General features: G+C 38.1%; 1 protein-coding gene across 1 annotated transcript; it reads right to left on the bottom strand.

The window, feature by feature from the left end:
• Window positions 1-18,361: 18,361 nt before the first annotated feature.
• Window positions 18,362-31,686, bottom strand: PCDH18 (protocadherin 18). Its single transcript, XM_052654947.1, has 4 exons — window positions 29,200-31,686; window positions 28,308-28,393; window positions 28,055-28,218; window positions 18,362-19,302 (listed from the first exon to the last, which is right to left on the bottom strand). The coding sequence occupies exons 1-4, from the start codon at window positions 31,684-31,686 to the stop codon at window positions 18,635-18,637; spliced, it is 3,405 nt and encodes a 1,134-aa protein (XP_052510907.1). The 3' UTR covers window positions 18,362-18,634.
• Window positions 31,687-72,089: the final 40,403 nt, after the last annotated feature.

The raw sequence follows: 72,089 nt of genomic DNA, 5'->3' as shown, positions 1-72,089 counted from the left end.
AGCTTTTGAAAGGCCTCCTCGGATAGTCTGTAAATCACTTGCCTTGTGTGTTTCTTCTTCTCTGACAGTAATATCTGGCCTGTCTTTGCTTTTGTAAAAATGAATGCATTATAATAAAAAATGAGGGATATGGAGGAAGAGGTAATTTTTTTGTTTTCTTGGCTATTTCTTTATATGCTGATTTGTTTTCATAAAAGAGATAACAATGTGAGTCACAAACCTTCAACAGTGACTCACTCAATGAGAAAGTTTTTGCAAACTCTTCCCAGCTGTGAGTAGCATATTGTTAATTTCACGTGCACTGCCTAATACTCTTTGGGCAGTTTGGATACCTAAGGCTTGGTGTAAGTTCTAAACTGACACGTCATCATAAGTACTAAGAAAAATTAGTATGTACTTTTGATTATGAATACTTTCATTCCGACAGATTTTTCTGCCTGTTTGTTTATAATTTTAGAGCAATAGTCTTATTGCTACTCAAAATCTTCATGTGATAGTTTTGGGTAACTCTCAGATTTCTCCTATAGCTGATGTGAAATATTCTAAAAGGACTCCCAGAAAATTTAGTGAGAATTCTGTTACATATATGATGTATGTTACACTACACACACAGGCTTCCCTGATAGCTCAGTTGGTAAAGAATCCGCCTGCAATGCAGGAGACCCCCAGTGGATTCCTGGGTTGGGAAGATTTGCTGGAGAAGGGATAGGCTACCCACTCCAGTATTCTAGACTTCCCTTATGGCTTAGCTGGTAAAAATCTACCCAAAAAGAGGGAGACCTGGGTTCAATCCCTGGGTTGGGAAAATCCCCTGGAGAAGGGAAAGGCTACCCACTCCAGGATTTGGCCTAGAGAATTCCATGGACTGTATAGTCCATGAGGTCACAAAGAGTCAGAAATGACTGAGTGACTTTCACTACACATACACACACACACACACACACATACAGGCTGTATATTCAGGCCACCTGAGAGGGCTGTTCTCTTGCTCTCTGTATATCTTTTGACCAGCACCTGCTTCAACCTAATCACAGGACTGACCTTCTTACATACATGCTCTGGCCCCAGCCAGTGTTTGTTCTAACTATTAGATTAGAACATCTCCACCTGATAGCTTACTAGATGATAGATCGACAAAGGTCTGTCTAGTCAAAGCTATTTTTCCAGTAGTCATGTATGGATGTAAGAGTTTCACTATAAAGAAAGCTAAGTGCTGATGAATTGATACTTTTGAACTGTGGTGTTGGAGATGACTGTTGAGGGTTCCTTGGACTGCAAGTAGATGAAACCAGTCCATCGTAAAGGAAATTAGCCCTGAATATTCATTGGAAGGACGGATGCTGAAGCTGAAACTCCAATATTTTGGCCACCTGATGCGAAGAACTGACTCCTTGGAAAAGACCCTGATGCTGGAAAAGATTGAACGCAGGAGGAGAAGGGGACAACAGATGATGAGGTGATTGGATGGCATCACCAACTCAATGGATATGAGTTTGAGCAAGCTCTGAGAATTGGTGATGGACAAGGAAGCCTGGTATGCAGAAGTCCATGGAGTTGCAAAGAATCAGACAGGAGTAAGCGACTGAACTGAACTGAACTGAACTGAACCTGATAGCTTACTAGATGGGCAGTAAGGGATGTGCTGCTCTGCTAGTTCCCCTGGTAACTGATGAGCTAACCTGATGTCAATTCTCCCTATAATTGGTAACCTCCTTCTCTTTCCAGAGTGAAGACTGCTGCCATGTCCTGCCTGCTGACTGTAGCACACACTGGGATGTCAGTCCAGGACCTTGCTTCAAACACGTAAGCGCTCCCATCCATTAAACCATTGATGTCTCTGTCACCAGCTCTGGGCTGTTTCTCTGGTCTCAAGGATGGGGAAATACAGGGCTTGGAGGGCTCTGCTGGGCAGCCCAACAGTTGGTGGAGCAGCCAGGAGATGGAGAAACTCTTTTGAGACCCACAGTGTCATAAATAAGGATTGGAAATGGACGGTTTTGGGGGATGTTCATTAGCATGTGGGGCCTGAAAGTTGTGGGGATAAACCTGCGGTGGCCATTCATGAAGATGGAGTCCAAAGGTTGCAGGTGAAGCTCCAGGGTCCCATCTACCATGTGGAGCCCTGTGGTTCCTGTCTTGATAAATGGGGGCTTCAGGAGTACAGAGAACTCATAGACATCCCTAAGGCTTTTGCAGAGATATTAGCTGCTATTACATGGAGAAAAAAGAAGTGGCCTCAGCTGTGGGCTGGCCTTTGCTTTTTATATCAAGAAAGGCCACAGAAGCTGAATGTGAGTGAATGTCTATTACTGTTATTTGCTTAAACTGAACTGGAAATTTAAAAACTGAAAAAGAATCCCTGAAGATGTCCTCTTTTGACAATCTAAGACTGGATTTTGCTTATGCCTTTAGAGGAAGTCAGCTTTAAGGAAGGAATTGGTATTTCTCTTCCCATGCCTTTTGAGATGTAAATGATCTACCTGGGCTTTCAGGAACTTTAATCATTTGTGTCTCTAAAAGTGAAGGGGAAAAAGAGAAAAGACTTTTAAAAACTCTGTAGGAATAATTTGGGGCATGTCTATCTAAAATAATCTCTCCAGATTTTGGTAGCTTGAAACTAAACTACGTTAAATGAAGAGAATTCATTGATTATTTGGGTCATTCTGTTAGGTAGTTAGTACAGGAAAAAGAATCAGGCCAAGGATCAGGCCAATGAAAACTGTTAGCACAGATCAGATATTTAGCAGATTTTCTGGCAGTTTATGAAGGGTATTCCTTGGCACGTTTTTCTCACTGCTTTTTCCTCCTGTCCTTCAGCTCTCTCTCCCAGGACTTGAGCCTGGCCAAAACCCATGGTGCCTGGCTTCAGGACCTAATGAAGCTCAGGCTCTGGTGTCTCATTGCAAAAATTCAGTTAGAGACACAGCTATAGGAAAGAGGTGGATTTGTTCTGATATAGAGAGAAGCACACTCTGCAGGGTGTGGGCCATTGCAAAGGGCAAGTGCTTGGGCCATGGATTGTGGTGTGGCTAGTTCCCCCCCACCCCCAGTTAGGTGAATTCATATGCTAATGAGTGCGAGGATCATCCCAACCATTGGGGAACCATCCACACCTCTGTCTTTTGACAGTGCCTTGGAACTGTCCTGCCACCTTAGTGTGTCATTTAGCTTGCAGATTGGGGATCAAGGTTTAGTTGTGTCAGGCAAGTGTAATCTCCTTGGTTCTGTCTCATGTCAAAAAATAATTGAAGCGATGGACATTAAAGCCCTTGGCACGTCACAGCTCTTGGACAGACCGTGTTATAACTCTTGGGTCTCAAACAGACCATGTTATAACTCTTAGGCAGATCAGTGTTGCAGTTCTGTGTTACAGCTCAGTTTTATTTAGAAAATAGCAGGAAAATACATCCTCGAGGCATGAGGGCATGCCGACCCAAAGACACAAAGAGGAGAGAGAAAGAGAGAATGAGCGCACCTGCACGTGGGAGAGAGAGCGAGACCTGGCCCTTTGGCTCCTCTATTTATCTGTTTTTTCCTCCCCCCAGGGCCTGCCCTATGTAAATTGGGCTAACCAGGAGTGCTGTTTGTTCTACCTGAGGTCCTCACTCTGGTCTTTGGACCTTACTTTGTTCTATTTTCATGGGATTTTCCCTTCCTTGTCTTTTAGCCACCGCCATTCTGGACTCCTTTTCCCTATTCTAACTCCTTAACGTTCCCCCCTCAAAGAGATGGGGGTCCCAATTCTTTGGGAATAAGGGCTTTGAGGTCTCTCTGGCTACATCCTGCTGACCTGGGACTGTGAGGGGCATTGGGCCTCCCCCTCTTGTTAGTCTCAGGCCTCAGAGTAATTATAGCAGTGTCCATCTAAGGGTGAGTGATATTTTCTGTGGTCGGCTGCAGTTTTATATATCCTTATTGAACTGACACCACATGTCGAAGCTTGTTGACCTGGTAGCAGAGGTTTAGCCTCTATGGTCTCAAAATTGGAGACTACTGCATATCTGGCTCTTCTGTTTCCATGAAAGATAAAGCTGCTTCCATCAGTGCACCAGATTTCCTCAGAATTGGTCAGAGAATCTTCCGACAATCCCTCCTGGGGTTTTGCCCAGTGGTCCAAGGTTTCCAGGCAAGAGTGAAAGGGGAGAGAGCCCTCGGGGGTAGGCAGGAGGGTGGCTGGGTTAAAACCTCACAAGGGGATATAGTGAGGCCTGGATTTTCCATCAACACTACTTGATATCTGAGGATTCTTTGATCAGACATCCATAATGGCCTCTCCCATTTACGAGTTGTTTCACTTGGTGGCTGGTAAAAATAGTTAGTTTGCCCCCAAGGGAGAGTTTTAAAGCATCTTCTATCAGGATTGCAACAGTTGCAAGATTTCAAAGGCAGTGGGGCCAGCCTTGGGTGGTTGGGTTGAGCCTCTTGAATAAGTAAGCTACAGGCTGGGGCTCAGATCCCAACCTTGAGTTAACACTCCCACAGCTATTCCCTCTCCTTTGTGGACATAAAGTTGGAACACTTTTTCTGGGTCTGGCAATCTCAAGGCAGATGCCTGAGTTAAACCTTGTTTTAGTGTAACCTCTGCCTTCTTTTGAGGAGTTCCTCACATCAGTGGGATTGAATCATCCTGTCCCTTTAAGATGGGCAATTAGACCATAGTTGGGTATCCAGATTCTACAAAACTGAGTTAGCCCCAGGAAATCTCACAATTGTTTTAGAGTCATGGGGGAGGGCAACTGGAGGATTCCTTGTACCCGATCAGAGGACAGCCTCCTAGACCCATGTGTAATCTGAACTCCCAGGTAAGTGACCTTTGTCTAGACCAGCTGTGCCTTATCCCCTCTCTGCCAAAAAGTTTAGAACCTGAATTGCATATTGTTGGGCACTTTGCTCATCTAGAGAGCAGATTAGTAAGTCATCTATGTATTGTAATATTTTCCCATTAGGTCCCAGGTCCAGATCTAGGAGATCCTGGCTAAGGGCCTGTCCAAACAGGTGGGGGCTGTCTCTGAACCCCTGAGGTAATACTGTCCAAGTCATCTGTTGGCGTTTTTCTCCTGGGGCCTCCCACTCAAAGGCAAAAAGATATTGGGATTCTTTAGCCAGTGGCATGCAAAAAAAATGCATCTTTGAGATCCAAGACTGTAAACCACTGGGCACTGGGCGGGATTTCTCCCAAGATTACATAGGGATCGGGTACTGTGGGATGGAGGGGGACTACAGCTTCATTTATGATCCAGAGATCTTGAACCATTCACCAGATTCTGTCCTTTTTCTCTACTGAGAGGATCAGAGTGTTACAGGGCGAATTGGTGGGGACTAATAGCCTGCAAGCAAGGACTTTATTTATTAACAGCTGTCGTCCCCTCCTGAGCCTCTCTTCTGAGGGGATATTGTTTCCAGTTGGGGAAGCAAGTGGGATCTCGGAGGACAATGATGATTGGTTCAGCTTGGTGGACTCGTCTGGGAGTCCCCTAGTCCCACACCTGGTGGTTAATTTTGTCCTCCCATAGTTTTTGGTCTCTCTCTATTGGACAGGGTGTAATGGGTTCTTTAGTAGTAACTAGAAGCTGTAGGGCTCTAGGAGCTGAAAAGCTTCCCAACACAAGGGTGGTTCCCAGTTTAGTGAGTGTATCTCTTCCCAATAAGGGAGTAGGACACTCAGGGACCACCAGAATGTGTAGGGGGAATGTTAGGTAGTTAGAATAGGAAAAAGGAGTCCAGAATGGTGGTGGCTAAAAGACAAGGGAGGGAAAAGCCCACAAAAATAGAACAAAGGAGGGTCTAAGGACCAGAGTGAGGGCCTCAAATAAAACAAACAGTACTCCTGGCTAGCCCAATTTACATAGGGCAGACCCAGGGGGAGGGGAAAAAACAAGTAAAAAGAAGAGCCAAAGGGCTGGGGGTCTCTCTTCTCTCTTTCTCTCTCTCTTCTCTCTTTCTGTCTCTCTTCTCTTCACATCTTTTGGGTTGGCATGCCCTCATGCCTCAAGGATGTACTTTCCTGCAATTTTCTAAATAAAACTGAGCTGTAACACAGAGCTGTAACAATGGTCCATCTGAGAGCTGTAACACTGGTCTGTCCAAGGGCTGTAACGCGGGTCTGTCGCTTCAAATTTTTGTTGTGATAAAACAGAACCAAGGAAATTAAACACTTCCCCAACAATTCCAAGTAGGATAAAATATTGGAACATTAATTGCTGGGTGGGTCTGAGTTTACCTAGCTTTGCCTTTTTAGAAGTGGAAGACCAAAGTATAAGTTTTCCAAACTCAAAATTCTGATATGACAAAGAGTTCACAATTAGTTGCTTCTTGGTTTTTGCTATAGATTAAAGTTTTTAATGGTTAAGATTAAAACCGACCATAATTCTAGTTATTGTCATCATTTCTTTATTGATTACTTTGTAACCAGGTGTTTAACTGTGACTTTTAAAGTCATTTGTTATTTATAGCCAGTTATTGTTGTACTCTGATGCTCTTGCAAAAGTCCTTCATCTTTAAGAATAGCCATAGGAAGCATTTTTGATAAGTACAGGTTCCTGATAAGTTTCATATCCTATTGTTGAACTGGATAAGAAATTAAACATACATAAGGGGAAACATGATGGGTGTACAATAAGTTAACAAAGGATTGGTTAATGAGTGAACTGGTGAATATGGTAAAAATTTTTATGGTTTTTGTCTAGATTATTAGCAATTTTGATCTGTGTTTTCAAGATATAGGGAAGCCCTTCCCCTCTAGTTAGTTATCATGTACAGCAATTTGGCAATTCTACACCTGTGTGTAGAATTGAAACATTTTTCTTTTCTCTTGCCTGGTCCCTCCAGAATTGGAGACTCTGAGTTCTGAGCAGTCTTATGAGGTGAATGGGAAAGGGTGTCTCCTGGCACGTGCAGGAGTTTCAATATTTTGGGGACCTCTAGAAGAGAGAAGGGCTTCCCTGGTGGCTCAGACGGTAAAGCATCTGCCCGCAATGCGGGAGACCTGGGTTCGATCCCTGGGTCGGGAAGATCCCCTGGTGAAGGAAATGGCAACCCACTCCAGTACTCTGCCTGGAAAATTCCATGGACAGAGGAGCCTTGTAAGCTACAGTCCACTGGGTCGCAAAGAGTTGGGCACGACTGAGTGATGTTATTTCACTTAGAAGAGAGAAATCCACTGAAGTGAAGCCTGATGGCAGGCCTTTGGCATGGCGTTCCTGTCCTTGAGAGGAATTTAGTCCAAACTTGCACCACAGCCAGTTTGGAGGATACTATGTGGTTAATTAACCAGATTATTTTACAAACAATAATAACTTATTTTTAAAATTGTTTTGATTTGGCTTTGTTTGGGGAAGATGAGGGTAATTTTAAAGAGAAAAATAGTTTGATTCAGTGGATATTAAATTCTAGTTCTGCTAATTAAGAATTAGCAGAATTTGTTCTGCTAATTGTATTTATGAATGTTTTTGTGTTAGCCATACTTTTTCCCCGATGTTCAGGATGGAAAGAAAATTATCTAGTGAGGTTGTCACAGAGTATAATTACTCATGATATAGCACTGCTTGCTTTAACTCTGCCACTGAAAGGACATGTACAATATTCGTGTAACAATTTGATGTGATAAAATGTGATACCTTATATCATTATAAGTGATAAAATGTATATACCCTGTAATGTTTTTCTCATTCACTTTCCTCTGAGCTTCCTCACAGCATCTGATCAGTTTTCCCCCAGTGTGGATAACTAGCCAAATATTAATACAAAGGAGGCATAGAATCAAGTGACATGATCTAGACACAGGGCAGGCAACATTCACCCTGGTTTCAAGGGATGTATACTTTGGTGTTTTGAAAGATTTGCAATCAAAAGGGGAAACAATGGGAAAATCTTCACATATGGAGGTATGGGAAAGTCATTCTGGTTTATATATGGTTTAACTTAAACTTTACTGAGCAGAGTGGCCTGTTATGTGTTCTATCAAACATGCCTTGTACATCTACTTTGGCCATTGAGGAGGGGAATACATTTGAAAGTCAAAATGGAGTAGCTGTGGTTCAGACATTCAAGATTAAAACTAGATGATCATTATAGATGTAATTTCAGATGCATTACTATATTACTAAAACCTTGAGTTTTCTGAGCTCTGTTGTAGACCAGGACAAAACCCACAGATGGGTATGGTATTATCTCAGAATGTGGTTACTGCTAGTATTTTGCTGATGGTCATCATCTCCTCTGCATTGTTGTTAGATGTCTTGCACTTTATCCTTAGCCTGAGTGGAGGAAATCTGTTTGAGGACTGGGAAGAAACCATGGCCTCACTGCAAAATGAGTCTAATTGCTACAGTGAGATACTGTTCTTATCTTCCCCTGGATGTCCATGAAAATCAGCCTGGCTAATGTGACTACATGGGAACAGCTGGCCATGAGAAGACTCTCACCATCTTCCACTTCCACATGACAGTACATCAGATGGACCCTCATCAGTACACATTACTATACAACTGACTGCTCATGAACACCCCTCAACTATGCTGTGTTGAGTGGAATAGGGTGACTTCTGGACACACAAGTCCACGTAGTGAGTTTTTGTTTCTTGTTTGGAAAGACCTAATGGGTACACCCCTAATGGCACTCAGTATAGCATGGGGTAGAGACCTGTCAGAGAAGGCAATGGCACCCCACTCCAGTACTCTTGCCTGGGAAATCCCATGGACTGAGGAGCCTGGTGGGCTGCAGTCCATGGGGTCGCGAAGAGTTCAACACAACTGAGCGACTTCACTCTCACTTTTCACTTTCATGCACTGGAGAAGGAAATGGCAGCCCACTCCAGTGTTCTTGCCTGGAGAATCCCAGGGACGGGGGAGCCTGGTGGGCTGCCATCTATGGGATTGCACAGATTCGGACACAACTGACGTGACTTAGCAGCAGCAGTAGAGTCCTGTATTTGTGACTTCTGACTCCAGGCTAGGCCAACAGAATGTTTCCTTCCTGTGAGGATGGCTCTGGGTTTGTAAAAACCAGAAGTGGCCTTATCTTCCTTACATAATTGGATAAAATGCTACCATCATTGATTCCCTCTCCACTGACCTGGTAAGCCCTTGGCTTCAAAATTTGCCCTCATCCTGATGGATGACATACTTGATGTCTTTCTCTTGATACTCTCTGGCTGCTACTGGCTGTATTGTATTTGTGGTGTCTGATTGCAGTGCCCCTCTACATACCTCACTCCAGGAATATTGCTGAAAAGGTGCAGACCAAGATTATAAGGGTCTTACAGGGTGTGTAGAGGTGGAATGTATGATCAAGGCACCTAAGATGGCCATTCTTTTGCTCTCTGTACATCTTCAGTTTCAGGACCTTGCTTCAGATGCTTAAGCTCCCCCATCCATTAAACTATTCTTTGGTCTTAAAGCTGGGCAAGCATGGTGGGGGTACAGCCCAAGATAAGTACAATCACAATATATTTGCAAGGGGAGAGGGTGTATATTTATTCTCACATAATGTTGCTATCTTGATAATGCACACAGATTGCTCTCCTATGTCACAATTCGTGTTTCTGTTAAAACTAAATAAAATCATAAGTTTTTTTTTTTTTTTTCCCTATGTATGGAAAGCTCATTAACTGAAATTTGGTCTTCAGGGTTCATGGTGGTTTCTTCACTGCTTCTCTTGTCACACCCGATGGTGTAAAATGAAAATGATTAGATATCATTAGCTGTAATCTTCTCTAAGAAACCTAAAGTTGTAACTGGAAGACAAGTAGCTAGGTCATAGAACTGAGTCACTCCTAATGCTATATGGTCTAGAACATCCTGCTGAGGATTTTCTCTGAACTAACTTCCTGTTGAATTAGAGATTCGATTTGATTCAGTGAGAAGTCCTCCTATTCTTCTCCATTTTTGCTTTTCAGCATCATTGAATTGTGATTTTTCTCATTTTATTGAAATATAATTTACAAGTATTAAAATGCACAGATGTTAAGTGTAGTTAGTTCGGTGATGTTAAGTACAAGTTTGGTGAATTTTGACAATTGTAATGGACCACCTCAATCCAGATAAAGAACATTTCTTTACCATAAATGATTCTCTCTCTCTGCTTTGCATGCAGTCTACACCCTCATCTCTCCCTACCCTAGAAAGCACTTTCTTGATATATATCAGGATTTGGGAAAAATAGTCATATTTATTTTTTTAAATGGGTTGATTCTGAGAACAGTATCTACCAGTCTTGCCATCACCACTGTGTCCTCCGCCAACCTTACCAGCCACAAAAGGGTACTGTGAAGGATTTAAACGTTTTTTTTTTTTTTTTAACATTAAAAAATTTTTTTTGTTAATTTTAATTATTCATAGATTGAGTACCTTTGACAGGTCAATGGCTATATCAGTGTCTGGAAACACAAAAAAAGCATTGAACACATAAATACACGCTTTCTTTGTCAAGTTACTGAGATTCTAATGTGAGAATTACGATAGTGAACTGAAAATGACTGTAGAAATTATGTAGATGACTGTGACATTCTGAGAGTGCAGGCACTCCTGAAGATTGCATGGTAGATAGAGACTGTGCTGCTGACAGAATATAGCAGGCAGCATTTCATAGCCTCCCTTTGTGGTCACGTGACCGTTTCTAGCTAATGCGCTGCCAGCGCACAATTAGGACACTTTCAGGCTTGGTTTCTGGGGATCTCCCAGTTGTACTACTCCATGACCATTTCCCCGTCTGTCTGAAAAGGAGCTCCCTCTCAAGGTAAACTTGGAAATGATGGGTTAATGATGGTAGAGTCTTCATGATGCTCGTCTTCACATGAACTTCACTTTAGACTGTATTAAGTGAGAAGAAGCTCACTACATTTGAGAACTTACTCATTTTGAGTTTGTATTTTGCAACTGTTAGCCCTCCCCACTGATAGTGTTATGAACCATAGTTTCTTTTCTTTATATAAAGTTATTATTTTTTTCTTTCAAGCCACCTAGTGAAATCTCAGATGGCAAAGAAACATTATTTAATCCTCGTTCTCTGCACCAGAACTGATGAGCTCTTCTGTAGAAAACTGACACAAGAAAACAGATGGTCTGTATTATAAATTCCCTGTGTTTTCCTCTTCTAATTTAAAGGTTTTATTATTTTCTTCACTTGAGGCAATTGTGCTATTACTATTGTGTTTATTAACGTTGTAGTATAAGTGTGGAGACCAGATTTTTCACTGATCATGTGACTTATTGAAAGCATATTGCCAGATAAGAGTGGCTATGGAGCATCAGCTTTGAGATAGACTGCAACATCCAGTCCCGACACAAATGCCCAAATATAAGAACAAAATATTCCAAAATACCTAAATGTTCCTTTAACAAAATGAAAGAGACTTAAACAAGTATATTTGGTCTCAGTTTTTCCTGATTTCCAATTCATACTGTTAGGGGAAAACATTGAATTTTATTTTATTACCACTATCTTCGTTTCTTGGGTCATGCTGAACATATCTTAGTATGCTTGGGTCATAACTGAATGTTTAATGGTAATAATATTTTTTTCAGTCCTTCTTGTGGACTAGCATTCAGGTTCAAGGAGAAGCATACAGTCATTCTTGCATTCTACAAATGTTTGTTGAGAATATATCAGAGGCCAGCTGCTGTTTGGGGGCTGGAGGTGTGTTGGTTAACAAAGCAGGGCCTCTATTCAGTTCTCTGTCCTATTGAAAATTATTACCTGATATGAAGTGTCAGTCTGCTCTGGTGTTGTGTATGGTCTTCTCTGTCATGACAGTTAAAGTCTGGGGCTTTCTCTCTGCTGGCTTTGCCATTTACCGTCCCCCCCCCCCACCCCCCCCCCACCCCCCCCCCCCGCCTTTTATACTTTGTTAGTTTAGACCAGTTTCAGGTCAATAGCACAACTTAGAGAAAGGTACAGAGATTTTTTGTACAGCCTGTGAACCCACACATGCAGAAACTCCCCCATTAATACCATCCCTCAGATGGTGCATCTGTAACAATTGGTGAACCTACACTGACATACTGTAATCACCCAAAGTCCAAGGTTTACATTATGCATCACTCTTGGTGTTGCACATTCTGTGGGTTTGGAAAAATGTATAGTGACATATATCCATCTTTATAGTATTATACAGAGTATTTTTACTGCCTAAAAATTCTCTGTGTTCTACCCATTCATTTCTGCTACTAGACCTCTGGCAACCACTGACTTTTCACTGTCTTCATATATTTGTCTTTTTCAGAAATGTCATATAGTTAGGAGTCATGCAGTATGTGACCTTTTCAGATTGTCTTCTTTCACCTAACCATACACATTTAAAGTTCCTCCACATCTTTTCATGATTTGGTAGCTCATTTCTTTCTAGCACTGAATGATATTCCATTTCCTGGATGCACCATAGTTTATTTTTCTGTTCACATACTGAGGGGTACTTTGGTTGCTTCTAAGTTTTGGCAACTATAAAAAGCATCCATAAACATCTGGGTGCAGGCTTTTGTGTGGACGTAAGTTTTCAGCTTCTTTGAGTAAATACCAAGGAGCACAATTGCTAGCTCATGGGCTTCCCTGGTGGCTCAGACAGTAAGAATCTGCCTGCAGTTCAGGAGACCTAGGTTTGCTCCCTAGGTCGGGAAGATATCCTGGAGAAGGGAATAGCTACACTATCTAGTATTTCCTGAAGAATTCCATGGATGCAGAAGACTCGTGGGCTACAGTCCATGGGGTCACATAAGAGTTGGGCACAACTGAGTGACTAACACACTGTGGTAAAAGTATGTTTAGTTTTGTAGGAAACTCCATATTCTCTTGCAAAGTGCCACTTTGCATTCTCATCAGCAATGCATGAGAATTTCTGTAGCTCCACCTCTGTGTCAGCATTTGGTATTGTTAGTGTTCCAGATTTTGGCCACTCTAATAGGTGTGTAGTGATTTTCACGTCTTTGTTGTCTGTTTTGTTCAACAAACACCTGGATCGGTATCTGATATGAAGTGCACAATAAACATTTGTTGAATTGAAGAATGGTTTATATAGTGCCTGTATACTCAGATGCCACCCAAGGAGAAAGTAAGAAGAAAGGGAAGAGAGAAAAAGCAGTGAGGAAATGAGTCAGTTGTCGCTGTTGGGACTTTGTAGATTTTTGGTACTTTGCTCATTGCCATGTAACCTTGTCATATATTTGGCAGTCTACATTTTTGGCAGTTACTAAAATCTCTAGCAGAAGTTCACAAAATCCACACTGACAGCGACCAGGCATAGGTTTGCAGAAGAGATACAGACCCCAAGGCAGACACTGGAAAATATTTTTCTGGTGAGAATTTTTGAAACATTCTTAATGCCACTTTTGGATTGAATAAGATTTACTGCAAGTTGTATAGATGATTTGGAACCTAACACAAAGGTCTTCTTCCGAAGAGAAAATCTGTGCTTTTTCTGCCTAGAATATTTTGTGGTTAGCTATTTTCAACTGCAGAATGTACCATTTAATAAAACAAGAATGCACCTGAGGATTTTAGAACAGTTTCCTCATTTAGATAAAAGTACTTTGAGAGGTAAATACAGTTTATAACATCAGCTTCTCCCCCGTTTTGGATAAGAAAGAAAGTCTGAATCTCCTATAGTTCATCCAAAGGCAGTGAGGAGGAGAAACGATGCCCAGAGGCACACCTGCACCTCTTCCTTCCAAGTCTGCCCTCCTGCACAGGGTGGGTCAGGGAAAGGGAAAATACCTTCCCCGAACAGGACCCAAAGGTACTGCTTTGTTGTACAGCTTTTTCTGAAGATCACTGGAGGTGGGAATAAAGACACAAACATCTGATATTTTACCCTTCTCAGTTTATTCACCTCTAGGGCTTTATGCTCTCAACAATTGCTTAAGTTATCTTCCTTTCGATGGTTATGGACCTTCCTTACTTAATATTCATTTTCTTGCACTTAACTTGGTAAAACTCCAAGCTTACCTTTCCCAGTCTAACCCTCAGTACATAAAGAGAAGAGTTTCATATTTAGGAAAAAAATACTTCCTCCCTCAATAAAATAAAAGTTTTCTACATTAGTATGTCTGTAAGCACTCAAAAACTTTTAATTTAAAACAGAGAGCAAATAAAATGACCTCTTTGTGCTTAATTATATGAATTTACCCTGCTATTAAATTAGTGAATCAGAGGAGCAAAGTTTATTGAGAATGAAAAGGCATTAGCTTCATACCTCAAAAATATGATCCCTATTGTATCAATAACAAAGAAAAGACATAAAAAATTGATAAAATCTGGGTGGTTATATAAGGAACTATATACATGCAAAAATTTGGAGAAGATTGCTATAAAATGTGGACAGTAGGATAAATTATCAAGGAGGAGAAGCATAAAATAAATAAATTGAAGAGATAAAATCTGAAAAAGCAAACAAGAATAAAGAGCAACTTGCAGAAGTCATAAAAGGAAATAGAAAACTATTATTTTAAAGTGCCAGGGTAGAGTGTGTTTTGCGGTTTTAAAAGTCAGGATGTATGTAAATTTTGGTGGCAATTTTTGCAATGTCAGCGCCCCATAAAATTATTTTAACAGCTCCACAAGTTGTATAAGCTATCTTATAATAAAAATACAAATTAATGAGAAGTATAGACTATCACTTTCAGATCTATTGTATGGTACCTACCTGTTAATTATTTTTTGGTTTACATTATATTAAAGATCTTATTATTTCTGGTATACAAATATATCTACTTGACTGTATGACTACAGTTACACAGATGAAGGCTGAAACCACAATTGGGCATTTTTTTTTCAACTTCAATGTAATACTTTAGGTATCATTCAATTATTTCCAAAAAGTAACTTACTACTTGTTCTAGAAACTAAACAGAGTGAGGTGACTCTTCAGTGGTCCAAATTTACTAAAATGTTATGTAGCCACATAGGATTTTTTCTAACATTCACACGTTAGAGACATCCTAATATATTAAAGGGGCTCCCTGGAGGCTTGATGGTAAAGAATCTTCCTGCCTATGCAGGAGACCCAGGTTTGATCCCTGCGTTGGGAAGATCCCCTGGAGAGGGAAATGGCACCCAACTCCAGCATTCTTGCCTGGAGAATCCCATAGACAAAGGAAACTGGCAGGCTACAGTACATGGAATCTTAAAGAGACATGCTGCTGCAGCTGCTGCTGCTAAGTTGCTTCACTCGTGTCTGACTCTGTGTGACCCCATAGATGACAGCGCACCAGGCTCCCCTGTCCCTGGGATTCTCCAGGCAAGAACACTGGAGTGGGCTGCCATTTCCTTTTCCAATGCATGACTGAGCTACAAACACTTCACTTACCATATTAAAAATGATCACAATCAGTTTGGCACCTTACACTTTCACAATATATAAGACAGCTTAGAAATATAAGATAGCTTTGTTTTATGAATTTAACTTGCAATGAAGGAAGTCAATATACAGGCATTTTTAAAAGAAAAGTTCTTGCACTGTTTTTTCCCTTTAAAAATTCAACACAAATCTTTAAGACTTTCACATGGTTTGGCTTTAATTTTACATAGTGATATTTATTGCCTATTCAGTGTATCCTTAATCTTCAATACTGTGATGATATGTTATCAAGATATATTGAATTGGAACAGAAACATCAAAACTTTACAGTAATTTGGCAAATTGACTGAATTGTTTTGGATTAGTTCTGTGAGCTCCTGCAAGATTGCAAGTTGCTATGTCAGGCAATCCATTTTTCACCCACAGAACTAAATTTCACATAGATCCACTTTTCCCTGAATTTTAATGTGTCAGTAACTCAAACTCAGTTTTGAATATTTTCTGACCTTAGCTGGTATCGAATGGATGAAACAAAGAAGCTAAGCTGATTTTCATAAATAACACTTCTTTGGTGATTCCAAAGATGGTATAACTTACTCATCTTTTACCTTAATTGTTATCTATTGGTAAGTGGCAAATTTGATGTAAGTGTGATGGAATGAACAAGAATTTAAATGATTAACACAGTTATAAGCCCCATCTGCTATGTACCAAGAAAGAAAGAAATGATAAATGAATAACCATTTTAATAACTTGTAAGAATTTGATGAAAGTCAATACTAATCCACCCTATAAACAGGCATTTTATTAAAAGAAAGATTTGTTAATCACCCTATAAACAAGCATTAAAAGGAATATTTGTCTAATCACCCTATAAATAAGCATTTAAAAAGGAACAGATTCACTGTCAAATTACACTTTTGGAAGAAAATTGCCTTGATGGATGATTATGATTGAAGAACGTTGAGAGGAGTCAAGTAAAGTCAACATTTAAAGGAATCAAGTAAGGTGAAATCCAGTAAGGAATGGAAAAAGAAATCTCCTTAAGTGCTTTTTAGTTGTTTCGAATAGAGGAAGGGCATGATATCAAAAGAGAGAAAATATAAATCTGATGAGTTAAGTTGCTATGATGAAACAGATACTCCAGGCTTCACTGAGAAATTATCTGTGAAAAGTGAAAATTTTGCACTAATATCCTTAGCCTGTGGCGTGGGACGTAATAATAAGTGAGGGAGGTTGGAGAAGCAAGGAATTTGAGATGAAATGTTCACTGTATAGACAATAGACAAAGGTCTTCTATTTAATACAATAGTGCATTTTATTTATTTTACATCATCCAAACATTGATTTCCAGCTTTGCCTCTTAAATTACTGTTGATGCTTTAAATTAAGAACAGTGAAATTATAAAAGTCTTTTTCTTAATGATAATATGTACTGAAAGGAAATGAAGTTGAAAAGCAAAATGTATTTCAGTGTGGTTAGCATTTATATGTATAACCTGCTGAAAAATAAACTGAAATTTCACTTGTAATTGCAATCCTTTCTACAAAGGAAGATGTGCCTTTTGAAAGATATAACATATCTGTATGATGTGGTACTCATTTGAGAATTTAAATACCTGAGTTTCAGCCATTTTAAGGTTATTTAACTTTTCCAGTCTTTCATTTCCCTACTAGTAAACCAAGGGAGATAAAATTTTCACCTCTTGGAAACACTGTAAGGGTATAGACTTTTTTCCCTGACACAGTGTAACACAATAAGCTTTGAGACATAATCTGAAAAATGTTCAAGCAGTTACTATTGATTATTATTTTTTCTTTATACTTCAAATGCATTTAAATCCTTTAATCAGTTGGAAATATGGTAGACTACTTTCATTCCCATTACAGATCTCAAATTCATTCCTTTTCCATTGTAGTTTTTCTTGTTTGCCAAGCCAATTGAATGTTCCCACTCTACTATTCAAAACCCAACACTGAAATATGCTGTTATGAAGGATATGCTTCTTGCAAAACTTTGAATGTATATGTAGGAACAGGACTCTGATTTATGGATGGCTCTTTAGCTTTACTTTAATTTTCCTTTTATTTTCATTGACAGTAAAATTTTCTGGAGAGTACAATCAAGATAAGTGTATCCATAGAAATAACATTAATAGAAGCTTGGTCATAAACGAGAACAGTCATAACACCAACGTCCCTTACCAAGGCATTCCACACAGAGACATAACAGCACAATAAATAAAGAATTTGCCGTTTGTCACGCAACAACTAAAACAGAATTGCAGTAAAAAACTGTAATTTTATAAATGTTTCTATACTAAAAATAAAAGCAAAAATATGAGATCATGCTCTAGAGACAAAAGCTAAGAGTGAAGAGTTATAGCAAAAAAAACATTGCAAAAAATAAAAATGTTCAAGTATTGTTAGAGGAGAGGGGAAGATTTGAATGGAAGAGTTTCAGGATAAATCAATTATATTTACTACCCTAAGAAGTATACCAACATAATTGTCTTTGTCCATGAATACTTTATGCTGTTAAAATACACACTGTTATCCATTTAAAGGACAAGATTCTATTTCCTTGGGACACCTCTCATATTACAAGGATGGAATAAAATTCATTGTTTACCTTGATTATAAGTAGATGATAATACTTTAGAAGTATTTTTAAGAACAGGCCAGTGTGATGCCCTGCAATAGTAGGAGCCTGGGAGTTAAAAACTGATTCTACTCCTATTTCTTTAAATCATTGTCTGTGAAAGATACTTCCCAGTCCTGAAATAAAATTTCACTTCATGTTTCAATTTTACTGTAAGAATTGAACTATTAGAACTAGCAGAGAGCAGTAAAAACAATAATAACAATAATAAAATAAACAGTTTACTGATGCTTACTTTTAAAAAAAAGGTAATGAAAAAAGATGGATCACTTAATGGAACTAAGAATTGAATAATGCTTTAGTGGGGTTATTCCTACAAGATAACAATTTCTTCCCCAACATAACTAATCTAAGCAGTGCGTTTATTCTTTGTGGTTGAATATTATATCAGATTTAAACAGTGGCTAGTTTCTACATGATTAGGAAAGACATGTTTGTCATGGGAGTAAAAAAATAAAATTTGTCTGTTAAATTACACATAAATATAAGGTACAAATGTATTTTTAAAATACAGATTAAAATAATCACACTTGCATTGTGTACATACGAAAATACAGTATTTAATATTCAATATACACAGACACATTTATGATAAATGCAACTATTTGGCAATGCCAGTTCTTTCAGGGTTTTTGCTGTCTCCTATTTCCATAAACCTGGAAACAAAAATGCTCTGCCAACATTTCCTAGCTCTGGCGGACATCCTGAAGCAGTTTGTTAATCTCAGCCACTAGCTCACTGGCATCCATGAGTTCATGTTTGCCGTCATTGAGGTGGTTAAGCACATTGTCAAAATCATCCTCTTCATAATTCTCAGGGATCTCCTCCATAGCCGGCAGCCATTTTGAAGAAGGCTGCACACTGGAGTGAGTTCCAAGTGGGGGCCCAGAGTTGTTGGTCGGGTTTTGAAAATGCGTACTGGCTGCCCAGGCCGCCACCCCCTGTGGGTAACCCACAGTCTTGGCTGGCAAAGGTCCCTTCCGGCGTTCCAGTGAGTTGGACCGGTCCATCTCACTGCACTCAGAATAAGTGTCCAGAGAAGGGGGCAAGAGGCGCTGGAACACGCTGCTCATTTCCGAGAGCAAAGAGGACGTGCTGGTGTCCCCAGAGTCCTCCTCACTTGGGGAGTCTTTCCCAAACGTGGAAAAGCTCTTCTTCTTCTCACTAGAGTCTACAGGCTGCACGTCATCCTCAAGACTCTGATGCGGATGCTGCTGCTGGGGCTGTGCTGGGAATTCCTCCCCGGGAATGAACATGTTGCTCCTATAATCCGAGGAGGGTGAGGGCAGCGGCGGCATCCAGCACTGGTCGGAGTGTCCCAGGACCCTGCACTCTTCCGTGCACAGCCTCATAGCTGTACTCAAGAAAAGCAACAGGGATTCAGTGTTACGCGTCGTGTGACTCAAACATAATAGAAAAAATCGTAATTTTATTTTTCAAATACACAATTTTAAACCATCATCATGATACTAACCTATTACTTTATACCTTAGATGGACTATAATTACGACTTTAATATGACTGCTGGTTTTATGGACCTAGTGTATGTGTGTGAAAGTCTCTTAGTCGTGTCTGACCCTTTGTGACTCCATGGACTATACAGTCCAGGAATTCTCCAGGCCAGAACACTGGAGTGGGTAGCCTTTCCTTTCTCCAGAGGATCTTCCCAACCCAGGGGTTGAACCCAGGTCTCCTGGACCTGGTACGTATACTTTTTCTTGTCCATCAAATAAGAAAGGAGGATTATGACTCATGTACTTCTCAGGAATATCATCTGCTCCTCAAGCAATAAGAAAATGGATGGATAACTTATGAATGAAAATGTCTGGAAGAGAGCTAAGGTGTGAGTGATGAAATATTTGCTGAACATAAACTCTATGAAAACCCAGAGGTGTACGGTGAAATCCATAACTTTAGAATGCTACCAGATAAGCCTTGAGTAACACCTTTGAGTACCTTCTATAATGTAGTCTATCTGACCTACTTTACTTTTAGTGGAGGCACTGAGACTATAATAAATGAATAAGTAATTATACTTATCAATCTCTCATAAAAATATACTGGATTATTTACTGACTTGTTACTTAAAACAGCAGTGCAAATTATCCTCAACTACCAGCCATCTGCAGTTACTCTGTTAAGAAGAAATCTTTTAGAGGTTTTAAATTCAAAAAGTTGGAAAAGTTATCAAAAGATGAAGAATATGAAAAAAAAATGAAAACAAACCACTGGTTAGTTCTTCCAGATGTTATGATGCCCCATTGGAATATGAGTGGCTACACTCAGAACATAATCAGTGATATGAGAAAACCAGGAAAATGAAGAAGAAGGGAAAAATCTCTAAATTTGGCAAATATATTAACTACATAACCACCAAGAAATGTGAAGAAGTAAAATACACTCCACAAACCATCCATCTTTTTCAGTGATTGTTAGGTCCTTTCAATATCATGATTTCATTTTAGCTCAAATGACAGTATGCAGAAAATGCAAACTAATTATCTTAGATTTGAATTAAAACTGGATTGATATCAGCCATACTTATACATTCAGAGCTAATTCTGTAGATCTGGCTGCTGAAGAATGATTTCTCTTCCAAATTATTGCTGAAAAGGATGACTGTTGAACAATGCCAAATCCCCTGTCAGAGAGAAGCAAGTTGTTGAGTGTGCTTTTTGCTGTATCCCCAGCACTAGGTAAAGTGTCTGAAGTGTCTGTATAGACTAGGCATTCGCTACATATTTTCTAATTATCAGGGAAATGCAAATCAAAACACACAATGAGAAATCACCTCCAACCTACCAGAATGACTATAATAAAACACAAACACAAAAACCCAAAGGATAACAAGTGAGGGGCGTGTGGAGAATTGGAACGTTTGTACACTGGTGTTAGGAATGTAAGTGGTGCAGGTACTATGGAAAATAATATGGAGGTCACTCAAAAAATTAAGAGAGAACCACCATATGACCTAGCAATCCCATCTTTTGGATTTACCCATAAGAATTGAAATCAAGATCTCAAATAGATACAGCACTCCCCCTGTTTAGGAAAGCACTACTCACAATAACCAAGATGTGAAAACAAACTAAACATCTATCAACTGTTGAATGGATAAAGAAAGTGTAGCATATGCATAGAATGGAATATTATTCAGCCTTAAACATGAAGGAAACTCTCTAAAATGTGACAATGTGGATGAACCTTGAGGACATTAAGCTTTGTGAAATAAGCTAGTTACAGGAAGACACATACTGCATGATTCCTTGTATTTGAGGCATCTAAAATGGTCCAATTCAGAGAATCCAGGAATGAAATGGTGGTTAACAAGCATTAGGCAGACTGGGAAATTGCTAATTAACGAGCATAAATTTTAAGTTAAGCAAGATTAAGTTCAAGAGATCTGCTGTAAAACACTGTACCTACTTGACAATATCACACAGCTAAAGTTTGGTTAATAGAGTAGATTCCATATTAAGTGTTCTTATACAATAAAATCACTGCAGATGGTGACTGCAGCCATGAAATTAAAAGACACTTACTCCTTGGAAGAAAAGTTATTACCAATCTAGATAGTATATTCAAAAGTAGAGACATTACTTTGCCGACTAAAGTCCATCTAGTCAAGGCTATGGTTTTTCCTGTGGTCATGTATGGACGTGAGAGTTGGACTGTGAAGAAGGCTGAGCACCGAAGAATTGATGCTTTTGAACTGTGGTGTTGGAGAAGACTCTTGAGAGTCCCTTGGACTGCAAGGAGATCCACCCAGTCCATTCTGAAGGAAATCAACCCTGGGATTTCTTTGGAAGGAACGATGCTAAAGCTGAAGCTCCAGTACTTTGGCCACCTCATGCAAAGAGTTGACTCATTGGAAAAGACTCTGATGCTGGGAGGGATTGGGGGCAGGAGGAGAAGGGGACGACCGAGGATGAGACAGCTGGATGGCATCACGGACTCGATGGACGTGAGTCTGAGTGAACTCCGGGAGATGGTGATGGACAGGGAGGCCTGGCATGCTGCAATTCATGGGGTCACAAAGAGTCAGAAACGACTGAGCGACTGAACTGAACTGAACTGATACAATAAAATTGGAGAAGGAAATGGCAACCCACTCCAGTATTCTTGCCTGGAGACTCCCAGGGACAGAGGAGCCTAGTGGGCTGCCATCTATGGGGTCACAGAGTTGGACACGACTGAAGCGACTTAGCAGCAGCAGCATACAATAAAATAAAATTTTGGAAAAGACTTATGCACAAGAAAGTGAAGAGTAAATGTCGCCTTTCAGAAAAGGAGATGTAAAGGACTTTGTTCAAAGGTGTGGAAGTCCCTGCTCTTCATCATGTGCATCTCGGAGATAACTCTGTTCTTATACCTCATCCATTCTGGGTCTCAATTCTTAATAGAGAAGGAGTCAGCTGAAGAACAAAAATGAGGGTAAGAACCGTGAGAAAAAATGTCCGATTGTTAGGAAGGCTAGAAATTCAAAGTACAGAAAATGATGGATAGTGTGAATGCCAATCCCATGAGAATCACAATGGGGTGAGAGAAAGAGCAATACTGAGAATCCTTGTGTCATTTTGCTGTGAAGAAAAGTGACATTTAAATCAGCAAGAATAAAAAATATTTAGATGTGCTGACTTCAAGCATTACTATTATTGGGGGATATTTACCAACTATTGTTGTTTATCATATACGGACAAATCAAAAGATGTTGAAAGTAACTGGAATACCTCCACAGCCATGAGGTTTTCTAAGCACCGAAATAACTATCAAATGGTAATTAATTTTTTCCTTAATTCCCTGAGTCTCTGAAAGTGGAAAGGAGATCTGTCTGTATTGTCTTACTCACATCCTTTTAGAAGGAAGAGTAACAGACCTAATGACATCTCTTCAGTTGTTTTCTGGCCCTTAATTCTGTGGGAAGGTCTTAATTGTTTGATCGAATTTGTTTTGTTTATGTTTAATGAGGGGGGAGAAAAAGAAAAATTACACAAGCTTCTAAGACTCCTGAGCATGATCAGCTTTCTAGAGAACTAAATGTAATGAAAATCACAATCAATACCATCTGAGTAATTAAAACAACAGTTCGTATAAAAAATAAATTTGGTCATAGGAATTTTTAGGCAGGGAATGCTATCTTATAACTTCACAATAAATAAATTGGGCTTTAGTTATAAAATAATAAATTAATATAAACTTTTAAAACTAAAAAATATGAAAAATTAATGAATAAAGATTAATGGGGATAATTTTTTTTTTCCGCTCAGTCGTGTCTGACTTTGCGAACCCATGGACTGTAGCCCACCAGTCTCCTCCATCCATGGGATTCTCCAGGCAAGAATACTGGAGTGGGTTGCCATTTCCTTCTCCAGGGGATCTTCTTGACCCAGGGATTGAACCCAGGTCTCCCGCATTAGAGGCAGATACTTTAACCTCTGAGCCACCAGGGAAGCCCAATGGGGATAAGGAAGGCTAAAATAACAGAGACGGAGGAACAGTGGCACAGAAGGGGCATTTCTTAATTTCATTGATATTTTCAACCTTTACCCCAAGACTCAACTGTGCGAAATCATTCTCAGTGTACATACAGCTTAGTGTCACAGATGTTCTACACCATATCCAAGAATCAGGACTTGTTGGCTAGTCGTGCAAGTGGCCAATCTTCCTCTGTTCCTTGAAAGCTCTTGTCCGGTGATTAAACTTTCTCTGAGGAGGGAAAGTCATGGGGAAACAGAAAACTCTGTTTTCCCACAGCAAGATGGTGAGTTTTCTCTGTGTACTAGACCTTATATTCAGGACAGGAAGCAGGCATTGATTATAAGAAGGTAAATATATGCCTAACTCCTATCAAGCCATTAGTCATTGAGTTATCAATCTATTAAGAGCCTGACATATGTAAAATGGTGTTATAGCTCCTCGCCCTCAAATGGTTTCCAGTACTAGAATAATCAAGTGTGACAAATGAGGTCATAGATGTCTAAAGTGTCAAACTATATGATGCTGAGACAATATGTTAAAAAAAAAAGTAGGATGTCACTTACATGCAGAATCTAAAAGCTATAACTGGTGAATATAACAAAAAAGAAACAGGCTCACAGATATAGAGAATGAACTAATGGTTACCAGAGAGGGTAAGAGAGAGGGAAGAGAGGAGGGGCAAGATAGGGATAAGGGATTAAGAGGTACAAACTATTAGGTATATTCTAAACAATTAGCCACTATTCTATATAACTATAAGTGAAATATAACTTTTAAAAATTGTGAACCACTGTATTATATACCTATAACATATAATATTGTATAGCAACCATATTTCAATAAAAATAAAATTAAAAAAAAAGAGTAGGGGTGGATGCTGAAGCAGTTAAAGAGAAACTTGAAACAAACTTTGAAAGATGAATAGAATTTAGATAGACAAAGTAAAGACAAGCTAATTTTTCAAGTAGAAACGTGAACATTAGCGAAGGATTGCTGTGTTATGTAGAAATGACCCTGCCTTTTGCAAAAGATAAAAAAAATAATAAATTTAATAAGCTAAGACTGGATTTCACTGGCCTTGAAATGTCAAGACAAACAGCTGAATTAGGTGTTGCCGGAAAACAAAAGTCAGTTACTGTTTTTGAACTGCTGCTGCTAAGTCACTTCAGTCGTGTCCGACTCTGTGTGACCCCATAGAAGGCAGCCCACCAGGCTCCCCCATCCCTGGGATTCTCCAGGCAAGAGCACTGGAGTGGGTTGCCATTTCTGAAAAAGTTGTTCAAGCTGTATGAAAGAAAGTTTTGACAAAGGAAGAAGCTATTGGAGAGTGAATATCACTTCATGTGCTGATACAGAAAAGCAACCAGAAGTAGGGTACCAGCCATGAGAATGGAGAGGACATAGAATTAAAAAGGAATGTTTGAATTAAATAATCATAGATGTTACAATGCTAAAAAAAAAAAAAATGAAATGAGCTCAGTCAAGGAGTATCGCAAGGACATCCTGGCAGGAGATTTTGCAAGCATTTGTGTAGAGTTGTAATTCAAAGTTGAATGAGTAAGGAAGAAAGTATGTTGACAAACATGAGCCAACAGACAAAAATGCATGCTGACTCTACTGTTCAGAATGCATAGTCCTCCTGTGGGAATTAATAGAATGAATTAATAGAATGAATGACCAGAAATGACCCTGTTGGCAGGCAAAGCAATATAACATAATCTATATTTGATCACAGTCTAATGCAGAAAAAAACAGTTGGAATAAGACACTGAAATCCTAAAAATATCCATGCTTTAAAAAAATTGTGCTGATTTCCGTTAATGGCATTCAGATGTGGACTTAACATGTTTTTCTACTTGGAGTATTTCCTGGGAATACAAAGTTTACAAAGCAAAACTTAAACACACTAATGTGTTGAAAGAAACTGCAAATGTGAAGAATAAACCAGAATATGGGTAATGTATCATCAGAATGATGGTGATAATTAAGTATAGATATTTGATTATGCACATTTCTATACTAGCCAAGCATACAAAAAGCTTAAGATATTTTATGGATCATTAGTGACTTTCTGGTGCAATGTGCCTCTAGAATGCTGCTGCTACTGCTAAGTTGCTTCAGTCATGTCCGGCTCTGTGCAACCCCATAGATGGCAGCTCACCAGGCTCCCCCTCTAGAATAGTTTCTACAATACCCCACAGAGACAAGAAGCTAACAAGGTAGAAGTGTATGTATTGTAATACAATCTATTAAAATACAGTTACATGGCCTAGCAAAAGAGCTCTCCCACCACACACCTAGATTAAGTATAATTTTGTGGAATTCCTTTTTAAAGACTTGTCTACATATTAACTGGTGTTATTAAATGGTAATATAAAAATGACCCTCTAACTTTCAAAAGAAATGTGACTTAGGAGGAGTCTAAAGTCACTCACTAAATAAGGCTCTAGTATCTACAGTTTATCAATATCCACCTATTATTTCCCCAATTATCCTTTATTCTTTAATTCAAGCATTAGATAACTCTCCTGCCATGAACATACCTGGCAGTGGTAACTTTGAAAATATAGGCTAGAATGAAAGAGGAGTTGTGACCTTTCTTTAAAAAAAATTAGACCATGATTAGTTATTGAATTAGAGAATTTCAGAGTTAAAAAAGGACTTTAGGCATCATTTGGGCCCAGCAAGGTTATCCAAGCAGGGGCAGTTATACTTTTAACTATAGTGATAAATGAATTGTGTCAATGAGTCAACTTTCTACAATTGAAAAAATAACTTAGGAAATATTGGTATTATACCCATGATATGTTTCCATTTTATGAAATAATTTAAGTTGGGTAATTATATTATTGAAAATTAGGGATCAATATTCAAAATTTGAGTTCCATCAGTATTATAGAATTATAGAAATTCAGCCAACTTTTTCATTTCATGGATAAGAATAACAAAACTGTTTCTCTATAAGCAAATTGTCTGAGGCCATATATATTCCACTAGTTTTTTCAAGAATTTCTCTTTAAATTGGTCTAGAGAATTTATGAATTTAACAAAAACAAACAAAAAACCCCCACCATGAGTGACTGTGTATCAGCTTTCAGTGTACATTGATTGTAGCCCTTAATGCCACTAGAAGTCCTTCCCGTACATCATCCTGTCAGAAATGCAGTATCTATTACAATAATAGCATAATTAAATAAGCAGCATTCCATTGGTTCTCAGACAGGTAGTAAGACTTTAGAAAGGCAAAACAAATACGTCCCTCAAGGTATTAAAAAAACAACAACAACAACAAACTTACTTTATATTATTCTTGATAGATTTGTGTTTCTGAGTAGAGGCATGGGTTCAAATCTCACCTCTAAAATATACAAATTGCTTGATTTTGTATACTTTTTTTTTTAACCTTTATAAGCTTCTGTTTTCAAATCTTAAAAAAAAAAAAGAACACTACTGTTACTACCATCACCACTAATTGCTATGCCAGAGTGCTGGGAGAGGGAGAGCAGGTCCTGAACTTATGAGCCCAGAGGAAGCACTGGGGCATCACTGGTAACTGTGACTGCGACTGCCTGGATTAATACTCCTGCAGCTGCTGCCACCATTACGACTACAGTTTACGAGAGCTAGCATTTCTATTTACTGATTTCCACTGAGTTTCAGTGGCTCTCTGAAGCTCCCTGAAGTCTATTTCCTAAACTATCTTATTTATCTGTATTTAGGAAACAGTTGTTCATGGACTCACACAGGTAATAGAGTTTTGTTCTCCTTTTCTTTCATTTATCACTTCATTTATTCATTTATCAAGTGGCAGTTATTTGATCAACATTCAGTGGAATTTAGAAATATAAGTAGCCAAAGGAATAGGTTCTGAAGGGTTGATTTAATATTATAGTGTTTAGTAACAGGGTTACTACAGTGAGGCAGTCAGTATTTACTCAGCTGGATCTGAGAGTTTCTACTGTAGGATTAGAGGGGAGGGACTCTAAGGAAAACGTGGCTCACAACTTAATAGGTTCTCCTCCATCTAGCTGTGTACGTATAAATTCCCCTCTTGGACTCTTGCCCCTCCTTCATTACAGTGGAGACATAAAATGAAAGGTGGCAAAAAATATTCCATGCTTGCCACCTACAAAGATGCATTCTTTTGCCTATTTTTAGTGATTGAAGTATACCATTCCCTAGAGTATTTTCATCTCTGATTATGTGAGTTGGTTCCCATCACAGGAAATGTGTCCTCCAAATTATAGTCCTGCTTACCACTAGGCACCAAAACAGGCTGTCTGAATAAAAAACAACCACCCAGTAATTTGATAGAATTGCTCAAGAGTGCCCTATGGCAGTAGTGGATGAGGGAGAAAGAGGAGGGAAGTGGTGTGGTTTTTTATCCTCCTCTCCCCACTCCTTCCTTCTTGTCCTCTTAAGCTTTCCTGTTTATTCCCTTTCTCTACCAACTGATTACTATGAATTTTAATTAAACAATATAAAATTGTTTCAATTTATGTTCATTACTGATAGTGTGCATATAGCTACTTTAGTACAAATTAAAAATAAAAGCATGGGAGAAACCACTCACTCCCACTGGGGCAGTAGACCTGAAAATAAGGATTTATCTATCACCACACTCTTACCTGCTGGAATTCTTCCATCTGTAAGAAACAGATCACTGAATCCTTCACCCAGCAGCCTGTCTATTGGAGAATCTCGCCCCAGATCATAATCACTGTCTCCTGCTTCACTGTCACCACGGCCACTGTCTTTCAAGCTAAATTTGTCCATGTCTTGAAGGGCATATCTAGAAAGAGAAGTCAGGGAAAGTATAGATTTTACTCTTCAGCATTAGGTTATTGGAGATATAATAGGTAACAGGAGGGTCATTCATACCTATAGCTCCTGGAATATTTGTTTCCTCTAAAACTTGGCCTTGGCTGATACTGTCCCTGGTGAAGCATTGAAAGAAGCTGGGAGACCTGCTGGAAACCAAACAGACTATTGATTCCTGGACACAAATCCCCCAGTACTCAAAAGCTTTAAGCAAGCAACTACAGTTACTACTCACTACTTCATCCTAATTAATTGAACACATTATCTTCATTTTAAAGACCTACACATGTTAGACTCTGATAGACCATGCAACCAGCCACCAAACAGAAATGAAATAAGTCCCAGAGAGATTTAGATGTTATCATACAGCTGACATTTTCTTTTTGAAAGGGGATTCCTTTATTTAAACAATGACTGATTATCTTTATTTTACTGTTCAGGTTAAAGTGATCAGTTATAAAAATACATGGGAAATGCTGTAAAAATACATGGGAAATGCTGTAAAACACGTGTAGTCAAAATAATGTCAGAAAAATTTCAAAAGTTGAACAAATACACATGCACTGGGATGGGATTCTGGAAGCCTCCATTTTTAAATTTTTCTTAGAGACCATAACTATGAGAATTAGAGCAAGCCCCTTTGTTTCTGGCTTGAAATATCATAGTCTGAGGATAAGGGGACTCTAATTAGATAGTCCTTTGCTAGCTTCACATTTACTTTTCGACATTACACATAGTACATGCAAGCAGATTCTTTATGAAAAACTTCAGACCAGCATGCTGAGGTGTGTATATTTGCTTTATCTACATAATGTAACGTGCATCCTATTTAATTTCCATTTTGTTAGTACTGTTACTTAGTAATGGAAACATTTAAGAACTAAGGCATAGACAAACTTCTGACCACTAACAACTGAGTGTGTCAGGGAATAGGTGCAGGGTGTGATCTTACCTCAACAGCAGGGGTGGCATGGGTGAGTTCTAATGAGAAATTCTCTGGCACGTGGTTTGATGAGATGGTCACCAAACTGTTGAGGGACTGGTGACTGTTGTGACTCTGCCGGCTGCCCATTTGCCCTCTTTCTAAGGTGGGAGATGAAGACGGAGATGACCTGTGATGAGATCTGATGGGCAGGGTGCCGTTAACGGTAGGCACCAATGTGATGTCCCCTTTGTGGATCTGCCTGGAGGGTCTTTTAGGGTGATGCTGGTATGTCGATTCTGCTACCCTGCAGTTGTAGGATCTAGTGTCTTTTTTTTCTCGGTTACACCTAGTTGCAAACAGCACCATAATAACCAACAACACTGCACAAATTGCTCCTAAGGAAATGATTATAATCATGGAGACATCCAAGGGTGCCTGGCTTACTGAGGTCATTGCTGTACTTGTCACCGACTCTGCATATTCAAAGATCACACACTTCAGAAGGACTTTGGTATGCAGCTGAGGATTGCCTTTGTCCTGGATGACAACTGAGAGCTCCCATTCTGTGTAGGGAACAGATTCCATGCTTACGTTGGTATGGATGTCACATGATCGTGGATCAATTACAAAGATATTCTCCTCATTACCTGCTACTATGGAGCAGCTGAGTTCTGCATTCACACCAGAGTCTCTGTCAATTGCCCTAATTCTTGTGACATGAAAGCCGCTTTCAGCCCCTTTGGGGATGGAGATTTCTGCCGTGTTATTGCGCAGTACAGGCCCTATAACCACAGGGACATTGTCATTTTCATCAATGATGGTGAGCACAACTGTGGTATTGCTTACAAGTTGCTTTGGACTTCCACCATCTCTTGCTTCGACCACAAAAGTGATCTGACTCACCTCCTCATGGTCAAAGATTCTGAGGGCATAGATGGCTCCATTAGATGGGTCAATGGTTACATATGTAGTTATGGAACTTCCCAGGATAAAACTCTCCAAAATGGTGTATGTCACTTGCCCATTTTCTCCAAGATCAGGATCTGTGGCTGTAACGGTGGTGATATATGCCCCGGGTGAGTTATTCTCTGAGATTGCAAATTCATATCGACTTCTCTGGAAGTGGGGTGGATTGTCATTTATATCATTGATTTGAACAGTAAAATGTTTTACTGTAGAGAGACTGGGTGTCCCCTTGTCCTCAGCAATTACAGTCAAACTGTATTCAGATCTCTTTTCTCTATCCAGCGTGGCATTCGTCAAGATTAAATAATTGTTTTCATAAGTCTTCTGAAGTTTAAAGTGACCATGTCCATGAAGCTTACAAACTATTTCTCCATTCAGCCCAGAATCCTTGTCCTGAACCCTGACCAAGGCAACAAATGTGTCAATAGGATCCCCTTCAAAAATATAAGAAATTTCTTCTTTTCCAGGGGACATGAGGTTTATACTAATTTCAGGTTTATTGTCATTAACATCCACAACCTTAATTATAATTTTGCAATGTGCTGGGATTGAATTTGGACCCAAATCTTGAGCCTGAACATCAATCTCATAGGATTTGGTGATTTCATAATCCACCTGCTTGAAAAGAGTCAAATGTCCTCTTTCTGAATCAATCTTAAAAGTCTCTATAATTTTGGGAGACACATGACTGCTGAAGGAATAGACAATTTTCCCATTAGCGCCCTCATCTGGATCAGTGGCATTCAGATCAAGGAGCAAAGTGCCAACAGGGGAGTTTTCTAAGAGTTGTATTATATAAGACTGCTGCTCAAAAGCAGGGCTGTTGTCATTAGAGTCTGAAATACTGATTTTTAGTATGGATGAGCCAGACCTCTGAGGCACCCCCATGTCGGAGGCGGTGAGCTGAAGCTCATAGCTTGACTTCAGTTCCCGATCCAGCTCTCTGACCACTATGAGTTCTGCATACTTCGCTCCATCAGTCCTGGTTCGAACCTCGATATTAAAAAAATCATTGGCAGAGAGAGAGTACGTGTGGAGGGAATTTTCCCCCACATCTGGATCAAATGCACTGTCTAGAGGGATACGGGTCCCCACGGCCGCGCTTTCTGAAATCTCAATAGGTATGAGAGATCTTGAAAACTGGGGCGAATTGTCATTAATATCCAGCACTTCAACTTCAATATGGAAAAGCTGCAGATGCTCAGTGGGCAGAGTGATCACATCAAACTCTATGGAACAGTTCAAGTTTTTCTGGCATAGTTGTTCGCGGTCAATTTTTGATCCTATGCTGATTTCCCCGTTATCCTCGTTGACCACGAGTAGAGGATAATTTCCCCGTTGCATGGCTCGGAAGCGAACAGTAGAAGGATTAGGTAGCTTAACTAACACATCAGCCACATCCTCTGATAGTCTTGCAATTACCGATCCAACCCTCTGCTCCTCATAAATCCTGTATTTCAAATTCTTGCCCAGCACATCCAAGTTGAAAGACACCACCAAGAGTGCAAAAACAAACGTAAAGTGCATTTTAGCATTCATTTGGTACATCGGTCAGTTTATGAGATTCCGCTCACAGAGCAAGTTAAAACAGAAAACCAATCCCCTCAACTTCCTTTGGCAACTTAAAGCTAAGCTATATTTGGTACCGGAAACTTGAAAGCGTCTCTTAATAACACAGCACAGCAATTAACAGCTCGCAAACTTTTGCTTTATACACACCGTGTCACGCCTTCCAGATATTACCGGCATGGAGTCCAGCCCTTGCATTTGTTTGGCCGTTCGTCCTCTTGGCAGGCAAAGAAGAGTGTCACCTCCGCGTTTTCCCCCTTGTGTAGTCGGAATCCATCTATTGCAGGGTGCCGGCGGAGTCCGCAATGGATCTTTCCCGAGTGATTCTCTCTCCTTTTCTCTGCTCGGCTGCAGACTAAACGCCCGTGATTGCTGACTCCAGTCTAAAATCTGTACAACTTCACTTCAACTCAGACAAAGCTCTCTTGCCCAGCGTGTGTTGAATCGCTTCCAGCCAATCAGCGTCCTTCCAAATCAAAAGCTGATGGAGTCCCCAAAGCGAGGGCTGGGCAGACTGGAGAGGAGGATGGGAGAAGGAGAGAGACGGGGAGGGCTGGGGGGCGGGGGCTGGGGGCGCGGGAGAGAGCGAGCCTGGGAGAGCAGGGCCGGTGGGGGCTGGGGGAGCAGGATGCGGGAGGCTCCGTGACTGCTCCTGCCTTCCTCCACCCCTCTCCCTTCCTCCTCGGCATCTACTGCATTCACTTTCTCTGAGCGTGCCACGACAAAGGAGAGACAAATTACAGAAGAAAAACTTTAAATCAACTTCTGGTCGCCTTTATTTATTTGGTATTTTAAATTGCCCTGGTTTTCTTAATTGCCCTTTCTTCTTCCGCAAACATGCAATCATCTTGCTTTTCATAGTCCTTAAGTACTGGTTTAACTTAAAATACCTCTAAGTGCATTTTTTTGGTGGAGGAATTTAATAAAATTTGAAAACTTGCTTCTAATTAGGCTTGTTTGCCCGCCTCCTTCCCCTCCCCCTCTGTAAATACTTGGGTCTTTCTCCTTTTGTGAGCACAAGCAGATTTTCTTGTGCTCTGTTTTAAAGAACAGAACTAGTAAAGAGGTTTCATTTTCTGTTTTTCTTTCATCTTTATTCTTTGAAGATAAGAAAAAGGCTATTTTCCACTCTTGATTTCTCTTAATTAGCAAGATTTAAAGAACACCTTAAGATTCGAAACTAATTAACAATATAGTTCTACCTTATAACACTTCTTGCCTGGAGTTTGGCCAAAATTGGCTATGATATTTCTTTGCCCTGTACTTCAAAAAATCCTATTTACCTTTGGTAAAAGACATTTCATGGTTTAGCATGTCAATTTCTACGGAAAAAATACTAGACTATCTATACATGGTGAATCTTCACAATGAATACTGGGGGGACACGGACTCAGAAATTTACAAGTCAGATTTTTATAATATATGTATTATTTATGAAAGCACTTTTAGGATTTGTATTTTAAAAACCCAAAGCTTGTTTACATTGAAAAATAAGATGCCTGAGCTGAAAATTGCATTTTGTGTGCATCAAAATGCTAAGGAAATATCATGGGAGGCTTGTGCTCTATCCAGGTCACAGAAACTGATATGGTATTCTTATTTGAAAATATGATTATTTATGATGTTCTTTCTGCTCTGCAATTCCTTTTAAGTTTATCATCATGGCTCTATTCTTAATGCTTTTTTTCATACCTCTTGCATTATTCCTCAGCTGTCTTCATCCACTTGCATATTTGCTGTTTCACATAATCTCACTGTCACTTTTTTCCCATTTATTTTCTCCCACTCTCTCTTTTGCCCCCTAGAAACATATAAAAAAAGTAATTTTCTGATTTTTCCACTTTGCTTACTCTCAGCAGAGCTCAGCTAAAGTAACTAAGAAGATTCTTTCCAAAAAAGAAAGCAGAGGAGTCTCAGCGTGAATTCTCCTTCTTTTTAGGCATTCAAAAGCATTTTATAAGCCATTGTCTTTTTCTCCCCCCTCCAGAAACCAGTGCTGTGTGGCAAATTGTGCAGAATAGAAATGCCTATAATGAATGTATTTAGTACTGGGTCACGCTGATGAACATTCTGCCCCCATGAATAATACTGTTTTACAAGTTTGTAGCCCTTTCAAATTGCTGATCCCAAACCCTATAGCAAAACTAGGAAACCTACCACAACCAACTGGGACTTTAGAAACCCATAGCCATCTGTCCTAGATCTCTAACAATCTGAGCCAATAATTATATCAATTCAGGCTTTAGTGAACCCCTTTGCAGACACCAAAAGAGCAAAGAAAAGAATTAGTGACTATTCAAAGTTGGGGTGAAAATTCAAAGGTAATCTAATTCTATTAGTTCTAGGAGAGTTTTCTTTTTGGATTTGGTAAGTCTACTTCCCAATACCCCAAGAGCAATGATTTTGATTATCTTAATGTAAAAGACATTTTTCCTATGCTTAAAAAGTAAAAATATCTTAAAAATCTTTCACTTATTTCTGACAGTGAGCTTGAACAGAATTAACTGTTGTGAAAAAAAGCTTCAGAAGTAACTTACTGAAATATTTGAAATTGATTAGAAATTAATATAAACTCATAAGAAATGCGTTTCCATGAGTAAATCAGTAAAGAACGTTGAATCCTTTCATGCAGGAGGGCTTTTTTCTCTTGTTGTATCATCCTCACCAAATACTGCTTCATTTTCAGCTGGTCAGTCTCTCCCTGAGGAAATATATATATACCTACATGATAGTATTTTGCTTTTGATTTCTCCTTAGTGTATATTACTCTGTTTTTTCAAACTTGTTTTCAAAAAGTACAAAATAGAAACTAAATCTTTCCTTCGAACTTTTGACTAGTTCCAGCAATTCAAAATGTCCTTATTTGGTAGCCCTGAATAGAAAATCCTAAAAAAAAAAAAATCTGTCCCTCATATCCCTTGCTGTTTATGAAAGGGTTTGTGTCAGGGGAGGAAAACTGATAAACTTCTGTTAGTTGTTATCTAATGATGATTGGATTTAATTTTCTTCTTGAATTTTACAGTCATGAAAAAGTGATAGACCCTGAAACAACTTCTTAGATATCCTAGTGATGAAGCAGTGATAGAATGTTCCTTAGTGTCCAAACTCGTGTGACATGGAGGCCTTTGCTGACAAGAAAGAAGAGGGCTTCTTCTCTTGAGGACTGTGGCATTCTAAGTGATGATAGCCACTCCAGTTCCTGGAGGAGAATCTGAGCTACTTCCATCCTCTTGTGCATATTTTATTCACAAGTATCCTTTTACCTCATCAGCCTAAGTTGGCCGAAAATTGCTAGACCTAGAGAAAAGATACCAGCTGGCATAGGGTATATATCCAGTCACTTCTACCATGTCACTTCTTGTGATAACTTTTGCCTCTTCTGTCCATGGGATTCTCCAGACAAGAATACGGGAGTGGATAGCCATTTCCTCCTCTAAATCTTCCTGACACGGATCAAACCAGGGTCTTCTGCATTGCAGGAAGATTCTTTATTGTCTGAGCCAGCAGGGAAGCCCAGCAAAAACAAAGCTTTATAATTCTGAATCTTTAATGGTTTCTTTCCTACTGAAGGTGCTTCCCTTGTGGCTCAGTGGGTAAAGAGTCTGCCTGCAGTGCGGGAGAGCCATTTTCAACCCCTGGCTTGGGAAGATCCCAAGAGAAGGAAATGGCAAACCACTCTAGTATTCTTGCTGGAGAATTCCATGGACAGAGGAGTCTGGTGGGCTACAGTCCATGGGGTCACAAAGAGTCAGACACGACTGAGTGACTAACACTTTCACTTTTCTTTTTTCCTACTGAAGAAGAGAGGAAGGGTAAGACTCAATTGTAAAGCTCATGTACGTCTCCATTACATCAATGATAGTGACTTTTTTGGCCCTGGAATACAAACTTATAGTCACTAAAATTATATCTCACAAATAGATGTCAATTTTGTTTAAATATTTTAATTTGTATTACTATGGGATCTCACAATATTTTTGCAAATTGGCATACCATGATAACCTTTCTCATGCCATTCGTTGTGAAATGCCTTGTCGGAGGAACCTATATTCTTGCTTGTAACAAACCTAACAGTTACTCTACAATATATCTTCGGAATGAGGTAAGAGCAAAAGCTTTACCAGCCAGAAGTTGTTAAAGTTAAGAAATCTCAATACTCTGGAACTATTTAAAATGAAAAGCTTGACTTTTCATATGAGCCCAACTCATGTACCAATGCAGGTACCATCAGGTGATAATTGTATAATCTTGAACAGTTTATTTATCTTCTCCCAATCTGGCTAATCCTGTGGGACTAATCATTGTTTGCTATAAAGAATTCTTATAAGAATTTAAAAAACTGTATAGAAGAAACATACAACAGAGAGAGTAAACACTAAACAAAGGTTAGTTTCCTTTTCTTAGCCTCTGCGTGTCTGTTTTCTTCCTAAAATCCACTGGAGGGGTGGAGGAAGGAGTGTGAATTATAACCACAGTCCTTCTGGCTTTTCAAGCTTTTGGTTTAGATAATTATATAATTTTATGCTGGAAAGATGAACCTCTCCCCGTTTTTGATTTATGAAGGCCACTTGTGAGCCATAGTTGACAAAGCTAATAGTAATGATCCATGAAGGTCTTGAAAACTTGGTGGTTCACTGAAGAAAATTCCGTAAGATCCATAAACCTATTTAAGTATACCTAGACCCTAAAACATAGAAATGTATTTAATACTGCAATACAGGTAGAAGAAGTTCATGTTGTTCTCCCTGTATTCATTTTCTAACCTGTTCAAGAATATACAATATAATATCACTAAACAGTATGAACTCTTTATTGGGACATAGTTATGAACATAAGATCTAGGACTGAGACATGAGAATGGATCCTAAATTATCCTGAGACTTGTAGAATAGAAATAGATTTTATAAGAATTCTGATCAAAACAATGGGATAAATGCCCATATGAGGACCACACACCTGCAGGCAGAGCTGTGCAGGTGCCGGGAGGCAGCATCAGTGGAAGGCCTGGAAGAAATGGAGTTCATGAAATGCAGTGATAGGTGCTAGGCCAGTTTTATCTGAGTGGGCAATCACTATTTGGGATGTCCTGCCAATGGTAGAGTGCCAAGTTCCAGCAGATGACTTAAGGGCTGACAGCAGGCAATCAACTGAGTCCAGAATACCAGGCACACAGGTAAGCTTTTCATTTTAGGACTTCAGGTCTTCTAAGCAGACAGGTTATGAAATTAGTTATTAACATGGAGAGAACAAGATGGATACAGGGACCTAAGATCCAGTATTCTGGAAATGGTCATTTATCAGGAGCCTAGTGAAGATTTGAGAAAGATCACAAACTTAAACTATATGGCAGCAGAGTTGGTTTTAGGATTAATTATCAGGACTATCAGAGAGGCTCTTAAATTTCTTTCTCATCAGGATAATATCCTGAGGCAGAAACTAAGCCTACACACCGCATTCCAAAAGTTACTGCTGAGAAGATTCAAGGAACTCTGGGGGACCTCAAGTCCTTCTGTGAGTTGAGTCTGACTTCTCAGTTTACAGCACCGCTATACAGTGTAAGGTCCAGAGAGCAGCAGCCTGGCATTATCTGGAAGCTTGTTAGAAATGCAGAATTTCAGACAGTACCCCAGACCTACTCAAACAGATTCTGCATTTTAATAAGATCCTAGGCTGATTCCTATGCACATTAAAGACTGAGACACAATGCTACAAAGAGTAATCTATTGTCTGGAGTGGTTGAAACCCTAACATAATGGTACTCACATCCTATGTGCTGTGAGATTTTGCTCCTCCAGGGAGTTTAGACAGTTGGGACAATTGGCATATGGTGAAGATTACCACAGAAGGACCGAGACTTAGATTCCATTAATTCCCAAATGTAAGTAGAAGTGATATAAGAAAACTTCTCTATTTAGCTAAATTCATAGAAAGAAAAGGGAATTGAGCTTCCCTCTGGATTCAGTGGTTTATTATATCAGTTTGCTCCCAGTCCTCATCTATTTAGAACATACACTTTTCATTTGGAAGGGGAATACTTTTCGAAAAAAGAAATCTAATTCTTTTTGAGGAACTACTTCTAAAGACAAAAATGTTTCCAATGTCACTACGTATATGTTTATTTGTACATATGTGTGTGCTTAGGCATTCCCGATTGAGTGTTCTGTATCTGTCAAGTATATATAAATGGCACATTTGCATTCTGTTTTCTTCATGCAGATAGTCCTTTATTACTCAGTGGTGTGGGAAAACAGATCTTGAATACACTATTTATCCTTAACTATTTCTAGCTCAAGATTTCAAAAAAATAGAAATTGAAGTGTGACAAAATTTGTTGCCAATGTTTAAATCTTTTGTGTTCATATTAAAATCCTTTTCACATGTAGTACCTCTGAGTGTTCCCAATAAATATCTAATTCATCTAACCATTTTTTTTCCAACCAAGAGCATCCTACTGTACATAGATTGGTGTCTACTCTTCAGAAAACATTTCTAAAAGTATAAAGGAAAACTAATATCAGTTATAAGTACTGGCATCCACTTAGATAGTAAAAATCAAATCATTGCTATTTTAGGATATATTAGATTGGGTTAAAGCTTTTGAAAGGCTTTAATATATTGTTGTTGTTGTTTAGTTGCTAAGTCGTGTTTGACTCTTTGTGACCTCATGGGCTGTAGCCCGCTCGGATCCTCTGTCCAAGGGATTTCCCAGAGAACACTAGAGTGGGTTGCATTTCCTTCTCCGGGGGATCTTCCCAACCCAGGGATCAAACCTGTGCCTGGTGCATTGGCAGGCGGATTCTTTACCACTGAGCTATCAGAGAAGCCCATTTTTTAATACAGTATGTTAAGCTTAAATAATGTCTATTACCATCAAACTTATACAGAAAACCCACTATTTGGAAATATGCCTAACTTAGTTGCAACTTCAGTATCCAATTTCTTATTCACTTAGAATTTGTGGGAAATTATTTACTTCACAGGTACCATCCACCGGTTGAACCATTTTTAAGAGGAGCAATGTAGTATTTGTAGTGGAGTAAGATCTTTTTACCAAATTAGGGATGTTGAATTTCACAAGGAAAAGAAAAAGTCAAGTTACTGTCAAATAGCAACTTTGTCAAGAATAATTGAAATTTCATATAATAAAGGAAACCAATGATTACTAAATTTAGAACATGCAGCAGATACTTGGCTATATAGCTGCTCTCTGGAAGTGTAAGTTCTATTCCTTTTTCAACCTATAAAAGAAATGAACAATTTGTACATACTTTTTACTTAAGTATCAATGTATGTTAGTTATACAGAAAGTGTTACAGTTGGAACAAAACTGAGGAAATTTGATAGGCCTTCATTGAAAATAATTCCTGTTTCCTGTAAGGCACATAGCAGGCTATCATCTGTGGCAACATGGTGCCTTTTTATTATCATTAGTATTTGTTTTGAATTTGGATAGATTAATTATAATAAATTAGCCAAATATACTCAATATTCTTTATCTTCAGGAATTTAATTTCCAAAGAAGATTCTCATTTAACTAGTAAAGAATTAAAAAAAAAAACTGTCCCAAAGCAGTAACTCATTATAGAAAATATCTACTCCAAAATGTATTAATAATTAGGAGGGCAAATTTGAGAGTGTACATTAAGAATGAGTTACTCATAGAAAGTACTATTCTAAAATAGTCATACCACACATAGCAGTTAAATGTCAAGGTTTTAACACAATGAAAATAAAAGTAATATTTATTAATCACTGTTTTGTACCAAGTGGCCTTTATATATATTTATCATTTAATTATTACTATAATCATAATAATGAGATATTGATAATTGCTAGAAATATGTGGGATAAAAGAATAAAACCCAGCCAAAGTATCAACAAAAAGGAGTTTATTATGTCAAAACACAAGATATACAGAGATAGGACACTTCTTCAGTTCTGTTCAGTCACTCAGTCATGTCTGACTCTTTGCGACCCCATGAATCGCAATACACCAGGCCTCCCTGTCCATCACCAACTCCCAGAGTTCACTCAAATTTACGACCATCTAGTTGGTGATGCCATCCAGCCATCTCATCCTCTGTTGTCCCCTTCTCCTCCTTCCCTCAATCCCTCCCAGCATCAGAGTCTTTTCCAATGAGTCAACTCTTCGCATGAGGTGGCCAAAGTACTGGAGTTTCAGCTTGAGCATCATTCCTTCCAAAGAAATCCCAGGGCTGACCTCCTTCAGAATTAACTGGTTGGATCTCCTTGCAATCGAAGGGACTCTCAAGAGTCTTCTCCAACACCACAGTTCAAAAGCATCAATTCTTCGGCACTCAGTTTTCTTCACAACCAAGTCTCACACCCATACATGACCACTGGAAAAACCATAGCCTTGACTAGACGGACCTTTGTTGGTGAAGTAATATCTCTGCTTTTGAATATGCTATCTAGGTTGGTCATAACTTTCCTTCCAAGGAGTAAGCGTCTTTTAATTTCATGGCTGCAATCTCCATCTGCAGTGATTTTGGAGCCCCCCAAAATAAAGTCTCACACTCTTTTCACTGTTTCCCTATCTATTTCCCATGAAGTGATGGGACCAGATGCCATGATCTTCGTTTTCTGAATGTTGAGCTTTAAGCCAACTTTTTCACTCTCCTCTTTCACTTTCATCAAGAGGCTTTTTTTTTTTTTCCTCTTCACTTTCTGCCATAAGGGTGGTGTCATCTGCATATCTGAGGTTATTGATATTTCTCCCGGCAATCTTGATTCCAGCTTGTGCTTCTTGCAGCCCAGCATTTCTCATGATGTACTCTGCATGTAAGTTAAATAAGCAGGGTGACAATATACAGCCTTGATGTACTCCTTTTCCTATTTGGAACCAGCCTGTTGTTCCATGTCCAGTTCTAACTGTTGCTTCCTGACCTGCATATAGGTTTCTCAAGAGGCAGGTCAGGGGGTCTGGTATTCCCATCTCTCTCAGAATTTTCCACAGTTTATTGTGATCCACACAGTCAAAGGCTTTGGCATAGTCAATAAAGCAGAAATAGATGTTTTTTGAAACTCTCTTGCTTTTTTGATGACCCAGCAGATGATGCCTATTTGATCTCTGGTTCCTCTGCCTTTTCTAAAACCAGCTTGTACATCTGGAAGTTCACTGTTCATGTATTGCTGAAGCCTGGCCTAGAGAATTTTGAGCATTACTTTATATTGTGTGAGATGAGTGCAATTGTGTGGTAGTTTGAGCATTCTTTGGCATTGCCTTTCTTTGGGATTGGAATGAAAACTGACCTTTTCCAGTCCTGTGGCTACTGCTGAGTTTTCCAAACTTGCTGGCATATTGAGTGTGGCACTTTCACAGCATCATCTTTCAGGATTTGAAATAGCTCCACTGGAATTCCATCACCTCCACTAGCTTTGTTTGTAGTGATGCTTTCTAAGGCCCACTTTACTTCACATTTCAGGATGTCTGGCTCTAGATGATTGATCACACCATCATGATTATCTTGGTCATGAAGATCTTTTTTGTACAGTTCTTCTGTGTATTCTTGCCACCTCTTCTTAATATCTTCTGCTTCTGTTAGATCCATAACATTGCTGTCCTTTATTGAGCCCATCTTTCATCAAATGTTCCCTTGGTATCTCTAATTTTCTTGAAGAGATCTTTAGTCTTTCTCATTTTGTTGTTTTCTTCTATTTCTTTGCATTTATCAGTGAAGAAGGCTTTCTTATCTCTTCTTGCGCTTCTTTGGAAATCTGCATTCAGATGCTTATATCTTTCCTTTTCTCCTTTGCTTTTCGCCTCTCTTCTTTTCACAGCTATTTGTAAGACCGCCACAGACAACCATTTTTGCTTTTTTGCATTTTTTTTCCATGGAGATGGTCTTGATCCCTGTCTCCTGTACAATGTCCATAGTTCACAAGGCACTCTATCTACCAGATCTAGTCCCTTAAATCTATTTCTCACTTCCACTGCATAATCATAAGGGATTTGATTTAGGTCATACCTGAATGGTCTAGTGGTTTTCCCTGCTTTCTTCCATTTAAGTCTGAATTTGGCAATAAGGAGTTCATGATCTGAGCCACAGTCCGTTCCCGGTCTTGTTTTTGCTGACTGTATAGAGCTTCTCCATCTTTGGCTGCAAAGAATATAATCAATCTAATTTCAGTGTTGACCATCTGGTGCTGTCCATGTGTAGAATCTTCTCTTGTGTTGTTGGAAGAGGGTGTTTGTTATGACCAGTGCGTTCTCTTGGCAAAACTCTATTAGTCTTTGCCCTGCTTCATTCTGCATTCCAAGGCCAAATTTGCCTGTTACTGCAGGTGTTTCTTGACTTCCTACTTTTGCATTCCAGTCCCCTATAATGAAAAGGACATCTTTTTGGGGTGTTAGTTCTAAAAGGTCTTGTAGGTCTTCATACAACCGTTCAATTTCAGCTTCTTCAGCATTACTGGTTGGGACATAGGCTCAGATTACTGTAATATTGAATGGTTTCCCTTGGAAATGAACAGAAATCATTCTGTTGTTTTTGAGACTGCATCCCGGTACTGCATTTCGGACTCTTTTGTTGGCCATGGTGGCTACTCCATTTCTTCTAAAGGATTCTTGCCCCCAGTAGTAGATATAATGGTCATCTGAGTTAAATTTACCCATTCCAGTCCATTTTAGTTTGCTGATTCCTCGAATGTCGACATTCACTCTTGCCATTTCCTGTTTGACCACTTCCAATTTGCCTTGATTCATGGACCTAACATTCTAGGTTCCTATGCAATATTGCTTTTTACCGCATCGGACCTTGCTTCTATCACCAGCGCATCCACAACTGGGTATTGTTTTTGCTTTGGCTCCATCCCTTCATTCTTTCTGGAGTTATTTTTCCACTGATCTCCAGTAGCATATTGGACATCTACTGACCTTCAGTAATTAAGTGGCTTAGTAATGCCATCTTGAACCACGTTTCTCCGATCCTTCTATTCATTCGTCTTAAATGTGCTGCCGTATCCTTCTTAACATGGGTTCTTTCTCCTTCCCAAGATGGCTATTAAAATTCTGGGAAATGTTTTCCCACTCAGCTGAATATAGAGTTCAAAAAGGTAGTATTTCCCTTATAGAGTTTTTTTCTTCTAGGAGCCTTCTACCGATATCCTCTGAAACCTCTTTTCAGATTTATGTCTTGTGATGATCCTTCAACCTCTTGCAAGAAGAGGGGAATTGTCATAATTTGCCTAAACTAATACATTTTAGCCCTGGGGTCCTGGAAGAGCTCTTTCAGTTCATATAAAATGCTAAAATATTGGGATTCATTTAACAAAGTAGAGGAAAGTGGCTGTTGAATGGAGACCAACTGTTGTCTGCCACATTACTCCTAGAACCATTTTATTATAAAGAAACTAAGATTCACAAAGTTTAAGTAAATTTTTACACAGCTAATATATAGTAGATATTGGATATGTATATTTTTATTTGCATCCAAAACCTACTTCTGATATAGTAATATTTACTTGTTTCTTAGTTATTAAATGAAAAATGCTGTCCCAGTTTTGAATTCTTCCTTTTTTTTCAAAACAATGAAGCTTTAGGGGAAGATATCAGTACCCACTGAAGTGCATTATCTCATGGAAGATTATTACGGTCTTTGTAACAACAAAAAATTATCACTCTTTTGTCCTTTGGATGGTATTCTTAAAAATTATCAATGCTACAAGAGTAATTAAAGTGATTCTTAGGCAGAGGTGGGAAAAATAGAAGAGGTAAAGAAAGACAGAGGTAATACTCTTCTGACTCTAAATCTCCTAGTCTCCCATGTATCCTGGTTTCTCTGAGACCAGGTTCATCTAGAAGAAAACACAGATCAATCATTTGTGGCTTAAAAGATGCAGCTAAAAAGTCTGGGAAACTGAGAAAAGGAGAGTAGCCATTCATATTTCTATTTATGTTATAATCAGAAACATTCCAGTGTTTGAGCAAAAGCCAACCAGGGCACTGACACAAGGGAGTAGCATAGGGTGGTACAAGAGAAACTGACCTGAGATCAAAGGAACCTACTTCCCACTCGAGGACTCTTTGATGTTGCCTCATTGTTCATACCATCACCAGTCTTCCCAGTGATAAGTCACTCTCCACAAATATTTTCTTGTGCAAAGGATAGAATCCTAAATTCAGAAGGAAGACATAAAAGTGCACCTGGATATCCTGCTTACATTGAGTACTCAAGAGTATATTATTTATTTTGACAAACTTTTCTAGAAACTCTGCCTTCTGTTGTGAGGCTAAATGAAAGACACTAACATTCCTGGCAAAGAAAGTAACATCATTTAAGGGAAGCAAATGTGCTTCATCTTTCTCAGCCAAAAGTGTAGAATTTAACCATGTAAGTAAATAAAAACAATAAAACTCTTTCTTTAAATTTTAAGAAGCATATATAGCCTGCACATTAACTGCACAGAGGTCTGAATTTCTAACATTAGTTTAATGAAATAATAAAATAAAATTCTCTGTCTCCACAGTTGTCAATACAATTTTTCTTAAACAAAATGGCTATGCATTTCTGTTTTAATATGTTATTCTAGTACTAGAAATACAGAAAAGCAAAGCAAAGCTCAACACCCTCCCCCCATTTTTATGCAGAGCAGTTCACCAAAGTGGGATCAAGCTGTTTTAAAATGATTTTACTGAATTGTATTAAGGTTATAGAAATCCCTGACATGCAAAAAAAGAAAAAAGTAAACATTTGAGATTTTTCAGAAATAATCAGCAACTACAACATTTGCTGTGGTTCTTTCTGTTTTGCTGGATCTCTACAGTGTTTTAAATTCAAAAGGTTTCTGCTGGCGTTGGATTATGATTATTATGCAGGAGCAGATCCCAGTATAAACAGCTTGCTTGGCATTTACATATTGCTCCCACATGCTTCCATATCTGACTTCTCAGTAAGTCAGAAGCACATATTTTATTATTATGAAAAGAACACAGTTTTTCTTTATTTACTATAGAACCTCGGGTCTTTACAGACAGAATAATCTAGCACTATAGAGTTTGTACAATCCCAAACCTGCAGTGATGATAGTGATAGCAATTTAGAAAGCATGCAAATATTTCTAATTCAAACCTGTATTGCTAATGCAGTATCATCAAAGGTTTGTCCATTGAATTCAGAAATTTCAGCCTCACTAATTGCTTTTATAAGTAGTGAGGGTCAACCAGCTGAACAAAAAGTGAGATGTGAGGCAGCTTTTATTTAACCTGGACAGAGACACTGAGCCTCTCTCTTCTAGGGCAGGATTAACATGACTAATCTACCATGTCTGCAGTCACCATTGAAACTAACCCTATTTCTTCAATACTAGTAATAGGCCTTTTTTTTTTTCCTACAAGGAATATAACACCAACATTTCTGAAAAGCAGGTGTATACATCCTCAAAAGTAAAAGTAATGTACAGTAGAATTTCCCACAGCGTCATACATTATTACTGTCCTCATGGAGAGCCCTAAATGGCCATATGGAAAACTGTCCCACAAGCCTAAACACCCAATATCTGAGGATTTCTTCAAATTTTGCTTGATTCCACTCTGACCATTCATTTTTCTAAGACAGGGCATTCTGGACTTCCCAATCTCAGATATTAAAAAAAAAAAGATTCAGTTACTGAATCTTCAGTAAAATTCTAATTTGTTAAAGAAAGATCATTCACAGAACATTTTGGCTAAGATGATTTAAAAGGTCAAGAATTTTTATTTTCATTTAGAGTTTTTTTTTTTTAATTCAGAAATGAATATTTTTGGTAAAAGGTCTACATCCTAACCTTTTTCTCTTTTGATTTTTCTGTAGGTACAGACATGGCCCTTTCTCTTTATGTCATTAAAAACCACATGGCCTTGTAAATCTGTAAACAGCCTGCGGGGAGTTACAAGACGAGAAGGCAGGCATGGTTTATCAGAGGAGTATGCATCATACACAAAACATCAGTCTTTCCATGAAAGTCAACTGTTAGGGGTGCAAATGCTTCTCTCTAAAGAATCAGATGTTCCTTTCCCTTCCATTCCTCTACTATGGTAAAACTGATGTCATAAAGTCATTGCAAAAGAAGGCAAACAACTTCGTTATTGTAATGGGCCTTTTTTTTTTTTTTTTAACAATAGGTTTAGCAGGTGGCATGTGGCTGTGGCTGGGTCTAGCTCCATCTCCAGGGTGCCAAGATGTCCCTCAAAGTTTCTGTGGGAGGAATTTGTTGGTGGGATTTGGATTGTAAAGGCACGCGAGCATCTGCTGCCTCCCTGGTCTCATTACCATTCACACAATTAACTCCTGCAGCTCTCAGCTCAGCAGCCAGGACCAAGGACTCAATTTTACTGCCTCTTTGACAGTGCTCATTATCATTCATCCAAACTAAAGTTCTCAGGCTTTCAACTCAGTGGAAAGTTTTCTCAGGAACATATCAATAGATCACACACTGGAAAGCACTAGGAATGAGAAAGAAGGAGCAGAAAAATGACTAACTCAAATCAAAACCTGGAAGGAACTTGAGGTTCTGGAATGTGGAATTTTATTTTGCTTTATATTAGCATGCCACATCTTTCAAGACAGTATCATATTTCAAAGGTCTCTGTTCCGGGTCTCCTAGTATTTTCCGTTAAGAAACTATGATGAGTTAGTTGTTATTTCAAATGTTCTCATTGATTCCAGCTCCAATTTTGCATCCTGCAGAAGCTTTGGTCAAGACTGAATCTCTGTCTCCAAAAAGGGTTTTGAGTAATTTTCAGTGGAGATCAGAGTATTTTGAAATGCTAGGAAGAAAAGATTCACGGAAGATATATGACAAATTCACACAAGCCTGTGTTTCTAAAGCCTCAGTCCGTCTGATTAATCAGTGTTAAGTTGCATGGCTATCAGTAATGCTACCTGAAAATTAAAGCTGTACTGTCCCTTTAACCATTTGTCGACCATTTGTAGCATGATAAATATTCATAAATCTCAGTTATTAACAAGTTTATCTTGGGCCAGATTGAGGTGATAATGTATGGCTTTTTTTCTAGATTAAATATCAGAAGTCTGTCATTTATTGACATGTAGACTACAAAGAGGTTAAAAGAAAACCTTGTTATTAAGTAATATAAAAACTACACACCTTTTCTTAAAGATAAAACTTAATTTTGAAAAACAAGCATTTAAAGCATTCTGGCTCAAATGGAATAAAGCTTCTTTGTGTAAACAACAACAAAAAAATGATTAGGCTGTTAAAATCTGGGAAAACTGTGTTTGTTATGTGGTGAAAGCTTTGAAGTCTTTTTTGTACTTTTATTTGAAAATTACTTTGTGAAAGAGAAAGCTTGCAAAACTATTTTTCTGAAATAAATAAAACTTTACTCCAATGACTACAGTTGAGGGAAAAAAATAATATTTGTGGTATCACTATTGAAAAATTTTGTGATGATTGAGCTTTATATTTTTTTAGATGTAGGAAACAATCTTATTGATCATAATTATACTGCTTTTTCTTTGAATTCTAGAAGTTAAGACATACAACTTCATTAATATATATATTTAAAATTTGGTACTAACAATAAAGATCCTTTTTAAAAGTATAAATTTATTGTTATAAATATAAGTTACCTAGTTGTTTATGCCATTCTATACTGCCCTTCAAAATGTGCATTTTCAGAAGTAAAAAGCAGGAGAAAATAAAATAAATTTTGGGGATGTGATATAACTCAAAGTCACCTTCATGTGAATGGAGGAAAAAAACTTTGTGTATTCTAATGCTTATTGTTTGTGATAATTCATGTTTGGAAAATAGGTAATGTGTAGTAGATGCAGAAAATGCATCGTCCCCAGATTGTTTACACAAAATGAAAGTATTTGAGTTCCTTATATCTTATCTAGATGTAAGTGATAACACATCATTAAGAAACTTGATGGACCTAGAATTCCTTGACAGTTTAGAGTAAAACACTTGAAGTTATTTCTGTAGGCAGGGGTCTGATATTAACATCTGTGGATCATACAGTAGGCTCTCTCAGAAAGGCTATAGACCCAAATCTTGACTGCTGTTTACTTCACAGAAGCATGCTTGCTGATTATTTTAAAAGTTGTGTCCATGGGAATGACATTTGTGTCCTCAATTCTGGTACCCATATGAAATGCTATCTGGTTCACAACTTTTGTGTCACTAGTCTTTTTCATCCCAGACCACTTGAATCCCACCCTTTGTACCTTGCAGAGTTCTATCCCAGAGTGTCAGGAACCAATCTTGTCTTGAGTCAGGAAGGATGTATGAACATTGGTGCTCACTAGTAACTGATGCTTCATTGAGTCTGACCCCATGCCTGGTCCCTGGCTCTAATTAAACTTCTTCCTTATACCTGATGTGTCATTCTCACCTACTGTTCCAGGTATAATAGTTAACCTTCCGATCTTTTTTGGTTTTGTTAGTTTTATTCTCCTGTCATTCCAAATCCCCATTACTCAATCCTGCTCCAAACATTTTTGGCTGTTGCCTTTTATCAGCTGGTGAACTTTTGTGATGCTGACATTCCTTTGGGAATCTCACCTGAAATCCTCATTGTTTGCAATACCTACCTGCGAGAATACCAGTGATCTCATGCTGTGCTGGCAAGTGCTCAGGGAGTGACAGTTTGCAGTTTGCTGCCAGACACTCTGATGTTCTGCCCACTACATTGAATCTTCATTCAATGCTCTGGATGAGACTCCCAGCATTATTCCACTCCAGTAAGAGGTTTTGTTTACAGATTCTCTCCTCTTACAGCCTTGTGCTGTCATACAGTTAACTCAACCTCACTTGTCACGCTTGCCTATGTCCCTGATAAAAGAAATTTTAGCAATATTTCTGCTTGTTAATGTATTGCAGAAAATGTGAACTTCATAGAAACTGAACACATGCCAACTAGTACTTAAATTTTCTTTCAAGTATTGTCCAAGTCTATAGTATGGAATATTGCTAAAAATAACAGAACAGCAGCGTATATGTTATTAACACAATTAGATCTTCATAAGTAACAAATGGTGTCTTATCTTTGTGAATCGCATTAGTGGTTTGCCATATTTTCTCTAGGGATTCTGATATGTATGTATGTAGATATATGTATATACATATATACTTTCATTATTTACTTATACATAGTAGTCATATATCAATATAACTCTAAAGGAAATATAATGACATACAGCCACATGCTAAAATAAAATTAAAATAATAGAGTACACAGTCTCTCCAGTGTTAGTTATGTCTGACAACATCCAAATGTTTACTAAAAATATTTTCTAAAAAGCATATGCTCCCAGGCATATGAGTTAAATCCCCTAGCAAATACAATGCTGCATAATGAAGCAGCTGGTATTACCTCTTACAAATTAAAAATATACTAATTTTAATATTTTCATGATGGGAATTGAAAGCAACCTGAATTTTCAAACTCTTAACACACATACAAATATAAACAAATGTTACCTTATCCTTCATATGTCAAAAAAATCACTTTCCTTATAAAAAATAAAATCTAACCACTCACTTTAGGAATAATCTGTGTATGTCATGAACAAAATTGATGTGCTGAATTTAGTCTTAGATGTAGTATCTGCATTACACTCATGTTACTAATCAATGTTGAAATGTCATATTCACATTTTGCCTTTGAGTGCCCTTTGAAAACCATTGTGTTATTAAGATATTTTTGACTGTTTTGCCCTTACAAATGTCCCCTTAAATCATGGAATAAGGCTGTTAAGCAAATGTAAAATAAGTCAACCATGAATTGTATGGCATATGGGCAATTTCCATTAAAGAAGTTTGTATGTAGATAAAAGTAAAACTCTATAAAGTGGAATATCAGCATCCAAATAGATTTGGAGGGTAACTATTATGAATGCTACACTAATCAAATTCCTTGGGCAAACTGAATATTATTTCTAGGGTTTTATTTGATCTTGAATAAGTGGTTTAAATATTAGTACTTAATTCTTTTCCAAAATGTCACAATATAGAGACAGGTTATATTTTATTCTTCAAAATATTATTTTAGTGTAGCTATTTCTAAATTATAAACAGTAGATTAGTTAATGAGGTTTATGATGAATGACTGTTTTACAGACTGATAACATTGATTCACAAAATCTTTTCTGCTCTGTGCGGTAACAAACTTCCTTATTAGCCATGGCTTGCTTACCAAGTAGTGATTCTCAATTGCAAATATATGAGCCTTAGAGAAAAGCATTTTTTAAATTGTTTCCTGTTGGTTGAACCTTGGAATCACTTGAGGAGCTTTACAAACTACAGTTTGCTGGATCTCACTCCTAGAGATTATGACTTAACTGATCTGTCTTGCTTCCTGGGGAGTTTGAAAAATTCCCCAAGTGATTACACCATGCAATCAAGGTTTAGAATCATTTCAGTCAGTGTGTGTTATTCTCTTAGTTGTGTCTGACCCTTTGCAACCCCCTGGACTGTAGCACACCAGTCTCTTCTGTCCATGGAATTTTCCAGGCAAGAATACTGGAGTGCCTTCCATTACCTTCTCCAGGGGAGCTTCCTGATCCAGGAATCAAACCCACATCTCCTGCATGGTAGGCAGATTCTTTACCATCTGAGCTACCAGGGAAGCCCTCATTTCTGTCAACTCTTTCTAAAAATGAGCAATTTGACTGTGAAGATTTTGTCCAGATTATGCATGAAATATTGAAACAAACTGACTTCTGATTTGATAGAAAAATTGATGTGGTTTATATCTTTTCAGCTTTGAGTATAGCAGTGGATGGACACTGGTCATGACCAAGCAATAAGAGTAGAAGCTCTTGTGTCAAACTTTTTCTTTCTTACAACCCTTTATCGTCCAATGGCTCACATAAGAGCACAAATTATGTATAAATGATTAAATCTTTAGAGGAGCAAAACACCACCAATAAACAATAGTATTTTGCTGCTCCATCTTAGATAAAGACATTAAATGGGAAACAAATCCTGCATTTGGTGATTCTCTAGAAATAATGAGTTGCTTCTTGACCAAAGAGAAGCCAGGATGCAGACATTCATATTTGATGTTGCATACCTCCAGGCAGCCATTCTAACAGTATGAAAATCAGATCCTAGATTCTGGCTTAAAGGTCACCTTCACTCTCCCTGAAAAATGAACTGTCAATTCAGAGGCAATCCAGAAGAGAAATGGTGATAAATATGTTACAACACAAATGTTACACTTTAAATAATTTAAAATGTTGTGCAGGGGAACCAATAGGAATGCTCTAAAGCAAATTGGTAAGCCAGGTGATTCTATCAAACATGAATTTAAGTGCAGTAGTGTACTGAATAAACTGAATTAGGCCATCCTTATAAGAGAGATGGGATATCTTTCTTTTTCTTCTTCTTCTTCTTTAGTGCGGCATGTGGGATCCAGTTCCCTGACGAGGGATCAAACTCGGTTCCTTGCACTGGGACTGAGGAATCTTAGCCACTGGATCACCAGGGAAGTCCTGAAGGAGATGAGATAGCCAGGCCAGGCCAGGTGAGCTGGGATCCATAAGGCAGAGTTTTAAAGAGTTAAGAGATTTCTTTTTTTCCATCACTATGAGGGAATGCCTGGAAAACTATTTAATACCTTAAACATGTGCCAAGTTACTTGAGTAATGTGAAATTGATACCTCACTCTATAGCACAAGTACTGAAACTATTAAACATTAATTTTTCTTTTAAATGATTTATTGTGAAGGACAATTGACTGAAAAGGGCAAGACGGCAAGAATTAAAAACAAAAAAACAGATGAACACAATGAAAGCAGAGGCCTAGTATCAGAGAATTAGAGGCCAGAATCTGGCTGGGCAAATTTCTGGAGGACACCATGCCCAGGGTGGTCTGATTTATCATAGGCTTTGCAACTGATTTGAGATTTGACCTTCAGGCAAATTGAATATGAAGAGACATTGCCCTCTCTCTGTCCTAGTTTTGTTCACCAGTACCCACTTCATTGTTCTTGCCTGGAGAATCCCAGGGACAGGGGAGCCTGGTGGGCTGCCGTCTATGGGGTTGCACAGAGCCGGACATGACTGAAGCAACTTAGCAGCAGCAGCATGGATTATAATTATTTGAATAGATCAATCAATTGACCAATTGATTAAAATTATGTTCTTAGCACTTCATTTTCTGATTAATAGTTATCTTTATTTACTAACTAGAGTAATTGCCTACCTTAAAATGATTATTATAAAATCAAGTCATCGCATGGCAATACTACAAAATAAATTATTTGGACAAAGCTCTTCATTGCAGCACTGTTTATAATCACTAAAAAAATTTAAACTGGAAATAACTCAAGCTCCTATCAATAGTGTACTGCTTGAGTAAGCTACCAAAAGAGAAAAAAAACAAAAAAACCCCTCTATTGTGTAAGACCATACAGCTGGAATGAATAGTCATCCTATGGAGTGATCATCAGGATATGAAGAAAATTATGTTGACTATTTGCAGATAATCTAAGAAAGTTTGAATACCCAAATGTGTGTGAGTGTACTTTGTGAAACATCAGAGGTATTATCCACAAAATTTTAAAACACTTATCAGTGGAGGAGGGAGAGAATAGGTTAGAGCTGAGAAGCTGAATTTCTTTGTATATATCCTACATATATATTGAACTTTGGAATAATGTAATATGCTCTATAATATAAAATAGGAGCAAATTTAAAAAAATCAAAAATAACATGAGAGACACATACATATGTATTTTATTTTTTAAAAATACACACTCATTCATATGTATGTTCCTGGTATCTTGCAAATGAAAAGACATAAAATCAATGACCAGTAAGAACAAGTTCCTTTAGTGCCCTGTGATCTCTCAATACCATTTTTCACTGAAAGGATCTAGGGTTCTTTGGAGAAATGGTTGCTTCTCAGTCTGAGACAGGAAATGTGTAATATGAGCTGGGATCATGTCATAACAGAAAAATGTTGGCAAAACCTAGAAGGAGAATGTCTTTAAGACTCAGGAGGAAACCTGAATAGACTCTGCCTAGCTAAATATGGAATCATTTTAGTATCATTAAGAATAATAGCAGCAATGTATTAAAATATATAAAAAATGTTTAAATCCATGATTTCAGCAGTGATAAAAAAAATTTGCTTGCTTTTTAAAGATGCTAAAGAACCAAATATCTTGTAAATAGATTTGGGGAATTGGGATTTATTCTGCCTTTTCTAAATAACCTATACATGCAGCAGAGTTGATATGGGGATGTTCCTCCTTTTAGGAACAATTCTATCAGATAAAATAAGAGGAATATTAAAATTAGAATATCATTTTTCAATCTGTAATGAAATAAAGGATATAGGCAATGATTATCAGTGACTGATAGTATCACAAAAGGACAACTGGAGACATGGTGTGCCAACCTAGATAGCATATTCAAAAGCAGAGACATTACTTTGCCAACTAAGGTCCATCTAGTCAAGGCTATGGTTTTTCCTATGGTCATGTATGGATGTGAGAGTTGGACTGTGAAGAAGGCTGAGCACTGAAAAATTGATGCTTTTGAACTGTGGTGTTGGAGAAGACTCTTGAGAGTCCCTTGGACTTCAAGGAGATCCAACCAGTCCATTCTGAAGGAGATCAGCCCTGGGATTTCTTTGGAGGGAATGATGCCAAAGCTGAAGCTCCAGTACTTTGGCCACCTCATGCGAAGAGTTGACTCATTGGAAAAGACTCTTGATGCTGGGAGGGGTTGGGGGCAGGAGGAGAAGGGGACAACAGAGGATGAGATGGCTGGATGGCATCACTGACTCGATGGATGTGAGTCTGAGTGAACTCCGGGAGATGGTGATGGACAGGGAGGCCTGGCGTGCTGCAATTCATGGGGTCGCAAAGGGTCGGATACGACTGAGCAACTGAACTGAACTGAATTGATGGAAATACACACCACCACTTAGGAAAACCATCAAAATACTTTACAAATCTGATCAGTTCTCTAGAGTAACAAATTACAGGAGATACAGAGAAAGAAAATCATGCTAAAGACACTACTGGAATGCAATTATCAAACCCCAACTCTACAGAAAAAATAACCTAGGCCTTCCAACAAAAATTCAGATAAATTAGAGATGAAGTGGTAAACTCTACACTGAAAGACATTTTAATTAATCATGAAACATGACACTTCTTTTATTTACATTTCAAGGACCAAGTAACTTAAAAAAGATGAAACAATTGGGAAACTTTTATAATCTTAAGGAATTATTTTTCAGCAGTAATAATGATGTTTTGGCTGTTTTTGATTAAAGAGCCTCATGACAAGAAAATAGGTAAAAAGTTTTGCTTCAACCCTTAGAGTTTTTCCAAGAAGTGTCCCCAAAGATAATTTCTACAAAAATAATTAAATGGATGCATGGTAATAACTTTATATGAAAAAAATCTACTTGTACAATGTGTAGCACCAAAATCACTGACTTATTTCAGGTCCACGTAAGCCTGTAGATCATTGTTGTTGTTTTAATCAATAAATCGATATGGCAATATCCAGTGCCAGTAATTCAGAAATAGTTCCAAGCAATGTGGCTTTCTGGCAACTGTCCTTCCTGAATCTGACATGCAATCTAAAAATACTAGGAATTTATAATCTCTTATTGATTTATATACCAGCAGGTAATCTGTAGGCTGTTGGTACCCATGTTTGTGTTTTGGTCGGTAGAAATACAAACATTTAATACTGTGTAATTAGTATGTGGGAAGTAAGTCCCCGAGTAGCTGAAATACAAAAGAGTGAAATGGCAAATGAGACCTGGAGCATATTTATTATCAATTAAGCTCCTTCTTTATGTTTTTCATTTAATCACCAAGGTCATGAGTTTATATTATTTCCAGACATTTTATAAACACCTAAATGAATATATTTATTCATTTCATATATTTATACATTTGTATATATATACGTGTGTGTGTGTGTGTACATGTGTTTGTGGAAGTGTGTGTGTATGTGTGTGTGTGTGAGACAGGCATCTCACAGTGGTAAAGAGCACACACACTAAGGGATTAGGTTTTCCTGTGTTTCATCCCAGTTCTGGCTCTGGTACTTACCAGTCTTGCAGATTTGGCCAAATTATTGATACTCACTGATTCTCAACTTCCTCATCTTAAAATAGGGATAAGAAAATGCCAACCCGATATTCTTGCTCTGAGTATTAAGTGAGATGATGAATCTGTAGACATTAGCACAGTTCCTGGCACCAATCAGCACTTAGTAACTGATACCACAGGTAAAACAGGAAGAATTGTTTATGTTGAAGTGTTTGAAATAAATTATTAGAGAGTACAATATAGGAGATTCAGAATGCAGTGGAAGAGATGGTTTAGTTTTTTTCTGGTGTGCTGTCATTTGTTTCATAATTCTTCATTACATATGTGGTGGTTTAGTTGCTAAGTTATGTTCGACTCTTGTGATCCCATGGACTGTAGCCCTCCAGGCTTCTCCGTCCATTGGATTCTCCAGGCGAGGAGACTGGAGTGGGTTGCCATTTCCTTCTCTAGAGGATCTTCCCAACCCAGGAATCAAACCCCGGTCTCCTGCATGGCAGGCAGATTCTTTACCAACTGAGCTATGAGGGAAGCCCCAATTCAATACATATATGTATGTATTTAATATCTCTGTTAACATCAATAAGTAACTGGTAGCAGAGCTTGTGTCTTTCAGAGGGAAACCTATTGGTAGACAAAGATGCAAAACAGACTTAGAGTCTTACTGGTATGAACTTTTGTGCGTGCTTTTTGAATTTTGTACCTCATGTTCTAATAGCTATTCAAAATTAAGTTTTAATTTAAATAAAATATGTCTTAGAATCAGAAGATATTTTAAACATTTACACCACATATTCTTAGAGATGTTCCAACTTCTCAGATTTAACACACTTGGACTCCAGGCTGGGCTACCATGTTAGCAGAGGGCAGTGAGCAAGGCCCAATAGGTTGGTTTAGAAGTATTTCTAATTTTGAAATGACATGAACAAGGATAGATAACTTATCATCTGGATTAGAAGTACAAGCTTCCAAGAGTAGAGGGGGCTTAATTTTGAGGAGACTCTTCTTAATACTGTTCCTTCCTTTACTTGGATTATCCTTAATGAGCTTGGAAAATTCTATCCCAGACCACTAATCCTGTAAAGAAGGTATATAAGTTTGTGAGCACTCTGCCCAACCCTAACTAGAAGCAGCATGCCTAAAGATCAAACTTGCTTTTTAGGTTTTTCATAAGTCAGGACCCTTGGATTAGAACTCATTCAAATATTTTCATAAGAAAGTACTTATTTATGCAACAAAGTGTCTCTAAGAACACAAAGGGATCAATATCTGGTCCCATATTCATATGTCACAAGATAAATGAAGTGTCTAGAACTATGAAAGTTCTATTTATAAATGATTTTAAAATATTTTAAAATGATGTCAGCATTTCTGTTATTGGCTTCCCCTCTGGCTCACCTGGTAAAGACTCTACCTGCATTGTGGGAGACCTGGGTTCAATCCCTGGGTTGGGAAGATCCCATGGAGAAGGGAAAGACTGCCCATTCCAGTATTCTGGCCTGGAGAATTCCATGGACTATACAGTCCATGGGGTCACAAAGAGTCAGACATGACTAAGTGACTTTCACTTTCACTTTCACTTTCTTTCATATTACTGTTATTATTTGCTTTGTTTTCCCATGACAAATTTGATTGCTTATAATAAAAATTCCAAAGCTCATTTTAAGTACTCTGTAAAGCTCAATTCTTTCCTTAAAAGATTCATATTTAGATTAAAGTAGTGTTTCACAAATTTTTTAGTCATTCATATAACACCTATATGGTTTTTAAAATATCTTCACACCACTTATATTATTATTTATAAAATTATGTTTTCCTCAAGTTGACTCAATATTTTCATTTAAAAACCTTAAAAAGGAAAATGTATATTATTACTACAAACAGTGGTAGAAGAAACTGAATGGAAAACAAAATTACTTAACATGTATTAAAAATATGTCTCACTAATGGAAACAATACATTATTCTAAAATTAAAAAATTAAGATGCTGATTTTATCAATTGCACCTCATATGCTAAAGAGTGTACCTACAATGCAAGACATCCAGGTTCAATCCCTGGGTCAGAAAAATCCCCTGGAGTAGGGAGTGGTAACCCACTCTAGTATTCTTGCCTGGAGAATCCTGTGGACAGAGGAGCCTGGCAGGCTATGGACTCATAGGGTCACAAAGAGCCAGACACGACTGAGAGACTAACACTTTCACTTTTCACACTTCCTATCATGGACTTTTACAAGACCTTACACAGTCCTTAGTTCTAGCTTGTTCCTTCATTATGCTGCCCCTCACTCTCTTGAAGGAAAATATCCTTCAATTCTATGTACTTTTCATGATATCTCATCACAGGGCCTTTGCATTTATGATTCCTACATGGACATTCTTTCCTCCTCTCTCTGTCTAGTTAATGATTATTCTTTACATCTTAGTTGGAGCATTACTTTTTCAAAGAAGTCTTTTCTGATCTCTCTGATCAAATTGCCTTATTATAGGTCTTCCTAGTTAGCTCTTGTCAAATTAGTGATTTTCATTCATTTTTGAGACTAACTAATTTCTCTTCCATTAGTGTCGCACTTTCAAGAGGGCAGTGGTTAGGAATGGTAACACATATCATTTTGTCTCCAGCAACTAGTTTCATGCCAAGCTCATGATAAATGTTGAAAATATTTCAGGTAAATGAATGAAAGAATAAACACATTTTCATCATATTTTTGAACACTAAAGCAAATTTTTTTAAAAAATTTATTTTATATTGAAGTATAGTTGATTAACAATGTTGTGATATTTTCAGGTGTATAGCAAAATGATTCAGTTACACATATACATATATCTGCTGCTGCTGCTGCTAAGTCGCTTCAGTCATGTCTGACTCTGCGTGACCCCATAAAAGGCAGCCCCCAGGCTCCGCCTTCCCTGGGATTCTCTAGGCAAGAACACTGGAGTGGGTTGCCATTTCCTTCTCCAATGTGTGAAAGTGAAAAGTGAAAGTGAAGTTGCTCAGTCATGTCCGACTCTTCGAGACCCCATGGACTGCAGCCCACCAGGCTCCTCCGTCCATGGGATTTTCCAGGCAAGAGTACTGGGGTGGGGTGCCATTGCCTTCTCTGATGCATATATCTAGTCTTCTTTAACTGCAAATGTTTATGTATGTTTTACAATAACTACCTCTTTTACTCCCATTACTCTGCACATTTTCTCACTCTTCACTATGTTGATTTGGGTTTGATAACTACCCGAATGACCGTTAAACATGGGTTTTGAGATATTGCTGTATTTTTCCATAGAAAGACTGTGTTTGCTTTCTCTGATAAGAGAAAGACTGTCAAGGTGATTTTGTTGTTCACATTTTTGATTTCCAAAATTCGTGAGTCTGTGAAGTACTTCCAGACAGTGCCATTACAATACTGGTGCACCACTGTTTTCAGATTAGATCTCTATTTTGGCTTAAATGTATGTGTTAGGTTGTAAATTGAGCAAATAATTCACGTAATCATTGAAATAAAAATGAAAGCTCCTCCATGGACCATCTAAAATCATAACATGCACTTCCATAATCATGAATATCAGACTGAAGGATGGTTTTCAAGGTCATATTACTTCATATTTGTGAAGTTTTTATGGTGTTCATGGCATTTTCACATATGTAAAACATTTTGATTATTTCATAGGTACGAGGAGTTGGGTAGATCAAGTATCTATATCTCATTTAATAAATGTGAAGGGGCAGTGAAATGATCAAAATCTTATTGATATTTTATGGTCTGTTTCTGGTTTTAAAAATCTTATTGTCTTTAAATTAGAAGGGACTAGTTATTAAGTAAATATAAATGACACTCAGGGCACTTTGAATTTAGTATTGAGAGTACTTGCATAGGCACAAAAAATTGTGTATAGCAATGAAAGGAGTTTGGTTAGAAAAGAATCAAAAATTCAATTTACCAAAGGTTTCAGTGAATGATAGGGAAGGAGTAGAGTATTTGTAGATAGAAACAATAAAAAGAGATCATAATATGACAATTTACCATATAATCAAATGAAGTAAGCCTCAAAGAAGGTATTTAGTGATTCAAAGAGAATATCAAGATTATCTCCTAATTAGATGTTTATGAGTCACAGGAAAATTAGGGTTCTAAACTCCAGGAATCTGTAAAAGAGTCAACAACATCAAGGGGGAAGCCAGTGATAATTATGCCAAGCAAATTCAGAGAACATTCTGAATTTCCCTGGGAGATGGGAGGGGAGTACATTGAAGAGAGTGGGAGGGGAAAAAAAAAAACTTCCAGAGGTTGGAAAGGACACAAGAAGTCGAAGAGCACGTGGAGGAAGAGGATGTCCGCAGCGTAAACTCATGCAATGGGGAAAGAACTAGGCTGTGAGATCACTGTGGGGAAAAGAGAATTCTTGACTTTATAGGATTCTGCAGCTTTGGCAGGTAGTCTTCAAATATGGAGAGAGAGAAAAGCCCAGAAATATAGAGATAACACATGAAGAAAGACATAGTTGGAAAGACCTTTTGTGTCACTATGGCTATGAAAGTGACAGGAAAGTAACAGATTGGTGAGAACTTCTGAACTGTTTTCTTTGCATTTTCACATCTGCTGAGATTCTGAAAGAAAATCTTCAAAACCAATTTGTGGCATGTTCAATCTTGTAGTTACATTTTGAATTCAGGAAGTGAAAAAAAATGTTGCCAAATGTTACATTTCCATGAGTTGTTATTGTGCTGTTCCATAAATGATACTAGAAGATAGGAAAAAATAATAATGGAATTCAACAAAATATACTTTACTGTACTGTTGCCTAAAGAAGAAAGTGACAGAAGGAAAAAAATTAAAAAGAAATTTCTGGATGAAGACAGAAAAAAAAAATTAGAAAGCTTCATAAACAAGGATTGTTCAGATTAGATAGTCCTTTTCCTCTGCTTGTTTTTTCATGGAATGTCTGGATAGCGGATGGTTTGAAATAAACTAGGAATTCAGTTTGATTTCTGCTCACTCTGCAAGGCTTGGACTAGATTTTTGGAGACAGAAAATAAACAAGGCTTTATAGATATGTACTGTAGCAAGGGAGGCGAGATGTATAAAAGAGAGTAATACAAACACAGTGTTGACTCAGGCCATTGCTGGAAATGCAGCTGTAGGAGCATAGAGGCTTAATTCTTAGGAATGTCACAAACGAATAGATGAGATGTATGTAAGCTAGAGCCCAAGCATTCTGTGAAATGGACGTGGTGCAAAAGAAAATCAGCAGGAACCCAAGAATATTAAAATAGAGAGCATGTTCCAGGGGAGGTTCCTTTGTGGGGGATAAAACTGGCAATACAAGCCAAAAAGAAAATATGGAAGGTCTTAAATACTTCTAAAGGCCCTAGGAAAAGGCATTTGCATTATATTGGTTACAGAGTCCTTTCCATTGCTGAGCCAGTGAAAGCTTTTGCTTCTCATGCACATGTGCTCTTCAGGTAATATTTACCACATTGACTCAGGGTTTCACAGAGGGCTTTGTGAGTGCTGCGTGCTGTCGCTTCAGTCGTGTCATGTCCAAAATGTGTGTCTCTTATGTCTCCTGCATTGGCAGGCGGATTCTTTACCACTAGAACCACCTGGGAAGATGATCACGTTTAAACAATTTCTTTGTTCAGTGTGGGTTTCATCATTATCCAACTAGAACTTTGGATGCAACATAGTCTTAAAATTCTGATGATACTTCCTAAATGTGGAAGGATCAAAACCTTTCTCTGAGGGCTACACAACTCCAAGGGTGAATGTTTTCAAGAAGTAAACTTCACCTGTGTGAGCATATATACCTGGTTTTGTGTATGTAGATATAGCCCTCTGAGAAGTGTACTGCTTTAAATGATAAAAAAGTATTTTGAAAACTGAGAAAAATGACTGGGTTTTGTTCCACCCATGTTATTTGCATGGAGGGATTTTTATCACGCAGACATTTCTTGAATTAGAAAACAGCTTTCACAGATTTTACCCTTTGAAAATGACAGTATCTAATCTCTTTGCTTTCATGAGCCAGCCCTGCATTGCCAAATATCTCAGAAAGGGAATAGTAAACTATTTTTCACAGATCCTCCATAATAGATGAGATATGAAATGGATTTCATGGAAGTTGAACACCCTGGAGGTTATTAGTTTGAGTTTGCCATAATATATAACATTATTCTGACATCATGTCATTATTATTATTTTCTTGTGCAACCAACCTAAAACATTTGAAAAATTTATCAATTTTATCATTTATGGATCTTCATAAAGAATATGTATCCTTTTCTTAAAATCATTAAGCTATGAAAGACATTTTTAAGTTATACATACATGCACTGAATATTTAAAATGTTGACTTACAGTATATTGGGAAAATAACCAATATTGAGCTAAAACAAGATACAGTTTTCTTAGGGAAATGCATATTCAATGAAGACACTGAATTCTTGACATTATAAAAGTATTTAATAACAGACACTGTGGTGCTGTGCTTAATTGCTCAGTCGAGTCCGACTCTTTGTGACCCCGTGGACTGTAGCCCACCAGGCTCCTCTGCCCATGGCGATTCTCCAGGCAAGATACTGAAGAGGGTTGCCATGTCCTCCTCCAGGGGATCTTCCCAACCCAGGGATGGAACCCAGGTGTCCTTCATTGCAGGTGGATTCTTTACCAGCTAAGCCACCAGGGGAAGGAAATGGCACCCCACTCCAGTACTCTTGCCTGGAAAATCCCATGGATGGAGGAGCCTGGTGGGCTACAGTCCATGGGGTTGCGAAGTGCTGGACATGACTGAGCGACTTCACTTTCACTTTCCACTTTCATGCATTGGCGAAGGAGATGGCAACCCACTCCAGTGTTCTTGCCTGGAGAATCCCAGGGACGGGGGAGCCTGGTGGGCTGCCATCTACAGGGTTGCACAGAGTCGGACACGACTGAAGCGACTTAGCAGCAGCAGCAAGCTACCAGGGAAGCCCATACATCATGGTAGCAAAGGTTAAAATCTGTGTATCCTTAAAATTAAATATAATAATTAGTGATCACTTTCTAAGCTTTATGCTTGTGGTGCCACTAACACATTTTTAAGTGTTAGTTTGTACACATGTATTTTTCTTCACCTCAGTTCTGTAAGAGAGCTGTATATGTATATAGTCTTTCAAAAGTTCAATTTGAATTTCTCTTAAGTATTTTCAAGCTAACACCAAGTCAGTTTGAAAAGTTGGGAATTTAGGATCTTGTCTTTTATTGGGGCTTCCCAATTGGCTCAGAGGGTAAAGCATCTGCCTACAATGCTGGAGACGCAGGTTCAATCCCTGGGTTGGGAAGATCCCCTGGAGAAGGAAATGGCAACCCACTCCAGTACTCTTGCCTGGAAAATCCCATAGACTGAGAAACCTGGTAGGCTACAGTCCTTGGGGTCGCAAAGAGTCGGAGATGACTGAGCAACTTAACTTTCTTCTTTTATTGACAATTGTCTCACCAAAGACTCTGGAAATCAGTATCAAAACGTTAAAGAACCACAACTGTATGTTTGTTAAAACTAATGAAACTACATACTTAAAAGGGTGAAAGTTATGTAAAGTAAACCTCAATAAATCTGACTTAAAAATACAGTGCATAAGGAAAGAGATAATGTAAAATTTTTAATGTATTTTAGTTTTAAAAATAGTAATATTATTTGCCATTGTCAGTATAACCATGAATTAAAGTCACTTTTGTCAATCAAAAAGCATCTTTCCTATATAATTAGAATAAAACTTGAAATTCTCCACTGATCAATAATATTTAATTTCACTATCAAAAAAACCCCACCACACTAAAAATTAAACAAATATCTTCTTATGTTTCTGGTAGGAGATGTCAAAGATTTTTCTTGATGTATATACACATTTTCTTGTTTTTATCATTTAAGAGATTTATGGTTGCCTGTTTAGCTAGCAGATGGGAAGGGATTTTGTGATGTTCTATATTTATCACAGAGTCACTGCTCATTCCTATTTTCCTTCTATTTCAGAGAAAACCAAAAGAAAAATAACTTTCATTATATTGGCACTTGTTTTATAACTGTGCTGTTGTCAGAATCCTTTTCACTAATTCTAGATATGCGTCTGAGTGCCGGGTAACCACTAAAATAACGCGCACTGTCACATTGTACTGTATCCTGTAGCCTGATTGTGTGATTCCATGCTCTTACTTTAGCAAACCAGCTCCTTATAATGCTTGTACTTGCTGACCCTGTCTTTCCTCTCAGAATTCAATTCTCTGCCTTTTTTCCAACTCTCTTTTCTTGTCTTTTAGACAAGACTTTATTCTCCCATTATGGTAAAATTAAGACCAAAGGGCTAATGCTTTAGAATGGGACCAAGAAGTTTTACTCCTTTCAAAAGGAAGTTAATGAGTTCTCTCCCATTTTCCAGCTTTGTCATAAACAGGAGGTACCTGATCTGGTGTGAGATGTTCACAGACTTTGTATTTTCCTCTCCAAAGGCAGAGAGAGTAAGAGAGAGCTAATCACTAGCATTTGAAACACGAAGTATTCAGCTCCCCCAGCTCAGCTAGGAATAGCATGAGATTGCTGCCCAACTCACAACAGACAAGAGAGTCTGACCCTCTTCATCCTAGATGATTCTCGGCTTTAGTCCCAGGAGTTAATCCACCCCCTCCACACACCCCTACATCTTTTTTTTTTTAATCCCCAGTGCAAAGCGTAACTCATCCCATCTGTAATTGAAAAGGGTCCTATCCTTTTCCAAAAATCATCTCTTGGAACACTGTTGTTAGTTAGCAAATTCATGTCATCTATTCAAAGGAAGAAGAACCCCTTATAAGTTAAGTCCCCTGGAGGAGGAGCCTGTGTTAGAATTTGCCATTGTTCTTTTTTTTTTTTTAATAACGTGTTGTGTCATTCTTTTTAAGGGCCCTGTACTTTGAATCCATATTATCATAGGTCCTAGAGGTAACTTTTGTATAAAGCCCAGAACAAATGTCGTTTAATGGTATTCTTTTTTGTTTCATGTGTTAGAAAATATTTGTTTGCATTGTTGGCAAATATGTTGTTAAATCTCAACATATTCTGTTTAGCTACTCTTAATATATTCAATAGCTATAATTTGGATCCATCCATATGAGAAGTTATGTTGGGTATATAGTCTTACAGTGGAATAAATTGAAATATTCTAGCTTTTCATTGGGTGGTCACCTGCTTCCACATAAGGATAACACTTAGGGCAATGTATTAGACCTTCTGCTAGTTTCTTTACGCATATTATATAATTTGCTCCTTTCCAAAAATTTATGAACCAAGTACTATTATTAATGCCTATTTTAATGTTCAAGAGAATGTGGTAGAATTGTTATTAAGTAACTTGCTCAAGGACAAGCAGATAGTAAAAGGCTGTGCTTGGATTTGCATCCAGAAATTCTGGCTCCTGAGCTCATGCTCTTAACCATGCCTTCAGTTCAACTTTAGAAGAGGTCCATTTTAACCAAGGCTCTTCCTACTTTCTGTCAGACACCTGAGTAGATTGTTATGATTTAGTGGAGTTAATCAACTCTTGCTACCCCATCTCTTGTCCTTTTACAGGCCCGTGATGTTTGAAATAGATGGAACACACCAAAAGATGCCCTGCCAAAATGTAAAGTTAGAGAATTTGTAATTACTGAATGGCAAAAAAACTGACAAAGAGATGTTGTAGGATGGAAAGAAGATTTTGAGTTACTAAAATTTTCAAATTCTTCATCAAAAGCATGTTTATTAGTAAGATTTAATAAAGGCCTTCTGAATCTTTATCCCTCATTCTTGACAGACAACTCATTGATCTTTCATTTATTTGTTATCATAAACTTCAACTATTATACATGTACTGTGAGTTTGCAAAATATCTAGGTTTTTAAATGTATTTCCTTCTTCTATATTGCAATCTCTAAAAAGCAATATCATATTTCCAAGAGTGAGTTATATCAAAAGGCAGTTATTTATAGAGGCCATCCCTCATGCCATTCTTATAGATTACAGTTTTCAGAGAAAGTAAAAACTTAATCTGTTGTGGTTTAGGAAACTACTTTCTGTATATTTCTGATTTTTTTTTTTCCAATTGAAGTATAGGTAATTTACAGTGTTGTGTTACTTTCAAGTTTACAGTGAAGTGATTCAGTTATATGTATATACACGTATATATTCTTTTTCAGACTGTTTTCCACTATAGGTTCTTACAAGATATTGAATTCAACTGCCTGTGCTGTAGGTCCTTCCCAAATCTTTTTATCTCACTCCTTTAAATACGCTTATATTTTTATTGTTGCTATTCTATATACCACCTTCTCTGTAATTAATAAAATACGTACCTCTTAATTAACCCTGGGGGTCATAAGCTCAGCACTGTGACATATTGAGCAGGATAATTCTTCTGTTACAGGGGGCTGTCCTGAATATTGTAGGATGTTTAGCAGTATACTTGCCTCTAGATGTGAATGGCAAAATTTCCCCTCCTCACCTTCATTGTAACAAAGAAATATGTCTTTGGTGGTGGTGGTTTAGTCACTAAGTCGTGTCTGACTCTTGCGATCCATAGACTGTAGCCTGCCAGGATCCTCTGTCCGTGGGATTCTACAGGAAAGAATACTGGAGTGGGTTGCCATTTCCTTCTCCAGGGGATCTTCCTGACCCAGGAATCGAACCCAAGCCTCCTGCATTGCAGGCAGATGATTTACCAACTGAGCTATGAGGGAAGCCTAAATATGTCTTTCAGTTCAGTTCAGTTCAGTTGCTCAGTCGTGTCTGACTCTTTGCGACCCCATGAATCGCAGCACGCCAGGCCTCCCTGTCCATCACCAACTCCTGGAATTCACTCAGATTCACATCCATCGAGTCAGTGATGCCATCCAGCCATCTCATCCTCTGTCTTCCCCTTCTCCTCCTGCCCACAATCCCTCCCAGCATCAGAGTCTTTTCCAATGAGTCAACTCTTTGCATGAGGTGGCCAAAGTACTGGAGTTTCAGCTTTAGCATCATTCCTTCCAAAGAACACCCAGGACTGATCTCCTTCAGAATGGACTGGTTGGATCTCCTTGCAGTCCAAGGGACTCTCAAGAGTCACCTCCAACACCACAGTTCAAAAGCATCAATTCTTCGGCGCTCAGCCTTCTTTACAGTCCAACTCTCACATCCATACATGACCACAGGAAAAACCATAGCCTTGACTAGATGGACCTTAGTGGGCAAAGTAATATCTCTGCTTTTGAATATGCTATCTAGGTTGATCATAACTTTTCTTCCAAGGAGTAAGCGTCTTTAAATTTCATGGCTGCAGTCACCATCTGCAGTGATTTTGGAGCCCCCCAAAATGTTGCCAAATGGCCTCCAGGAAATCCCTCAGGGCCCCTATCCAGGTTGTGAACTTCTGTCCTAAAGCACAGAAAAACTTCCTAAATTTCCTAAATGGATACATGGTCTTCTATGTAATTCTCAGCTTTCAATTTTACTGCAAGGAGAATTTAACATGTTAAGATATCCCCACAATGAGAGGTACATCGTCTATCATGGTCTTTAGATTCAGGCTCTGCCTCTAGTACTTAGTACTTATGTAAACTCTCTTTCCACAGTCAGTCTGTCTGTAGAGATGACCTAACGACCTTCTGCTGATTGTTTTCTTTTGGTCTTCCCAGATTGTTTTTGTCCTGTCTTACCTGCCCTGCGGGAGGCTTTTCTCCAAGGACTGATCCCATTCTGATAGTCTGTGATCTTAATTAACAGTTTGTCTGAGATAATAAAGCTTGTATATGTATTTTAGACCAGGATTTTGTAAAATCCATTCACATAAAATCAAACCAGTGCTCAGAACTAATGCCATGCTAACTTCCTATTTTAACAATTCTGTGAATTAGGAGAATTTTTATAACCTTTACTTAATCTTTACTACACCTCTAAAACTGTGCTTAGTTCTGCCTATGCTTTCAATTATTTGATTTTCAAAAATGTGTGCAAAGATTATCATCCTCCTCATCTAACAGGAGGAGGATGCTCGACAGGAGGAAGAAGCTCTAGCCAAAGGCTTTTTTGTAGGGTATCCTACTCCTTGACCATTCTTCCCTCAGTCTCTACTTGATTTGTTTCCTTCCAACAGTGGGATCTCATCATAGATATTACCTCATCTGAGAGGACTTTTGTAGTTACCATGCTATCTAACGTCTGTTTTCTCTATTCCTTCTTTATCTCCTGTATAGCAGTTATATATGATTTCTAATTATTTTATCTATATGTTTGTTAATTTGCTTATTTGTCTCTCCAGTGGGATTTAAAAGCAGAGCTGTCTTTGTTGCCTCTCCAACACTTAGCATGCCAGCGGAAACAAATGTATGCCTAGTGAGTATTGAACAAATGAAGAGTCACAAATCTAAGAAATGGTAGAGTTAGGAGTTGAAAGTTGGATGTTTCTGAATTCAAAGCAAAGCTTTAACCACTATGGCTATTTCTTTTTGTAATCCAGAAGAATCTCTAATCCTGAGAATATAAAGGCAGTCAAGGGACACAAGCTTTTCCTCCCTCCTAGCATGTACCTTTCATCCCTGATCTTTCTCTTGATATGAACCATACCCTCTTAGCACCCAAACCATTGGTCAGTTTCACTTTTCAAAATACATAACTAAGCCAATCACTTACTATCGTATTTATCGCTTATTTATTGCTTCCTTAGTCCATGTACTGTTTTTCGTCCCCATGCTCGCAACACAGTTTTCTCATTGGTCTTGCTTTACCCTTTCTCTCTTGATATAATCTCCTTAGAGCAGTTAGTAGGAATTAAAAAATACATATATATATTCCAGGCAGGAGTACTGGAGTGGGGTGCCATTGCCTTCTCCAATATATATATAGTAACTGTATTTTTAAAAATGTTCCAACTAGTTTCCTTTAAAATGAGAATAGTGACTTCCCTGGTGGGCCAGTGGTTAAGACTTTGCCTTCCAATGCAGGGAGTGTGGGTTCAATCCTTGATTGGGGAGCTAAGATCCCATGTGTCTTGTGGCCAAAAAAAACAGAAAATAAACAAGCAATATTGTAACAAATTCAATAAATACTTTAAAAATACTAAAAAAAAAAAAAATTACAAACCTGTTATGTTAGCCAACAAAACCCTAGCTCTTAAAATCGTTGCCTATTGCTCTCTTCCTCATTCACTACTTCTCTACGTACTGCCCTTCTTTAAATATTTTCAGCAAGACAAACTCATTTTGTTTTTGTGTTGTTAGGACCAAACTGAAGCCAGGACAGGCTCTAAGGGGCGGGCTAGGCCTGAGAAAAGGTGAGGCTCTGGGAATTCCCGCAGGCAGTGTAGCTCGACCAATCAGAAAAAATCCCCATAGCCCTCCGCCCGCAGCAGACCTGAGCCAATCTGGATAGGGATGCGAGGTTTAAAAGTCCCGCGCTCCTACGGTTTAACCAATCAGCTATGCTGTTACAAAAACAAAGAACCGTCTGTATAAAAGTATATGTGATTCAGAGCTCGGGGCCTTTGTCTGATTCCACTGTGCTGGATAAAACATGGGTTTATTACTAGCTCGAGCTAGTAATAAACCCCGTTATGCTTTTGCATTGCTGTGGACGGCTTATTCTCTCAGTTTTGGGCACTCGGACTCTGGGCATAACAGTGTTATCCCTGATCATTGTGTGTTAAGCTGCCTCATCATTCAAAATTACGTTTAAAGAAGCTTTCCATAACTCTACTTCCCTTAATAGCCCATTTACTGTTGCAGCTGTTTTTTTTTTTTTTTTTTGTAGCCTTTATTACTAGTTGAAATTATTTGTGTTTAATGTGTACCATTCTACACTACAGGTTTAAGAACCTTTTCTAGGGCATAACTGTATTTGTATTTTCTAGAACAATGCATGGCACAGAGTTGACAGTCAATTAAAAAATTAATGAATAAATGAATATATACCAAATGATATTCATTCTGGACTTTCAGAACATTTTTAGATAATGGCTCCGTATCATATTCCCTTTACTTTTTAAACAATGTTTCTAAGAAAAATTGAAACTACATGTAATATGCTTGAAATAAGGCAGAAGTTTTTCAACTGCAAGTGGTATATATTCAACTCCAATTACTTCAGACTAAAATGTCATCTTTTTAGTTCTTGTGTCTGAAAAAAACAACAGATGAGGTTAAAACAGTATTGGGTTCCTTCTCTGTCAATTTCTGGTTTATATTCTCTGTTGGCTTCATTGTCAAACAGTATCTCTGTATTGGAGAAGGCAATGGCATCCCAGTCCAGTACTCTTGATCACTAGCCACTCCAAGCTTATACTTACTGATCTCAAGGTAAAGGAGTTCTTTTTCTCTCTCACAGTGTACATATAAGTCTTCTCAAATTGTTTTTTTGCCTGACCCCGGGATATAAACCCATCTCAATAGTAAAGGAAATAGATATTTCCTTGTTTTCTAATCCTAGAAGAACCACATAAAGTGGGAGAAAAGGCATGCCTCCCCACAACTGAAGCTCCGAAAAGAAGAAAGAGTACTTAATGGCCATGATATGACACACAGTTTCTTTTCAGCGACTTACTGAGGGAAACCTGCCAGCCATTCTAAGACTTTTAGAATAACCAGATTTGGGTTTACACCAATCCTGACAAGAGAGATCCAGGTCTATGGGCCTTCCTTTTGGACCTGGATGATGACGTAACTGGTTCAGCTTCTAGGAAATCTGTTCAACTCTGGGTTGAACTTAGTCATGAGACGAGAAAGTATTGCAACTAGTTATGTTCCACTGTTTACTCAGTGATACTAAATAAATGTTGGAAAAGCAATGTATTCGGTTCTTCATTAAACCATTGTACCTATTGTTATTTTTAACTTATGTAGACTGATTTTCTATGTCAATGTGAATACTTGCATATTCCCTCTGATGTGTGCATAGTATAAACAAATACGTGTAGTAGTAAAGATATATTTCTTCATTTATAATATATCAATCACTTATGTATATATTCTGGATTTTATGAGACATCAATTCCCAGCATGCCAGTGTTAGCTGGAACAATTTTTAAAGAATTCTTATAATTTAGCAGTGAGAACAGCTGAATTATCTTAATGCCTAACAATGGAAATTTCCATGTAAACCAAGGGATTATTTTAAAAAATACTTAGCTGAAAAATCTATTCTTCTAAACTGCTTGTCCAAATTATTCCTCAAGCTTTAATAATACAGGAGCAACAAATTACAAACAATAGTTTCCTGAAAGAATATTTGAAAGATTTTGGGGAAGTTTGAAAAACTTTACAGTTGCATGAGAAGAGAAATCTTGCTACCAAAGCAATAGAAGAGAATGAGATAATTTGTGATCATTGTTCAAGTTTACCTAAAGCTTGATTCTTTACAACAACAACAGGAAAAAACTTTACTGGCAACTAGGTTTAATTATGAGATGTATTAAAAATTCAAGTGGTTGTTGTTTTAACAATGACTAACATAGTTTCTGCCAATTTTGCCTATTTTACTACTCTTTCTACTGTATCTTAAAATATGAAATTGAAAAATATTGTAATTAAAATAGGATCAATCCATAATAAATTAATATAAAAATGTCAATGAACTCATACTACCAAGTTCTAGGTAAACAGGAAAAATTAAATACATAATGAATACAACTGAATGACTAAACATGCATATAGGAAATTAAAATATATTTGCCAAATTCAATGATCCCTTTTTAGTTTTTAACTTAGAATTCTCTACAGTCTTAAATTAAATCTGGGCTTCAGTGATCCTTTCTCCTTGACCCTTCTTTTTTCTTTTCTCTTCTTTCATTCTTCCCTCCCTCCCTGTATCCCTCCCATGTCTCTCTTTCTTTCTGTATTTTTGTTTCTTTATTAACCATTCCCTTTTTCCTTTAGGCTTCTCTTTAAGCTTCTTCCTTCAAAGTACAAATATCCCTCCAGTTTAGATTTACCTTTGGATCTTAAAAATATATTTACCTACCTATCATCTAGGTAGCTAGCTATTTATCAATTATCTATTTTCTCCCATGGCAGTTCATTTGCCACTTAACCAGTTTTCAAGTGGCTTTGAAATTCTCATTTCTAAATCAAACTCCAGATGGGTTTTTAGTATAGTTTATATCACTTATCCTATGTAGACAGTCCAGGGTGAACAGAGCCAAGCTCAACATCCTCCCTAAACTCCTTCATCTTCTCAGCTCCCTCTCTCCTAATGATCCCACCATTCTTCATAGTCTCAGGTATACAATCCCAGTCATATTTAGTTTCTTACTCTCTCAAAGTGGAAGTCAAAGTCTCTCAGTTGTATCCAGCTCTTTATGATCCCATGGACTGTAGACTTCCAGGCTCCTCTGCCCATGGAATTCTCTAGGCCAGAATACCAGAGTGGGTAGCTGTTCCCTTCTCCAGGGGATCTTCACAACGCAGGGATCAAACCCAGGTCTCCTGCATTGCAGGCAGATTGCTTATCAACTGAGTCATCAGGGAAGCCCAAGAATACTGGAGTGGGTAACTTATCCCTTCTCCAGTGGATCTTCCTGACCCAGGAATCAAACCATGGTCTCCTGCATTGCAGGCCAATTCTTTACCAGCTGAGCTAACAGGGAAGCCCTCTGAAATCGACCACAATGAGTCAGAATTTAAATAATGTTATTATACATTGCAAATTCCTCTTCCTTCCCATATCATTTCTTTCATATACTGCCTTATTATCATCATCCCCTGCTAGACTATAGGTTCCCTCATAGTTTTATGCCTTGAGACAGCTTGTACAACACCCTACACCAATTAGGCAAGACATATAATTGTTGAGTAGGTGGCATACAGAGGCTGGGTAGTTTGTCATTTGTGACCTTTGTTTTTCAAAAGAACATAAACTAAAATTTGGAGCTTCCCTTTAAATAAATTGCACGTGAATAAATGACATGGTATCAATGATGTTAATGTTAAATTTTACATACTATAAAAAATGATTCTTTTTAATATATTTTCTGCCACCCAAAATATGGGATTTATATTAATGGTTGTATAGGTGAGAAAACCCTGATTTTCAGATTGATATAACAAAATAGTAACAACACATGAAAAGTAATAACTTCAATTAAAAAATTGGGAAAACGGAATGATACTAACATCTATTGGATACTCAGTGTCACAGGGACTGTGATAGAAGCCATATATAGGCAGTTCAATTTAAACCTCACAATAAGCTCGTGGAAAGTTATCATTTTTATGACATTTTTACACATGGGAAAAGTTTCATATTTTTATTTCTCCATGATCACACATCAAGTCAATGTCTCCCATGAAACTCAAATCTAATCTTTTACTTTTTAAATCACATTT

The sequence above is a fragment of the Budorcas taxicolor genome, chromosome 17, assembly GCF_023091745.1.
Source record: "Budorcas taxicolor isolate Tak-1 chromosome 17, Takin1.1, whole genome shotgun sequence".
Lineage (NCBI taxonomy): Eukaryota > Metazoa > Chordata > Mammalia > Artiodactyla > Bovidae > Budorcas > Budorcas taxicolor.
This window is presented reverse-complemented; position numbering and strand designations above follow the sequence as displayed.

Coding starts and splice junctions, on each gene's coding strand:
- PCDH18 (XM_052654947.1), bottom strand. CDS start 31,686: ATGTACCAAATGAATGCTAAAATGCACTTTACGTTTGTTTTTGCACTC. Junction 28,394..29,199: donor ATGCCACCCCTGCTGTTGAG/GTAAGATCACAC, acceptor GGTTTCCAGCAG/GTCTCCCAGCTTCTTTCAAT. Junction 19,303..28,054: donor AGATGGAAGAATTCCAGCAG/GTAAGAGTGTGG, acceptor TCTTGAGTACAG/CTATGAGGCTGTGCACGGAA.